The sequence below is a fragment of the Vipera berus genome (genome assembly GCF_964194415.1).
Source record: "Vipera berus genome assembly, chromosome: 1".
Classification (NCBI taxonomy): Eukaryota; Metazoa; Chordata; class Lepidosauria; order Squamata; family Viperidae; genus Vipera; species Vipera berus.
In genome coordinates, this window is record NC_138202.1 from 71,678,274 (window position 1) to 71,750,362 (window position 72,089).

The 72,089-nt window shown below is 41.9% G+C and overlaps 1 protein-coding gene across 1 annotated transcript; it reads right to left on the reverse strand.

The window, feature by feature from the left end:
- Window positions 1–433: 433 nt before the first annotated feature.
- Window positions 434–48,400, reverse strand: TTC9 (tetratricopeptide repeat domain 9; the record flags this gene model as incomplete). The annotated part of the gene is made up of 3 exons (XM_081314283.1): window positions 434–513; window positions 17,731–17,913; window positions 47,959–48,400. The coding sequence occupies 3 exons, from the start codon at window positions 48,398–48,400 to the stop codon at window positions 434–436; spliced, it is 705 nt and encodes a 234-aa protein (XP_081170409.1).
- Between the last annotated feature and the right edge of the window lie 23,689 nt (window positions 48,401–72,089).

Consider the following 72,089-nt stretch of genomic DNA (forward strand, 5'->3'; position numbering starts at 1 on the left):
TACTATCCCATGCCCAAACTCTCAACTTTGTTGTTGAACATTCCGTACTATGTAAAATGTACTACAAGGGGGGTCTCATTATATATATATATATTTTTCATTAGCTATTGGCTTCATATTTGAAGAGAAAAGGAGGATCTCTGGAAGGCTGCAGTGACAAAAATAACAATATAAGCACAAGGCAAAGTGAATCCTTCTATATTGCTCTCTTTATCCAAATTCCCAGAGCAATTGTGGTAGGAGGACTAGAATGTTATCACTAAGCCAGCAAATAGCCAAAGCTAGATCCAGGGTCTCTTCTTAGATCAAAAGTAACATCAGGAAAGGAGAGAAAACCTGTCAATCTAACGTGAAGCCAATGGGGAGGACAATTCACCCGTTGATCATTTATGGGAGGACGTGTCCATTCAGGCCCACAGAACTGGGTTTCTTCTTACAATGTTTCTTTTTCTCTCTGGGAACATCTGCTAAGCTTCATTTCTGTCAGCTGGATGTACCGTACAACATTAGTATCTGCAGGGAAAAATAATTAAAGTACATCTGCTTAGCATAACTTTCTTCTTGAAATATGCAGCAACCACATTTGTAAATGTCTATGATGATTCTCAGTCATCCAGTTCACAGTTGTTCCAAAGATGCTTTTTCAGGAGGCAACTGGACTTCCTTGTTTTTCTTTGAAAATGTTTCACTTCTCATCCAAGAAGCTTCAGAGCTGAAGAAGCTTCTTGGATGAGCGTGACACGTCTTCAAAGAAAAACAAAGTCCAGTTGCCTCTTGAAGAAGCATCTTTGGGACAGCCACATTTGTAGATCGTATTCCAACTGCTAGTAAAATAAGGGAAGGCTATTTTAGGAGAGATCAACAATCAAGTATAACTTCCTCAGACATAGAGAGCTAGCCTGATATTGTCTATACTAGGAATGACTCTCCAGGATTTCAGACAGAGGCTTTCGCTACCTCTCTTGGAAATAATGAAGAGTGAAATTAAAACATTCTGCCTGCAAAACATACATTTCCATGGAGCAATAATGATGAGAAATTTCCTCTGTGGTGCCCCTAACTTCCTCTGTAAGAGGGAAAGAATGGACTTTGGCAACTATATATGGGACTCTTGGATTGTGGGGCACCAGATCTTTGTTGATACTCCAGTTCTTGATATCACCTGCCCTTGGTCTACATTGGCAGAGTAAATATGAAAATTATGCAGACATTCAATTCCTACCATAACATTGTAGTGTCAATCTCCTTGAATATATATGCAGCAAAAATACAAAACTGGTCTTGATTACTACATTCAGGCATGAGTAAATACATAGACTCAGAAATAATGAAATTTGACACCCGTACTTTGGTAGCTAACTCTTAGAAAAAAATCACAAGAAAAAATGGAGAGACAAAGATTAACTCAATTTTCAATAGTATGTAAAGAGCATCCATAAAACAGTTCACAATTATGTCATCAGAGATGTGCAATTGGAAATTTCATAAAATATCTGGAAGGGAATCTCTCAGCCTCAAAATATTTTTCAGTTACCATTCCCAACAGTTCCAGTCAGCATGGATAGCAAGGAAGAATGGTGGAAGTTGCAGCTGAGTAAAATCAGGAGCTCTATAGGTTGCCCATCCTTACCTGAGAAAAAAGACATTCAAAGTACAAATATCTTTTTTTTAAAATATACTGTTTCTCTTTTGATGTAGATATAATTTCCTGTTATGTTGTCTGCTATTTTTATATGATGTCATAAGTCATCCTTGGACTGATCAGGAAAATCAAAAGATATATTCAATAAATAGTGAAATATTTATAATTTGGAGAGCAGCTAGGAAGTTGCCTGTTTCCCTCAGATTTATCAGCTCCCTTCATAACACTTGTACTTCTTGTTTTAAGAAATTGAAACTGAAAAAATTAAATGCAGCTACTTTATATATTGTGCATCATGCCGGTCATGAAACTCCAAAGAACCTTAAAAATATACAGTAGCTATAAATGCCATCTTTGCTATTAAGACAGTGTTCAAACCTTGTGTATAATATATTCTCTGTCACTTGAATCTCTCCCCGCCTTCTTGGCACAGATTTGAAATCCTGAATATATGCCCAGTGAATGTAGAGCCATAATTACTAGATAGGCTTAAAAATCACACATCCTGAAACACAGAAACAACCAGATGAATTTCTAAAAGGTTGGAGAAGTGTGTGATGGGCAGGAGATCTAAAGGTGCACATATAAAATGGCAAGTAGATAGCGTGCTTTTTTTTTGTCAGCACAGTAGAAATGGACCCAGTGACCTATGGATGTTCATGCATGTGAATAATTTCTCAAATGTATTTTCTTTTCAAATCTGGAGATAAAATAAGATTTAATCAAGGATATAACATTTCATAGCAAAAGCTTTGGACTTGGTTATTGAAATCCTAGGCAAGGTATTCTTCATGGAATCATTTCTGCAAGCTTTATCCAAGCCCTTTTTTCTAGACAATTTCATTAACAGAAATGTCATAAGGCAAATGTTCTTGTTCTTTTTTCATTTTACACATTAACATGATTTTCTTAAACCTCCAACTGGGAGAACTATCACCCAATCAATGCGTTATGCCATCCATAGTTTGACTTTGGCTTACCCTGATGTTGCCAGCCATTGGAGTTAATTTATCCAGTTATAGTTAAAATATTTGTGGCTTAGCATGATTATGAATACAAGAATTTTGACAGTGGTTGGATTGAGACAATGCTCTAAGCTATACTGTTCAATTTTTGATGTCTGAATCTATTCATCTGGTTTATTAAATCTAAGCATTTTTAAACAAATGATGGCTTTTATTTCTTTCCCATTCTTTAGCATATTGTGTGATAGTTTTATTTCTTTAAAAAACCTATAAAATGTCTTTGTGGATGTATGACAGCTCAAGAGTCTTTGCTGATCCAGAGATATGCAGTAAGAAGCCAAAAAAATATAATGTAAGTATGTTGCATGGCAACAGTGAATCTAACTAATGGCAGCAGCCAGGGCAATTTCAAGCTGTATTGCTATCCAGAGGGAGGGAGGGAGGGAAGGAAGGAATTACATGTCTTTTTTATTGCAAATATTTTATTTATTGACATGTGGGTTATAATCACTCTATTATAGTCGTCATTGTGGCCACATACTGTGAAATGTATTATCAATCGAAAATCCTCCCTATTTTTCAAACTTTTGGGGGTAGGGGTTGCTGGGATAAATATTTGCCTAGAATAGATGTTGTTTCTCCTTGATCTCACAATCAGATATGTCTGCTGTTCTGTCACATCTGATTACACAGATCAGGGATAGGTCATCTGTTAGTACAAAAGGCTCACTTGACAATTTGAGAGCATGTTATGGTTGCCATCATAGAATTGTTGCCATAGGCCAGGGGTCTTCAAACTTGGCCCTTTTATGACTTGTGGACTTCAACTCCCAGAATTCCTCAGCCAGCGTGCCTGGCTGAGGAATTCTGGGAGTTGAAGTCCACAAGTCATAAAAGGGCCAGGTTTGAAGATCTCTGCCATAGGCAACAACCTGGACATAGTTGCCATAGGAGGCACGGTCAGTCACAGAAGTGCCATGTAATAGAATAGTCATCCAAGTAGCTCTCTGTCACTCTACCACCTGAACCTTTCTGGAACCCAGGCTGAACTGCTTTGTAAAACTACTTCCTGCTTACTTTTTAATTACAAATACTTTTTAAAAAGTCATGTGAGGCAGGCAAATTGGCACGTTAGTGTTCATGGGCACCAAACTCTGGCCAAGGTAGCTTCTGGACACTTAATCTACATTGTTTTAATCTAGATTAAAACAAAACCATAGCCACCAAGAGAAAAATAGCACTTAAGAGGAAAGAGACTGCTGAGATTTTTCTTCTTCAGTGCAGACTCCTCTCATTTGTGAGAATGCAAATTATCAAGAGATATTTCTAAGAGATGCTGCTCACATGGATGGAAATAAATGGCCATGTACTGTCATATGGATTCCTTTCACCTCACTATTATACTTCCTCAGTCTAAACTGGCAGGAATGAGGCAATTCTCCATATGATATGGCAGGGGTCCTCAACCATGGCAGCTTTAAGACTTGTGGACTTCAACTTTAAGACTTGTGGACTCCAGCTTTGCTGGCTGAGGAATTCTGGGAGTTGAAGTCCACAAGTCTTAAAGTTGCCAAGGTTGAGGACCCCTGTTGATATGGTACCCTGTTTTAAAATGGGCAATAGTTGGCAGTGTGCTTTATATGCAGATGAACTCTGCCTTCTCAAAACTCTTGTCTAAAACCATGAAAGACTTCTGCCAATCAGCATTACTATCAAGCTCCTTAGGATCAAGCAATTTCTTATGAGGAGAACATAGTGGTCTCTTTGCACGATAGACATGTTTCTCAGTAATCTTCATGTTGCTTCCAATAATTCAACCGTCCAAAATCAATGGCAATGTCTCCAGTGGCAATTTCCAGTCTACAGTACTTTCTCTGAATCATTGCATCACAAAACCTTGGGGAGAGCAGACAAAATGTTGGACTTCTTCAATCATTGCATGCATCAGTGAAGATAAGGAACACCAACCAACTCCCTCCTGACATTCTGTCTGTGCTTATCAAGAAGCCCACCTAAATATTTTCAAGAAAGCCTTTTGCATTTTTCTTAAAAGAATAAGATAGCATTTTGGAAATGAAAAATGCACCATATATTCCTTAATTTTCATAATACTACATTTTTTCTTATCCTTCCCCTAAATGGTTTGAACTGCCTTGCAGGATTCCATGATTCCATTTCCCTTCTGCCTTTAAATCTTTCCTCAAGCCTTGTTTTTGTTGAAGCTTTCAGCACATCTACTTCTCATGGCTGGATGGAGCTTGCATGCAAGCAAGCCTCAGCATCTGCAGGTGAAGTCACATTGTGGCAGTTCCCTAATGACATTTTCATAGATTCCCTTTTCTGTGCTATTTTCCCAATATTATCTTGTAAGCTCTGTGGAACTGACATTTGTCTGCTGGTCCACTGGAAAGTTCCACGTATACCATTCATGAAAAAGAAGAACCAACCCAACAGACCTAAGGATGAGGGTCAAGCCAATTCTTGTTTCCTTTGCTTGAGGGGGAAAAATGATTGGCATTTTGTAATAGTAAGGCTGAACTTGCCTGGACAGAGGGATCCTCACAAAATTGTCAAGGCAACATTTTTCTTAATCACATCGTGTGTCTGGGCTCTCACTTCTGAAAGGTTTTCTGCCCTACTACAAACTACATCTTCTCATAAAAGAATGGCTCAGTTATCTCACATTCCTCTCTACTTCTCTTCTGATTGAGGTTAGGGGGCAAAGTTAGAATGCAGTTCAGGCAGGTTAGTTTTCCATAGTGTAGGTTCTTGGCAGAGAAATAAAGAGGCATAAAAGACCTGCTTCGCCAGCAGCAGGCTTTTAGATCAGAAGATTCATCTTTAAAATACATTCCTGCTTACTCAGTGAAGTGAGCTTCCACTGGGTTGTACTAATGTACTCTTACTAAATCCATCAATAATAGAATAACAGAATAACAGAGTTGGAAGAGATCTTGGAGGTCTTCTAGTCCAACCCCCTGCTCAGGCAGGAAACCCATACCAGGGGTCTTCAAACGTGGCCCTTTTATGACTTGTGGACTTCAGCTCCCAGAATTCCTCAGCCAGGCATGCTGTCTGAGGAATTCTGGGGGCTGAAGTCCACAAGTCATAAAAGGGCCAAGTTTGAAGACCCCTGCTCTATACCATTTCAGACAAATGGTTGTCCAATCACTCACAATTTCTGGAGGCCAGTTGTTCCACTGATTAATTGTTCTAACTGTCAGAAAATTTCTCCTTAGTTCTAGGTTGCTTCTCTCCTTGATTAGTTTCCATCCATTGCTTCTTGTCCTCCTTTCAGGTGCTTTGGAGAATAGCTTGACTCCCTCTTCTTTGTGGCAGCCCCTGAGATATTGGAACACTGCTATCATGTCACCCCCTAGTCCTTCTTTTCGTTAAACTAGACATACCCAATTCCAGCAACCGTTCCCTATATGTTTTAGCCTCCAGTCCCCTGATCATCTTTGTTGCTCTTCTCTGCACTCTTTCTAGAGTCTCAACATCTTTTTTTTTACATCGTGGTGACCAAAACTAGATGCACTATTCCAAGTGTGGCCTTACCAAGGCATTATAAAGTGATATTAACACTTCATGTGATCTCGATCCTATCCTGTTAATGCAGTCTAGCACTGTGTTGGCTTTTTTGGCAGCTGCATCACACTGCTGGCTCATATTTAAATGATTGTCCACCAGGACTCCAAGATCCCCCTCACAGTTATTAGTATTGAGCGAGGTATCACCTATACTGTACCTGTGCATTTGCTTTTTCTTGCCTAAATGTAGAGCCTTACTTTTTCCAACATTTAATTTCATTTTGTTAGATAGCACCCAATGTTCAAATCTGTCAAGGTCCTTCTGTATCTTAAGCCTATCTTCTGGAGTGTTGGCTATTTTTACCAGCTTGGTGTCGTTGCAAATTTGATGAATTTCCCATCTACACCCTCATCCAAATCATTGATGAAGATGTTGAAGAGTACTGGGCCTGAAACAGAGCTTTGAGGTACCCCGCTGCATACTTCCCTCTATGTAGATGCAGTTTCATTGAGGACTACGAGCTTGATCAGCCAGTTATGAATCCATCTGGTGGTGATGCTGTCTAACTCACATTTTTCTATCTTATCAAGTAGTAGTTTGTTATCTACTGAAGTCCAAGTAAATTATATCCACAGCATTCCTCTGCTCCACTAATTTTGTCACCTGGTCAAATAATGCGATAAGATTTGTCTGGCATGATCTGTTTTTGACAATCCCACGTTGGCTTTTGGTAATGACTTTGTTTGCCTATAGATGTTCACTGATTCATTGCTTGGTTATCTTTTCCAGAATCTTCCCAGGTATTGAGGTCAGACTGATAGGTCTGTAGTTTCTTGCATCTATTTCCCCCCCCCTTTTGTTTTGAAGATGGGAACTACATCAACTCTTTTCCAGTCCTCTGGTAGTTCTCCAATGCTCCAGGATCTTTGAAAGATATAGTTCAGTAGTTCTGAGATCATGTCTGCCAGTTCCTTCAGAACCCTGGGGTGTAATCCATCTGGTCCTGGTGATTTGAACTCGTGTAGGCTGGACAGGTGCTCACTTACCATTTTCTTGCCTATTTTGACTTGTATTCCTAATCTGTGTTTTACGGTATTATTTTTAATAAATTGGACTTTTTTCCTTTTGTGTAAAGACAGATGCAAAAAACAAGTTAAGCAGTTCTGCTTTCTCCTTGTTGCCTGTCACATTCTTGCCACATTCTCCCATTAATGGACCAATTCTTTTCTTGACTTTTTTCTTGTTTTTTTACATGTTGAAAGAAGCTTTTTTGTTATTTTTTTACTTTTGTCACAAACCTTAGTGCATTTTGAACCTTAGCTTTCCTCACTTCCTCTTTGCAGGCTTGGGCTATTTGCTGATATTCTGCCTTAGTTATGTGCCCCTCTTTCCACTTTTTATGCTTGTCCTTTTTTGTCTTTCAATTTATCTGAGAGTTCTTTATGCAGCCATACTGCTTTCTTTTGAGAGCTGATATTTTTCTTTTTCATTGGTATTATACTAGACTGGGCTTTTATTATCTCACTTTTCAAAGTTTCCCAAGCTTCTTGGGTTGTTTTCCCCTTGAGGATACTCATCCATGGAATCTTTCCCGAGCTCTCTCTAAGTTTATTGAAATTAGCTCTCTTAAAGTCCAAGACACTAGTTTGACTGTGTTCTATTGCGTGTGCAGCATAATGTTGAATTCCAATATTGCATGATTACTCCCCCACCCTCAAGGTTCCTGTGGCTTCAACACTTTCTATCATTTCATCTCTGTTACTGAGAATTAAGTCCAATATGGCTGATCCCCTAGTTCCCTTCTCTACCTTTTGGGAGACAAAGTTGTCTGCTAGGTTTGTCAGTGTAGTGTATGCTGCTAGCATACACAGGAAATGCCAGCGCAGCAGGGGGCTGGTCAGCTCCAGGCGATAACCGCTGAGGCGGGAAAAGCCGGACGGAGCAAGTTTGACAGCCCCCGGCATGGTCAGCTCTGGCGGGAAGCCAGGGTTTAAACCTATTGGCCACATGCACTGGCGGGAAGCCCAGGTTCAATTCTATTGGCCATCATTCACCTGGGCAGGTATAAGAAACACCAGGTAAACCCCTTTGTCTCAGATTCATCCCTGATCTGAATAAAAGAAATACTACCCAGCTCAAGTGTCCGTCTCTCTGTGCGACCACGCGACTTTGCACTGGCGACAAAGGTGGGATCCTGCATCGGACAACGCTAGCCGCGGACGGAATCCAATCAGCAGCCCCGGATCCAGACGCAGGACAGCCGAGACGACAAGATGACACAACTGGGTCAGTATCCCCTTTTCAATAGCGGCCGCCCCGAGGAGTGGGAAGCCTTCGTGGGGCAGATAGAATGCTACCTGAGGGCGAACGGGGTGAAGGAGGACCGGCAGAGAGCGGCGGTACTGCTCTGCAGCTGCGGCACAGAAACCTACCAGCTGGCGGTCGGTCTCTGCGCACCCGATGACATCCACTCCGTCGGCTACAACGAATTGCTGGCGAAGCTGTCTGAACACTTCAAGCCCGAGACGTCCGAGATCGCCTGGCGGTATCGTTTTGAAAAACGGGATCAGCGACCAGGTGAGTCTGCCAAACAGTATATGGCAGCTCTGAGGCTGGCAGCTCGCCTCTGCAATTTCGAAAATCTAGAAATTAGGCTGCGGGATCGGCTCGTTTGTGGGGTGAGGGACAGGAAGCTGCGCCAGAAACTTTTTGCTAAGCAGAAACTGACCCTGAGGGATGTCCAAGATGAACTCTTAGCCTGGGATGCAGCCGAGGAGCCCGAGACGAGGGAAGGCGGATCCATCCACCGGGTGAGAAGAAGCACCGACGCAGACGGGGCAGAGCTGGAGGTGGATGCCATCAACCGACCTCAGCGATCCTTCAACCCCGACCGAGACAACAGAAAAGAATCGAGACCAACCACGGCAGGCGAGAGAGACCAGGAGTGCAGATGCGGAGCAAGCGGACCCCGGTCTACCCAGCCTCACGGTCACAGCGCGAATCGCCCCCGGTCTACCCAGCATTGCGGCTGCAACTCCCGGTCTACCCAGAACAGCGGTTACGGACAGCCCCGGTCTACCCAGTTCTCCGGCTGTGGCGCGAGCGGCTCCCGGTCTACCCGCTGTGCAAGCTGCGGAGGACAGCATCCCCGGTCTACCTGCCGTTTCAAGTCGGCGAAGTGTCGGTCGTGCGGAAAAACGGGGCACATCGCGGCGGTCTGCAGAGGCAAGCAGCGGGACAGCCTACACGAGGTGGAAGCTGAGTTCCAGTATGCCACAGGTACTGGGAAGCGGTCGTTGGGTCTGACTGTGAGTCACACGTCGGGACGGCCGGGCGTTTTCAAAACAGGGGCTCCGGCGGCACTAGCCCGAAAAATAAAACTGAGGGTGAAGCTGCAAGGGGTCCCCTGCTTGATGGAGCTGGACTCAGGGTCAGCCGTATCCATCATCTCCGCCAGAACGTTTTTAGACATTTGCAAGCGGAGCGGCCAACGGGTTCCCTTGAGAACATCCAGACTGACCCTCTCTGACTTTCAAAATTCACCGATCAAAATCCGGGGGGAGGCGTTGTTGTGGGTGCAGTACAAGGGATTCAAGGGTAAATTAAGTGTGTTGGTCGTCGAGGGCCAGCGGACTAGCCTTGTGGGGTTAGGGTGGTTTAACGCCTTGGGCATCAAAATCACAGGGATTAATCAAACACGGAGCCATGTGTCCCTAGAAGCAGTCTGCGAGGAATTCGCGGACGTGTTCGATGGGCAGTTGGGAAAGTACACGGGTCCCCCAATCTCATTTAGACTAGATCCCCAGGTACAACCCATAAGGATGAAGGCGAGGCGTGTTCCATTCGCGTTAAAGAAAAAGATAGAGCGGGAATTGGATAAGCTGGTAGACCAGGGGGTGTTAACACCAGTAGATGGAGCAGATTGGGAAACTCCCATCGTAACACCAATTAAAGCAAATGGGGAAATTCGTATCTGCGCTGATTATAAAGGGACGATAAACCGAGCTTTAAGTGCCCATTCCTATCCGGTCCCTGCAGTCAGCAGCATCTTAGCGTCCCTACAAGGCGGGTCGGTGTTCGCTAAATTGGACCTCGCCCAAGCTTATCAGCAATTGCCGGTAGACCCAGGGGCTGCTAGAGCACAAACGATCATCACTCACAAGGGAGCGTTCCGGGTAGACCGGTTGCAGTTTGGGGTTAGCGTAGTGCCGGGGAGTTTTCAGGAGGTGATGGAAAGGACGCTTAAGGGAATACCAAGGGTTTGCCCTTATTTTGATGACGTCCTGATCGCAGCCAACTCCCCGGGCGTGCTGGCGACCCGTTTAAGGACGGTCCTTGAGAGGTTCAGGGGGGCAGGTCTCAAACTCAAGAGGGAGAAGTGCAGGATTGGGGTCCCAGAGACAGAATTCCTGGGGTTCAGGATAGATGCTCAAGGCATCCACCCATCTGCATCAAAGGTGAGGGCAATCAAAGAAGCCCCTGCTCCCAAAAACAAGCCTGAATTGCAGGCGTTCTTGGGGCTCCTCAATTTCTACCACACATTCCTGCCTCACAAAGCCTCAATTGCAGAACCCCTACATAGGCTACTTGACAAGCAAGCGCCTTGGGAATGGACCGACAAACATGCAAAAGCATTCCAAACACTAAAAAACATGTTAGCAAGCGATGCCACTGTCACCCATTTCAGGGAGGATCAGCCAATCTGTCTTGCGTGCGATGCATCCCCTTATGGGATTGGAGCAGTGCTCAGCCATCTCAAGGAGGATGGAACTCAGGCTCCCATCGCCTACTACTCCAGAACCCTGTCAGCTGCAGAGCGGAACTACGCCCAGATAGACAAGGAGGCACTGGCAGTGGTTGCTGGAGTAAAGAAATTTCATGATTACCTGTATGGCAGAGATTTCATAATCTTCACAGACCATAAACCTTTATTAGGACTATTCACAACTGAGAAACAAACACCACAGATTTTGTCACCTAGAATGCTAAGATGGTCAATATTTCTCTCTGCATATTCTTGTAAATTGATACACAGACCAAGGAAGGAGATGGGGCATGCTGATGGTCTCAGCAGACTGCCTCTAATGGACAAGGAGCCGGACCCAGCACCGGCTACCCAAATCCTGGCAATCCAAGACCTGCCAGAATGCCCCCTCAACGCGAAGGACATAGCCACAGAGACACCAAAAGACAAGGTTCTGAGCAGGGTTCATTCGTGGGTGAGTAGTGGGTGGCAAGACAAATCACCTGGGCAAGAGTTCACTGCTTACTTCTCAAGAAGGTTTGAACTGTCCACACACAAAGGGTGCCTTTTGTGGGGAAACAGAGTCATCATTCCCACAAGGCTCAGGGAAAGAGTTCTCCAATCACTACATGAAGGACACCCAGGGATAGTAAGAATGAAGGCTTTAGCAAGGAGTTACCTGTGGTGGCCAGGGTTGGACAAGGAGATAGAAGCACAGGTAGCGGGGTGTTACACATGCCAGAGGACACGGCCAGAACAACCACACGCACCAGTCCATAAGTGGGAGGAAACACACTCACCCTGGTCCAGGGTGCACATAGACTACGCTGGCCCATTCCAAGGTCACACATTTCTGGTAGTTGTGGATAGTCATTCAAAATGGCTTGAGGTGGTACCTGTAAGCAGCATGACATCAGCAGGGACCATCCAAGCATTGAGGGGGATATTCGCTACACATGGGTTGCCTGATGTAATCGTGTCAGATAATGGAACGCAATTTACTTCCTCGGATTTCCAGGTGTTCCTGAGGACTTTGGGGATTAGACACGTCACCTCGGCCCCCTTCCACCCTGCCAGTAATGGATTGGCAGAACGATTCGTGAGAACAACAAAAGATGCACTCAAGCGCATAGTACAGGGAGATTGGAAGCAAAGACTAGCCACATTCCTCCTTCACCAACACGCAACACCTTGCACTGCCACAGGCAAAAGCCCAGCGGAACTCAGATGGGGGAGACGCCTCATTACAACTTTAGACAGGCTCCATCCAGACAGAGTAGCCGCAGACACGGGGAACCCCAACATCAAGACACATTTTACCTCAGGGGACCTCATTTGGGCCAGGAACTACAGTACGGGTTATCCATGGGTGCCAGGGGAAATCATAGAGCAAACAGGGCCCCTTTCCTACAGAGTAAGGGTGGAGGGGGGACTCCTGTGGAAAAGGCATCTGGATCAACTGAGGAAAAGGACTCCTGAAAGGGGGGCAGAGGACACACTGGGGGGTGAGGAGGAAGATCCAACACAAAAGCCAATACAAACACATTCACCAAGGAGGATGGTTGGGGGGGAGCAATGGCAACCCCTGTACAGGCAGGAGTCTGATAGAGAAACCAGGCAGTCATCAGGAATCAGCAAATCACACACACAGACACACAGCAACCTTCCTCAACAGGAGCTGCAGGAAGGAATGAATAGCCACGCCACCATACCTCCGGAAGAACATGTACCAAGAAGGTCAAGTAGGCCACACAAAGCGCCAAGCTACCTCGATGACTATGTACATTCATAAGGGGGCAACAGATCAACAAGTGTATCCATTGTAACCGTGTTTTGTAAATATGTGTATATAGTTGGAGATGGTATGACAGGGGAAAATCCTCACTATGGGGGAAGGGGTGTAGTGTATGCTGCTAGCATACACAGGAAATGCCAGCGCAGCAGGGGGCTGGTCAGCTCCAGGCGATAACCGCTGAGGCGGGAAAAGCCGGACGGAGCAAGTTTGACAGCCCCCGGCATGGTCAGCTCTGGCGGGAAGCCAGGGTTTAAACCTATTGGCCACATGCACTGGCGGGAAGCCCAGGTTCAATTCTATTGGCCATCATTCACCTGGGCAGGTATAAGAAACACCAGGTAAACCCCTTTGTCTCAGATTCATCCCTGATCCGAATAAAAGAAATACTACCCAGCTCAAGTGTCCGTCTCTCTGTGCGACCACGCGACTTTGCAGTCAGGAACCTGTTGGATCTTCCACTTGGTGCAGAGTTTGTCTCCCAGTTGATGTCAGGGTAGTTAAAGTCCCCATTACTAGTGTGATGTGCTTCCTACATACCTTAGTTAACTGACTACAAAGAGTTCATCTATTTGCTCTGATTGGTTGGGTGGTCTATATAGTATACACTTATGGCAATGTCATTTTTTTCCTCTTTTATATTGACCCAGATGAATTCAAGACAGTTTTCACCATTGCACTTTATTTTTGTAGAGATGTAGTTATTTCTTATATATAGTGCAAGTCAAATTCTTATGCACCATAAGTATGTGTTCTTTCCCCCCCCCATGCCATTATTTTATAAGCATGGGTGTAGACAAAGGAGGATGACGGTAAGGTAATATGTAATATTTTGAGATTCAGTTTTATATCAGTTACCAAATATTTTTGTTGCTGTTGTTAGTTGCGAAGTCGTGTCCGACCCATTGCGACCCTATGGACAACGTTCCTCCAGGCCTTCCTGTCCTCTACCATCTTCTGGAGTCCATTTAAGCTCATGCCTACTGCTTCAGTGACTCCATCCAGCCACCTCATTCTCTGTCGTCCCCTTCTTCTATTGCCCTCAATCTTTCCCAGCATTAGGCTCTTCTCCAGTGAGTCCTTCCTTCTCATTAGGTGGCCAAAGTATTTGAGTTTTAGCTTCAGGATCTGGCCTTCTAAAGAGCAGTCAAGGTTGATCTCCTCTAGGATTGACCGGTTTGATCGCCTTGCAGTCCAAGGGATTCGCAGGAGTCTTCTCCAGCACCAGAGTTCAAAGGCCTCAATTCTTTGGCGCTCAGCCTTTTTTATGGTCCAACTTTCACTGCCATACATTGCAACTGGGAAGACCATAGCCTTGACTATACGCACTTTTGTTGACAGGGTGATGTCTCTGCTTTTTAGTGTGCTGTCTAGATTTGCCATGGCTTTCCTCCCGAGGAGCAAGCGTCTTTTAATTTCTTGGCTACAGTCCCCATCTGCAGTGATCTTGGAGCCCAGGAAAATAAAATCTGTCACTACCTCCATTTCTTCCCCATCTATTTGCCAGGATTATCAAATATAATTTTACTTAATTATACCACTCTGTTCTCAAAACAGAGAAATTGGTTTAAAAAAGCAAGCTAACCAAATTCATAAATACCACTTTGGAAGCTGCAGCTACAATCATGAGTAAGTTACATGTCACAGATCAGCTTGTCAAAAATGGAGTTCAACAATTCACTCAGGTGTGAGCAAGACAGAGGAAAGATCAATAGAGTTTGGCAGTTGTCTTACTGCAGGGTTTCTTGGAGATAAGCTTGGAGAAACTATTTAGAGATATTACAACAAAAACATATGCAAAAATATGCACTAAGCCTAGGAAACAGGGAAAGCATTAACAAGAGACTCAGATAATCTCCTCCCTAACTCCCTGGGGTATAAGAGGGAGGGAAGGGAAAATACATTAGGCCACATTATTCCGTTATCCTATTTAAATAAAATATAGTGCTAGTTATCTTTGGAGTCTATTTCCCAATCTGGTCAACTTCAAAGGGCTGACGCTCTGACAATCTATATCCCACCCACCCCACCCCACCCCTCAGGAATTGAATTCCAAAAAGTTATAGCTGAGTCAGTGACAGCAGGAACAGCTGCCAGTGCCGCAAACTCTCACAAAGGTTGGTTTTTAATTCAATTGAGCTCTTTGCATTTCTGTGAGAATGAACAGATTTGGTGTGAGTTTTATTTGAGGAGTGTCAAACTTTAATTACCTTTAGGAACCTTTGGGTCTAATCCTCTGTCTCCAAATAATCCACTAAGTGCTTTTGATCAAACTTGAGACTTATGGAGTCTTTGAGGCAAAATCCCATTGTATTGTGCCATCACTGTAAGGGTTGCCTTCTGCATCACGATCACCAACCTGGTCAAGGAGTAGAACTAAATGCAGCCATTTTCTCTTTGTTCTTATTCTGGTAAGTTTATCAGAGGTAGCCTGATTTATATTGCATAACAAACTAAAAATATAGCAACAGCCCCAGCTACCATCTGATCAGTGTGTGTCCCACTGCTGCTGGTCTATTCCTTCAGCTGAGCACGTGGTAGTAGATAATGGAATAGGCACAATAATCAATAACTTATATGCATAGATGGAATAACAAATCCAATCATTAAAACTACTCTTTTCCTGAAAAATATTTAGCAATCACTTCAACTTCTGATATGTACCTAAAAGCAGTAAGGGGTCAAGAGAAGTAAAAATGGTCTCCTCTCCCAACTTCTTATGTAGCAGTTTTAGATCAAATATCTCCCTCTCCCCTACCATTTAAGAAATATATTCTCCAGATGAATTCGAGCATGAAATGTGTAAATGTAAAAATGGTGGCCAAATATGCAATGGCTGGCAATACTAGTGAGTACCTGAAGTTTTCTTAGTGCTCAGGAAGGGGGAGGCAAATGAAAATAATTTAATACTCCCCTCTAATTAATTTTCATTTAGAAGAAGTCAGATATTTCCCGTAGTCAAGTAAGATGCAGAGTAGGTATGACAACCTCTAATCTAACCAGGCTGACTGAAAGGGTATATAAACATAGTGGCAGAGCAAATGCAGGCTATGCAGCTGCCTGAGATGAATGAAAAGCGCTTCAGGCAGCATCAGGCCAAGCATGACAGATGGAAGCAGAATGTCTTGTGGGATATGAAGAGGGCAAGGCAAGGCAAATGTCCAGCTTGCCCCATGAGTGACAGAGAGTGGTTTGTTTGTACACATCTTTTGCCAGAGAAGACCTTGACCGTAGATTTATATTAGTTCCAAGCCATGGAGTCTTCTGAGCAAATACTTCCCAGCTCATTAGCTAACTCTTTGTTGATGCCATTTTGACAGCCATGAGAACCTGCTAAAAAATGGGAGAAATCTGAGTGGAATCTGACATTCAGATACTCTTCCCAAGAAATGATTGGCATCCTCCAAATGCACATCACTACCAATACATTTTTAGATAATGCATCAAAGTTATCCTACACAATCTTTTAATACCAAATGCTGGAATGAGAGAAAATATAAAAATCTATTTAGATCCATCTTTATTCGCCTACTTTTCGAACTTATGAGCTAGACTTTTGTATTTCTCCGTGTCATGCCTGTAATGTATTGGGGTTTTTGCTTGTACTAATTCACGTGTCTGTTTAAATGCTGCTTAACGGTTACTCAATGGTGTGTCTGTGTAACAGCTACGGACCAAGCCAGACTTGTTGGCTCCAGGAATATCATTGGTAGATTTGGGGCAGGAATGGGTTCCTTTAAACCTATTGGCTGCTGCCTAGTGGCCAAACGTATAAGTAGCTGCGCAGCAGCCACTGTTTCAGTTCTGTTCTGCTTGACTCCAATAAATCATGTTTCTGTTTGGAACCTTCCATCTCACTTATTGCCTGCAAAGAACTGACTACACAACAATGCCCTTGACTCCCATTTGACAAATGAATAGAATTCCAACGCTTCCCCACAGTGGACACAACAGTGCATTGATCAAAGTGAGGGGAATAGGAAAAAGAATGACAGCTTGATCACCCCTGCTCCAGTCTTTCCTTGCTCTTTCAAAACAGAGATTAGACACATTTTGTTTTTGAATGCAAGAAAACCCTACCCACAGCAACCCACCAGGATTTAAGTGATCAGTTCAGACTGACTTCAAAGAAGGGCCTTCACACTTCAGTAATAAGGACAAGAAGGAGAGCAGTCTTGGCACCCACTTCCCAAGCTTTGTAATCCCTTTTTCTCCAGAGGATTACCTAAAGTTAATTCTTCTGAAAGTAATGAATAATTCTCATTTTGATGGAAATTTAGTGGCTGGGCCTTTTTTCAAAATGTGAATATACATATATCCATACAAACACACACATATTTCTATGCATTATGCACTCAAGTAGACCAAAAGGGCTTTAAATAATGGGTAGAACACCTTTTCTCTGTTCTGAACTATATTTCCCAATGATACTCTCTCAGAGGCCACAATATGATTTTTTTTGTCTCTTTCTCCCCTTCCACCTACCTTTACACTCTCTTTTACTAATAATAGTCTTATTGTTTCTCCTTCCCTTTTTTTGAACAACCAATGTCTTGCTAGGAGAAGGATAACTTTTTGCATAGATCCTAACTGATAACTAGCAGAAAACCTTTTGGAATTAGAATATGGGACACAGACTGATGAGTCTTGCTTTTTTTTTAAAAAAAAGTGAGTGACTCCCAAAGTGCAATTACTTAAGTCCACATTTTTGTTTCTGAGATTCATGTATTGCAGTGTACTTCAAGGTCCATGATGGGACCTAAGAATTGTGGCTCAAAAGAATAGTGCCCCCTAACTTTTCTGTGCTGAGATCAACACACGCTTGCATGTTGCCCTGCCTCTTATCAGCAGCAATCATAAATATGGTGCAAGGAAATCCAAGATTACAGTCCTGAGCAATTGCACTCTGTGGATGACAAGTGTGAGAAGAGGAGAAGAAAAAAAATGACTCGAGTGAAGACAAGGGAGTTTGTTCTGAGCAAAATACATTTTTAGAAAGGAGAGGCAAACAGTGCTGATGAGAAGCAAGCAACAGCAGATGATCTCTTAGTAGTACCTGTTGGCTGCCGAGACCTTGCTTCTTTCAAGTAGTAAAGGGCCTTGTTGTAGTCTCCAAGATGATAGAATGCTACTCCTGACCGGTAGAGTGCCTTGAAGTTCTCCCCTTCTTTCTTCAGTACTTTCAGGCAATATTCTTTGACCCGCTCATAGTTCACCAGCTCAGCTTGAAGTAGGCAGGCTGCAAGAGAAAAAGGAACAGCAATTAGTATGGTGTAAGACTATTTTGGAGAACCACTCTTTCAAAACCAACACAGAAAGGATGTGGAGTTGGATGAAAAGGCAGCAACTTAGGACATGGTATTCTCATTTAGCTGAGCATCAGATTCCATTTTCCCATCTCTAATCTCAGCAGAAATTGTCTACACTATAATTAGACGTAAAGATGGCATGGATGGATGGGTATCCACTTGTTCGTTAGTTTTACAAATGAGCCAGGAATTCCCTATGCACCAGGAACAAAACTTTGTACAGGCAGGCAAATGGATTTAAACTGCATGATTAAAATAATACACACAAATAAAAGGTATTGGAAAGTAATAAAAAAACAGAATGCTGAATTATATGGGGCATATTAAAAGACATTAGAATAAAGAGAAAATAGTTTTATGAACACATAAATAGGGATACTTGAACTGCAAGGCTACGTAACATGAAGTCATGCATAATACCTAATAATACTTTCTCTTTTAACTGTATACCTTTAACTCAACAACACTTGCACTTTATTTTCTTACTCAAAGCCATTCACAACAATCTGTTTCCCTCTTCTGTTACGATCTGAAAAGATGCTCTGTAATCAAGATCCCCACAAGATGAAAATTAGACACTTGTTTGTACATAAGCTATGCATGCTATGCGTACTAAAAGTTGATGTGTAACATTTGTGTACACAACTGCACATTCCTGCAAATGTTATAAAGCTGCTACATAGTGTTTTGGATTGTTTAGAATATCTTCTTTATCTTTTTTGCGCTGCAAATGAAGGACTGAGACTAATTTATTTAAAAAATATTTTGTAAAACCATGGGGCAATATGTCCTAGGACTTCCTACAACAGCCCCTTTGTCACTGTTGTTGTTGGGGCTGAAGATGTAAACTGACTATATAAGCCCTGTGGTTATTTCAGAGCAGAATACCATTTACAGGTTCAGGGTAGTGACTCACTGACTGGACTGTGGTTGTATGTAAAAAAATTACTTTTGCTTGCATCATATCCTGGTATCTTCAGTCTACAGAATGATAAGAAGAGTGAAAAGAGCTGCTGTCAGCGTGGGGTCAACAGACAAAAATCTAGCAACCTGGTCTGTTCTCAGACACCTTTTTGATGTTCTTTCTCGGCATGTGTTTGGCAAGTGATTCAGCTTTTCTTCCTTATCATGCTTGTTTTTCGCTCACAAAAACTCTACACAAATTGTACCTTTCCTGAACGGAAGCCACACAATTACATCAATTTTACAGATCTACACATGCACAGGCAAAGGTACATAGTTATTAAATGCTCTATCCTATGACCATAGTGAGAAATCTCCATGCCTGTATTTTGTGCCAGGTACAATATAGCAAGAATGGGCTAATTCTGCACTTCTCTCTGTATATTTTTATATCACATCACTTCCAATAGAGACTCTTTTTTGTTCACAATGGCACTACTGTGACAAGGGACATAGAATTCATTAGTTCAAAGCCAGAAATAGGATCCCTGCTCCTGCTTTTTTACAAGAGGGACTTTTTTTTCCAAGATGGAAAAAATTCCTGACCTTGAAGGGGAGAGAGTACATAAGAAGCCATGGATTGAAACAATTTGGTCCCCACCTTCATCATAATGTCAGTATTAGATGGGCTGCCTCTTCTCAGTTACATCTGCCCATGTCATCATATCTGGCAGAACAGGTATGTTGCGTGTCTGGTGGGACCCTGGAGACAGGCCTTTTCTGCTGTGGCATCTGTCCTGTGGGACATCATCCCCTCAAGATGAGATTGGCTTCATCTCTGACAACCTCCCAGAAGTCCTTCAAGACCTTGTTATGTCAACAGGTTTGGGGATTACAAGGGAATGAGGTGGCTCCATTGTTCATATCATCTGATGCTCTCTCCTAGCCTTTTAATATTAATTTTTGTACTTGAGTGTTTTATGTATAATATAAAACAATGAGTGTGTGTGTTTGTGTATGTGATGTGTGTATGTGTGTGTATGTATGATGGACCTCTCTCCCCCCCCATCCCTCCCTCCCTCCTTCTCTCTCTCTCTCTCTCTCTCTCTCTCTCTCTGCTGGATGCAGTAACAGTACACAGCTCAATGGAATTTCTGAAATGGACCCTGTCTCCAGGTCCTGTCTCCACTCATTGATCATGAAATGGGACAACTTGCCATGGACCAACTCTCCATGGGCCAACTCACCGTGGGACATTTCAACAATTGGTGGAGCAGTGGGCTAATGCCTCCTTAAGTAACACCAGCTGCCTGCAATTAGTGCAGGTTCGAGTCCCACCAGGCTCAAGGTTGACTCAGCCTTCCATCCTTCTGAGGTAGGTAAAATGAGGACCCAGATTGTTGGGGGCAATAAGCTGACTTTGTAAAAATGCCGCTGGGGGGGGGGGCAAAAGCCCTAATAAGCAGGCATATACATAGAATGAAGGCTATTGCTAAGCACATTGATTTGTGCTTCTTAGATTGTAAGCCGCCCTGAGTCTTCGGAGAAGGGCGGGATATAAATGGGATTTAAAAAATACAATTTAATTATTTAAAATAATTTTTAAAACATTTTAATTTTTGTCATCCACTTTTGTCCCTCCTTTTGCATCCTTTCTTTAGTGATTCAGTTCCACCATTTCTTTGCTATTCCTGTAACTGCTATGGCTGGATTGTCCCACGGCAAGTTGGCCATGGCAAGTTGTCTTAGACCTGAACACGGAACGAGGTGGAACAAGTGCAGCCAGATGTGCTCTGACTCCTTTTCAATAGAACAGGTAGTCCTCAACGTATGACCACAGTTCAGCCCAAAATTTCTGTGGCTAAGCGAGAAATTTGTTAAGTGAATTTTGCCCCATTTTATGACCTTTCTTGCTACAGTTGTTAAGTGAATTACTGCAGTTAAGTTAGTAACATGGGTCTTAGGTGAATCTGGCTTCCCCATTGATTTTGCTTATCAGAAGGTCACAAAAGGTGTTCACATGATCCCGGGACACTGCAACCATCAAAAATATGAATTAGTTGCCAAGCATCCGAATTTTGATCACATGACCATGGGGATGCTGCAGTGGTCATAAGTGTGAAAAATGGTCATAAGTCATTTTTTTTCATTGTCGTTGTAACTTTGAACAGTCACTAAATTAACTGTTTTAAGTTGAGGACTACCTGTATATGCTTAGCAATATTTTCCTTCTCTATTAGGATGCAGAATTGCAAAATCAAGTTTGATCCACAATTGTCCCCTCAATCCGTTCATGATAGCCTGCAAAACAGACATAAGATCTGCCTGGTCCAGCATCCTACTTCCCACAGTTCTCCCCCTGTACTTAAATTCATTGTCTAGCAATTTGTAGTCCAAACTATGCTGCCACTGATTCTGACATAATAGTGATCAGTTCTCTATCAGTCATTGATCAAATTCCAGCATGTCCCCATTAAACCTGTTGCACAACTTAGCCTTGAATTCAAGCCTTGTTGATTTCATGAGTTACAGATACTATGGACATTAGCTGGATATCATCCATAGGTGGTGTTGTTGTGAGCGTCCGTGGAAATCAGTATCAGCTCTGTCCTGAAAGAAAGGCATAATTTTAGGGCCGATGCTGTTATGCAGCAAGAGGAAGTGGCTGCTGGTTACAGATGGTAGTTTCAGATGGAGATGGGGATTGGGAAAGGGGTGTGACAAATAAAAGAAAGAAAATGCCTGAATGCTACAGCAAAATATTTTCAATTATTGGGCCAGGTCACCTGAGTTCTGTTTTGAACATCAAAGAGTCATAGCTTGATTCTACATGCACTTATCAGATGTGACGGAAATTTGTCACACATCACAAACAGCACTAATGGGGATTTGTTCCCAATGCAAACAGCAGCCTAAAGCAGCAGATTTTCATCAGGACAGCTACAGAGTGGTAAAGGATTAGATTTTCCTCCTTGACTAATGCAGCCTCCCCAGTGATACTCCAAACAAATAAAAATCTGGGGACTGACATTTCCATTTGAAATACATCTTAAATTCAAAATACATCTTAAATGCACAAATGCATAGAGCGCAATGTCTGCCCGTGGTCCTGAATTTATCCCCTTCCTCACAAAGAGAGAGCAGAAGCAGAGTCAGCAGGGTTGACCCAGTCCAAAGAGAGATTTGCCAAGAAATGGTTATCCAAAGACCACACTATTCTTTTGGTCCTTTGCTTCCAGGTTCATATAGTTGGTGGGACCAGGAGCTCCTCTTTGGACGAATACAGCTTTAGAGCAAGCTTTCTCAACAACCTTGTCAACTTTTTCTCCAGCATGCTGGTTGGAGAAATCTGGGAGTTGAAGTCCACACAGCTAAAGGTTGCTGAGGTTGAAGGACACTGTTTTAGAGGGGAGTAGATATAATGAGATGAGGAGTGGAGGAAAAAAAAAAGAGATTTCAACCCATTTAAAAAGTTGCTGTTACCATTGGAAATTTGTTCCATTGCCTTCAAAAGCAATAAATTCTCTCCACCCCCTTTTTTTTTAAAAAAAATCAGCTCTCTTCTCATGGAGCTTGAAATGGAGGCAGCCATTCCTTTCAGTTTTCCACCCCCATGTCTCTTCCTGTCTCCACACTTCCTTCTCGTGAAGGTGTGAATCTGAAACTAAAATCCTTGACAGCCCTGCAAATGTAGTTCTATATTTATGTATCAAATAACAGGTACAGTGGCATAAACAGCTGCCCTTTACCCAAGAACTTTGCCCAGTCCAGTCAGAGCACAACCTCCTTGCATAAGGTGGCCTGTCAGTGCCACAAAGAGACAAATTGTGAAGAGTAAAAGACTGCAAAAGCATCTGCAGGCTTAACAATGGCAGGGTCACAAGAAGCTGCTTTATTCTGAAACAGAAGATTTGATGCACCTAGCAAAGAATTATCTTTAACACTCTAGTGGGAGAAGAGTACCTGTCCATGCAATTACTCTGAGTCCAACCAGACTCGATGACATTTAATGTCACAGAAGTTCTGCAAGATTTCAGACAAAAGTGTTACTCAGCGTCACTTGGAGGCTCTAAACCAGGGGTCCCCAACCCCCGGTCTGTGGACCGGTACTGGGCTGCGGCAGGCCAGCATCTGGTCTACACAAGCAAGGAAAGCCCCATCGACAGGATGCAGGCAGCACACAAAAACCACGCCCCCTCCGGTCCGCGGAAAACCCTCTCTCCACGTAACCGGTCCCTTGTGCCCAAAAGGTTGGGGACCTCTGCTCTAAACAGACTGAACATGGACCTGTTTGTAATCAAAGCACATGATCAAGCACTGAGTTATAATTCCCTTTAAAGATTAGTATATCTTTATGATCAATCATTTAGTCCTAGCAATTTCATCAAATCTATTTTATGAAGTCATGGAAATTGTCCCTAGTGTCCATTACTGTGTCGGAAGCGTGTTGATCCCTGTAATGATTTTCAAGCTCCAATAACCTAAATAAAATGAAGGTATTTGTGATATTCTGCAGGTTGTCAGATTTTTTTTTCTTATGGCAACAAACTAATCCTGTTCCTAGATTAGTTAATCTTTAGTCTGTGCAGATAACTGTAAGTGATAATTAGATAAGTAATTCATTTTTTTTCTGGAGTAGCATGGTTGGGGAAAAAAATATCCCAAAGAATACCAACTGCTTGTTAATTTATTGCTGATGGAAAATGAAGAAAAGACAGCCCCTTTGGGGTAGCAAAAGACATAAATGTTATAGAATCTAATAAAGATATTGATAATCAATTCTGTGGATATTTGGTGTTCTAAAATATATTTTTATTTTTTATTTTATTTTTATTTTATTTTTATAAGAGACATTGGTGGCTAAAGATGAAACTACATGTATATATGAGTATGGTGTTTGTTGTTTGTTTGCTTGCTTGTTTGCAAAAATGCCTAGAGGATAAGCCATTCCAGTTAAAACCAGCACTTTGAATTTTATCTATTGGAGCTGTGGGAAGTCAGCTCCCCAGAGAAGGAAATATTAAAAGGGCAGGAAAATACATTTCCTAAAAAGAAGTTAAAAAGGCAGAAAAGCATGCCCAGTTTTTCTTAATAGCCCCAAGTCTCCCTCCCCCAAGCAGAAACCAACTCTATAGAAATGCAGATGTAAACCATTCAGGAAGGTTGAAGCTAAGAAGACTTCAGACTTCTAAAATCTACATACCCCTGCCCCAGGGAGGTGGGCTGGGACATACAACCAGCAAGAATCCTAGAGGGGCACACCTAGGCTCAGGACAGAATACGTGACAAAGGAAATACAAAGCTTGAAACAGGAAATAACTCCAGACAATAGAGTCCAGGGGGTATAAAAACTCACTACCCACATGTGGTCAGGCTCTCTTTTTTCTGTTGGATCTATCTCTCTGTCTGGCTTTCCTCTGCAATAAACTACAACCTTCTTCCCATAGCAGTTGCCATGTTTATTCCCCGCTTGGAGGAACCATGATGGAGACTTTTCTTCCAACAGAGCCAAATCAGCATTCACAAAACTGATACTATTTGCTATTGATGGCTCAAACATGGTAGGAGGTAGGCAACTGAATTCTGCACCAACTGTAGTTTCCAGATAGTTTTTCAATGCAGCCCCACGTAGAGCTCACTGAAGTAGTCGATTCAGTAAGTAATGAAAGCAGGAGTATCTGTTGCCAGGGATTGCACTGCAGGAAAAGCTATAACTATTTCATGGGCTGGATGGAGCTGAGTAAAATCTCTTCTAGCCCTAACTTTTACCTGTATATAACCACTCTATGAAGGAGATGGATGGCTCCTAAATTTGATAAACAAATTAAAAATATATAACAGAGTGGGCCTGCTCCTTCGAGAGGAGGGTCTTTATCCAGAATTATCACTGGGAGAGGCAGTTTGCCCAGAAGCCTCCTTTTTGCAGAGACTTAATCTCAGTTGTTTTCCTTTCACCACAGCTGAAACCAATTGATGACCTTCCCAGTAGCTTTGTATAGATGTGAAATAACAGGGGATGTAAAGATTAACCCTGCAGCACCCACATGTAGGCATCTTTTGGGGAGACTTCTCTTCCCCAATCATCACCAAGTGGCACTGCCTACTCAGGAAAGTGTAGAATGATTTTAGAACAGGGTCCCCTACACTGCTCTTGCAATCAGAAGGGTACCATGGTGATGGCTGTAGAAGCCACCAAGAGGTCAAAATAGATGAGAAGGGAAGCATTCAGATCCCAGGATGGATCATTCACTAGATGACCAATGCACTTTTTACCCCAGGCCCAAATCCAGATCCAGATAATCTGCTTCCTCGTGGGCCAGTTTCATCATACCAAAGCCACGCCCACCCCATTGCAAAAAGAGTCGTGATAGATCATGACACATCACATGACGTGGCAAGTTTGACACCCGTGCTCTAGAGCAGGGGTAGCCAACCTTGGCCCTTTTATGCCTTGTGGACTTCAACTCCCAGAATTCCTCAGCCAGCCATGTTGGCTCAGGAATTCTGGGAGTTGAAGTCCACAAGTCATAAAAGAGCCAAGGTTGCCTACCCTTGCTCTAGAGTCTAATGTGACCTTGGAGTTCCACCATTCTGCCAAAATCTTTTCTTCTCTTTGTAATACAATAAAAAAATCCTTTAATAAGAGGGAGATTATTTATTGCCTTTGTAAAATAAATATAGTTAGATGAAACACTTTTGAAATATAGTTCAAATAATGCCCCACCTGAAGCATGAGGCAGAGGGCCAAAGAGCATTTCCTGTTCCAGCTGGCTATTCTCCATGGCCCTTCCAATGGGCCAACTGGCACCATTGCTGTGTGTGAAAGATTTAAGACTTCCAAGGGAGACAGTTGGAAATAAGTATGTGATAGAGTAGAACTGTTTCTTCTGCCTAGCATTGATTCAGTGGAATGGTCAATGGTTCTAAAGAGCCTAAAGACTATCTTCTCACTGTGAATATAATTAATTGGGGTTGCAGTGAGGGGCCTCTGAATTTATATAGAATATAAATAGCTTCAATAAACAATGGACCTGCCATCCTTGCATGGATAGCAAGATTAGGGTCAGAAGGTATTTCTACACTGCAATCTATGCTGCAAATATTTTCAAGTGAACTTTGCATTTTCAAATAGTACTGGGATAACTAACTGGGGAGCTGAAGAAATAAAAACAAGAAACTCTTGTAGCCATTTGTCAGATTACCTCTGCTCAAGGAATGAGACTTTCTCAACTTCTGCTCCATATGGTCTGCAATCAGTGGTGGGATTCAAATATGGGAACAACTGGTTCTCTGTGTGGATCCTGCTTCCGGAAGTCCATTCTGGGCCTGGGCAGCAAAAAATTAGCTACCGGTTCTGCCGAAGTAGTGCGAACTGGCTGAATCCCACCACTGTCTGCAATATACCCACAAAATCAATCTTGGAGACTTGGGAAATAGTTGCAGACCTCTATGTATATTAGAAATATACCATTTATTTATTTACTTGTTTGTTTACTACATTTTTATCCCACCTTTACTGCTTTATAAGTAATTTAAGCTGCCAAATATACACAACATTACTCCTATTTTCTCTACAACAACCACTCTGTGAAGTGGGTTGGTCTGAGAGAGAGTGACTGGCCCAAAGTCACCCAGCCCTCATTTATGTGGCATTTGCTATGTGGCAGCAAGACTTCTCAATATGTTTATTGCCAATCCCAATTTGAGATGTTGGTGTTAATCTTTAATTCATTTTTGAGTGATCTAACTGGAAGACCACCTGCACTCATGTTTACCTGCCCAAATCTTAAGATCAGTACCTGAACTGTTAGCACAACAACAAAAAAACTGTGCCATGTAAATGTTGGCGCTGCATAATATGTTTAGTGGGGGTGCAATGGCTCAGCGGTTAAAGACTCTGAGTTTATCAAAGCTGGCAGCCTGGGTTCAAACCCGAGCTCCCCAATTGTTTGCCCCAGCTTCTGCCAATCTAGCAGTTTGCATGGTGAGTAGATAAATAGGTACCACTTTGGTGGGAAGGTATCAGCATTTTGTGCTCCTCAGCGTTTAGTTATGCTAGCCACATGACTAGGGGAATGTCTTTGGGCAACACAGGCCCCCTCAACTAGAAACAGAGATGAGCACTGCCCCCTAGAGTTAGGCTTTACTGGACAGGGGAAACTTTTACCCTTTATTATGTTTAAAGAGGAACTAAAAAGCCTCTTGTTGTGGGTGAAGAAGGAGAGTGCAAAAGTTGGGTTGAAACTAAACATTAAGAAAACCAAGATCATGGCATCCGGCCCTCTCAATTCCTGGCAAATAGATGGGGAAGAAATGGAGGTAGTGACAGATTTTATTTTCCTGGGCTCCAAGATCACTGCAGATGGGGACTGTAGCCAAGAAATTAAAAGACGCTTGCTCCTGGGGAGGAAAGCCATGGCAAATCTAGACAGCACACTAAAAAGCAGAGACATCACCCTGTCAACAAAAGTGCGTATAGTCAAGGCTACGGTCTTCCCAGTTGCAATGTATGGCAGTGAAAGTTGGACCATAAGAAAGGCTGAGCGCCAAAGAATTGAGGCCTTTGAACTCTGGTGCTGGAGAAGACTCCTGCGAGTCCCTTGGACTGCAAGGCGCGATCAAACCAGTCAGTCCTAGAGGAGATCAACCCTGACTGCTCTTTAGAAGGCCAGATCCTGAAGTTGAAACTCAAATACTTTGGCCACCTAATGAGAAGGAAAGACTCACTGGAGAAGAACCTAATGCTGGGAAAGATTGAGGGCAAGAGAAGAAGGGGACGACAGAGAATCAGGTAGCTGGATGGAGTCACTGAAGCAGTAGGCGTGAGGTTAAATGGACTCCAGAAGATGGTAGAAGACAGGAAGGCCTGGAGGAACGTTGTCCATAGGGTCACGATGGGTTGAATACAACTTTGCAGCTAACAACAACATGTTTAATAAGAATTACTTACAATTGTCAAGCTGTTGGAGATGCAAGTCATAAGAACATTTCATCTCACAGTTTGGGTTTCTCCAATGATTGTTATAATTTATCCTATAATTTTGGTTTAAAATTTATAAGATAGTCAGCATGACTTTGGAACATGGCTTTGCTGCTCAATAAGGACATGCTCTTCTTGACCATAGAATCTGTGCTCAGAATCTATGAAGAGCTTATTAAATTTGGACATGGGAACAGGGGCTGATTTCAGACAAATTGGGGCTGCTTAGTCCCCTGAAAGCTCTGCCTTCTCGAACTTTTAACTAATTTTAACCTCTTGCCTCTTATTCAAGTTTTTAACTTTTATATATACTGTTTTATATTTTGACATTTTATTGTGCACTGCCCAGAGTTCCTCTTTGAGGGAAATAAGTGGTTTAGAATTGTGACAAATAAATAATATATATATATTTAACATTAGGATGATAAATCTGCTTTAAACTGCAGCTATGAACTGTTAATATGGCTTATCATTAACTTCTTTTGACAAAGGAGCAAGGAGGAAAATTTTCAATTGTTATGGTCAACTTTTTTTGAAATTACCTCACTTTATTACACAAACTTCCAGCTCTCCTAATCCTTTTCTCCCTTTTCTCTTTTTTCCTCTCCATTTTTTAAACATTATGTGCAATTCATATATAGTGCAATTGTTCATTTAGATGATACAGTTTCTTAATATTTTATAATAGTTAAAGATGCATTTAGCACTTGTGGGTTTTTTGTTTGCATTGTTATCCTTATTTTTAATTATTTAACAAAATATGTGCATGCATGCATATTTATTTGTATCCCAGCTTTATTATTCTTACAAATAACTCAAAGTGGTGAACACATCCAACATTCCTTCCTCTTCCTGTTTTCCCCATAATAACAGTCCTGTAGCCTGAGATGGACTGAGTGAGTGTTTGGCCCAAGGTCACCCAGCTGACTTTCATGGCTAAGGCAGGACTAGAACTCACAGTCCCCCGCTTTCTAACCTGGTGCCTTAATCATTAGACCAAACTGGCACACGTGGCACATATGTGTGTGTGCACACACATACACACACACACATCTATAGGCATGTTCTTAGGTCCACCGGTGAGAAAGTTTGAATGGTGACAAGGAATAGAAATCATTGGCACAGCATGTTTAGAATTCCAGCCCCAGGGAGGTTTTACAGCTATTTGGAGGATTTGGGAGAAGTTCTAAGGACCATTTTGTTCCAGTTGGTTTTTGGAAGATTGACATTACTATCACCACTCTCTCTGTTGCAGTATTGCTTTTGATGTTAAATGTATTTGTTTTATCTGTTTTAGATGCTGTGGTTTAATGTTTTTAATCAATGTGCATCTAGTATTATTGTACTGTTTGCTGTGAGAAGATACTTTGTCCTGAAATATAGCATACTCTTTAATATCCATCCTTCCTTAAATGAAAAGAGGCAGGTGCCATTTCAGGAATATGGATGGGATCTTCAGACCATTTGTTGATGGCTTCTGGTCCTGGATCTAATGGGAGACTCTGTTGGTGGCTTTGGGACTGATGATGCTTGGCCTTCCATGTTTTCCTTATGTACACAGAAGAACCAGGTTTGTGAGTTTTGGAATTTTGGGACCACATCAGTAAGTCAAGGACTAAAATATGCCCTAGTTAAGGAATGCAGCACTGGAAATGTAAGAATATATTGAAAAATACAGACCGACAGATTTTTTAAGCTGGAAAGGTAGTTTTCAGAAGGCTAGTTCTCATGACATGGGTGACAGTGTTAAATGCATAGATTAACAGAATTACAGTATAATAAAATTGGAAGAGATCCTGGAGGTCTTCTAGTCCAACCCACTGCTCAAGGAGGAAACCCTATACCATTTCAGACAAATGGCTGTCCAATCTCTTCTTAAAAACTTCCAGTGTTGGAGCATCCACAACTTCTGGATGGTGATTAATTGTTCTAATTGTCAGGAAATTTCTCCTTAGTTCTAGCCTGAACTAGAATCAACAATGGGAAGTGGTACAGGTAGTCTTTGACTCACAGCAATTTGTTTAATGATCATTCAAAGTTACAACTGAAAAAAATGACTTATGACCGTTTTTCACTTATGACCATTGCAGCACTGCCAGGGTCTGCAAAATTCAGGCACCTGGCAATTGGCTCATATTTATGATGGTTGCAGTGTCCCAGGGTCACGTGATCACCTTTTGTGACCTTCTGACAAGCACAGTCAATGGGGAAGCCAGATTCATTTAACAACCATGTTACTAACTTAACAACTGCAGTGATTCATTTAACAACCGTGACAAGAAAGGTTGTAAAATGGGGCAAAACTCACTTAGCAACAGAAATTTTGGGCTCAGTTGTGGCATAAGTTGAGGACTACCTGTACTGGGTTGCTGTTGCCCCTAATTCCACTTATCCATCTAAAGCTGTAAGAAAACCTACATACATGCACCTACAACTAATGCAATATGTTCAGATGCTGTTGGAAGAGGGATATAAATCCACAGGTTGTTCCTCAAAGAAACCTTGAAAGTAGTCCTAAAACCTGATCCAAAATTTGGTGCTGAATTATAATTTTTAATGCACCCAAAGGGAAAAGGGGCTAAATATATGAGAAATACCAGTAATTGTATTTAATTCAATTAACCTTAATTCAATTCAACTTAAATCAAAATTTAGATTTTGGCACATTCAGTGGCTCAGTTCAGCTTTCAGCCTGAAGATTGCTTACTTCTATTTTAAATTTTCCATCAGATGGGAAGAGTCAGCAGTAGAGTTATTTAGGCATTATATATCCTTTTTATATGTGCTTGACCTTGATCTCTAATTTGTTTTACCAAATTTTCATCAGTCATCGAAAAGCCAGCTTTCTGGTCCTCTTTCCATCTTGCCTGTAATTGCCCATACTGGAACCAAGTTTGTACAATCTTTTCTTCTTTTAAAATATTATATGGCTTTAATTGCCATACATTCCTTTCTAGACTTAAAATTTCCTTATTAGTAGTCTCATCCTGTTTGAATCCCACATTTATATTTTCTATTGCATGTTTAGGTATTGCCCAAATTGGTATCTTATAATTTAACTTATGTCTATACTTTTTCCAAACTCGCAACAGAGCATACCTTAAAATATGTATCTTAAACACATTATCCACCTTTTTATCATACAATAAATATGCATGCCAACCAAATAACAAATCATGACCCTCAAGATTTAATAATCTCCCTTGTGTTAAATTAGACCAGTCACTTATCGATGACAAAGCAGCAGCCTCATAATATAATTTAAAATTAGGCATTTTAAGACCACCTCTTTCACGCGTATCTTGCATTATCTTAAATTTAACTCGTGGCTTTTTCCCTGCCCAGACAAATTTATTAATTCCTTTTTGCCATTCCTCCAAATTTAAATCCTTTTTAAGTATAGGTATCATTTGAAACAAAAACAAAATTTTTGGCAAAACATTCATCTTCACTGTCTCAAACCTCGTCCAGAGAGCAGGGAAAACAAGCAACCGAGACGAGTGCTGAGTTCTCAGGAACGTTTATTGAGCAAAGCAAACAAACCCCAAAAGGAACAAAGCCAGCGTTGGCTGCTACCTGCACCCAACGCTGTTAACTACATGCAGTTTGTACACGCCCATGGCCCACCCGACTGCGCCCACATCCGCCCCTCCTCTACTTAAGATCCGTTCCTCCTAAGCACCTCCCTTTGTGATGCGTCCCGACACCCGGCACCCTCCACCCCCCAGGTGAGCTCCCTCGCGTTCATCCGCCCCGTCGCCGCCAGACGCCACCCCCACACCCGTCCCCTGAACCGGCATCCCTCTCCCCGACGCTTCTAGCGCTGCCCCTCCCTGCTGCTCGCCCCCCCCTTCCCTGCTGCTTCGCTTCCCTGCTGCTTTGCTTCCCCCCCCGTTCCGGCCCAGTTCGCTGTTTTAGGTCCGCCGGCGGCCCAGCAGTCGAAGGCACAGCTGTTGCGGGCCCAAGGCCCTGCGAGGCCACCGTAGCCGGCAGGGTGGGCATTCCTCTCCCCGACGCTTCCAGCGAAGGCACAGCTGTTGCAGGCCCAAGGCCCTGCGAGGCCACCGTAGCCGGCAGGGTGGAGTCGAGCTGCAGAGCGCACGCGCGCGCCGCCGAAGCTCTGGCCATGGGCCCAGCGCAGCGTCTAGCAGGCCGCCACCGCCGCCGGGCCTCGCCAAGGATGCCGGAACAGATGGTGAGCGGGAGCAGGCGGTGAGTACCGGAGCAGGTGGTAGGCGCCGGAGACTATCAAGCCCGCAGCGCCGGTGAGCTGCTGCAATTCTTCCCAATAAAGACAATTGTAATTTTTTCCAACTATCTAGTTCTTTTTGTCTAATGGCAGAAAGTGAAGAGGAACTGAAGAGTCTCTTGTTGGGAGTGAAGAAGGAGAGTGCAAAAGTTGGGTTGAAACTAAACATTAAGAAAACTAAGATCATGGCATCCGGCCCTCTTAATTCCTGGCAAATAGATGGGGAAGAAATGGAGGTAGTGACAGATTTTATTTTCCTGGGCTCCAAGATCACTGCAGATGGGGACTGTAGCCAAGAAATTAAAAGACGCTTGCTCCTCGGGAGGAAAGCCATGGCAAATCTAGACAGCACACTAAAAAGCAGAGACATCACCCTGTCAACAAAAGTGCGTATAGTCAAGGCTATGGTCTTCCCAGTTGCAATGTATGGCAGTGAAAGTTGGACCATAAGAAAGGCTGAGCGCAAAAGAATTGAGGCCTTTGAACTCTGGTGCTGGAGAAGACTCCTGCGAGTCCCTTGGACTGCAAGGCGATCAAACCGGTCAGTCCTAGAGGAGATCAACCCTGACTGCTCTTTAGAAGACCAGATCCTGAAGCTAAAACTCAAATACTTTGGCCACCTAATGAGGAGGAAGGACTCACTGGAGAAGAGCCTAATGCTGGGAAAGATTGAGGGCAATAGAAGAAGGGGACGACAGAGAATGAGGTGGCTGGATGGAGTCACTGAAGCAGTAGGCGTGAGCTTAACTGGACTCCAGAAGATGGTAGAGGACAGGAAGGCCTGGAGGAACATTGTCCATAGGGTCGCGATGGGTCGGACACGACTTCGCAACTAACAACAACAACAACAACAAGTTCTTTTTGTATTTTTCCCCATAACATTTCATAATTATTTTTATATAACTTCACATTTGAGGCTGACAGATATATCCCCAAATATTTAATCTTTTTAACTATTTCAAATCCCGTTAGCTCTTCTAGAACAGCCTTTTGTGCTACGGTCATGTTCTTAGACAGTATTTTAGTTTTTTGTATATTTATCTTAAATCCAGAAACTTTCCCATATAACATTATTATCTCCATCAACTCTACAACTGAATAATCCGGCTGAGTTACTGTAATAACCAGGTTGTCCGCAAACACCCTCAATCTGTAATCCTGATCTCTTATTTGAATTCCCCTAATTTTATTTGAATCTCGTATTTTAATCAGTAATATTTCCAATGTTAAAACAAACAATAAAGGTGACAGCAGACACCCCTGTCTTGTACCCTTTTCAATATTGCATGATTCTGTCAGACTGTTATCCGAGCTGTTTGCTTCTGATATATTGCCCTAATAGGTTGTAAAAAATTTTCCCCAAATTCCATTTTCTCTAATACTTTCATTAAAAATTGCCAGTCCAATTGATCAAAAGCTTTTTCAGCATCCAAAAAGATCAACGCTGCGGGGATCTGATTATTTCATTCCAAGAATTCCAATAGATCTACAATATGTCTCACATTATTCTTCATTTGTCTACCACTTATAAATCCAGTTTGATCACTATGAATCACTTGCTGCATTACCTTCATTAATCTGTTGGCTAAAATTTTTGCAAATATCTTATAGTCAGTATTTAAAAGCGATATTGGTCTGTAGTTTTTGGCTTGGGTAGCATCCTGATCTTCCTTCGGGATCAACGAAATAAAGGCAGTTTTCCATGATGGAGGCACTCCTCCTCCCAATTGAATTGTCTTAAACAATTCTCTTAAGGGTTCCACCATTTCTAACTGTAAATTTTTATAATAAACAGCAGTCAAACCATCAGTTCCCGGTGCTTTACCCACTTTTAATTGTTTAATTGCTAAAAAAAATCTTCATCAGTTATCAATTGGTTCATCCGTTCCTTTTGTTCTTGCGTAAGAACAGGAATATTAGCTTTCAGCAAATATCCATCTATATCTACATCCCTAATCTTATCTCTAGCATACAACTTAGAATAAAAATCAACAAAAGTCTTTTTAATAAGATTCTGCTGATACACTACTTTACCCTTATGTTCTATTCTATCTATATTGCAAGCTCTTTGCTTCTTCCTTAACAAGTAAGCTAACCATCTACCCGGTTTATTAGCATTACAAAAAGTGTTATGTCTAGCATACCGTAGGTTAGTAAGTTGATGTTGCATCTAATTATGGCGGCAAGACTTTTAGTTGCGCAATATTGGAAGAAGGAGGAATTGCCGACTATAGAAGAGTGGACTTTGAAAGTTTCCAACTTGGCGGAAATGGCAAAGATTTCAGCATATTTGAAAGACCAATCGCAACAGAGATATATTGTGGAATGGAGAAGATGGATTGAATATATTCAGAATAAATATGGGACTAAAAAGTTTCATTTAGCATTTGAATAAGTAATGGATTTTTATGATGTATGATTAGTTATTTGTTACTTTATTAATATTATGACTATGGAGAGTTAAAGTCCGATAGAACTTAATGTTTTATTTTTGTTGTTAGCATATTTTAGTTTATGTTTGTATTATTATACCCTGTATTCAACTCTGGGAGGTCGGGGAGGGGGGAGGGGGGAGGGTAGGGTAGGGTTGGGGAGAGGGGAGGGGGAGGAGGTAGTTCATTGTATTTAAAAATTGTAAAACTTTTCAATAAAAAAAACAGTAGAGTTATTTAGGCAGATTTAAACAGAATGAATCAGATTTAAATGAATTGACATAGCAAACTGGATCCAGATTTGGGTACATGCTATACTTATAGAAGTGTCTTCTCCTCTCCCCATGGTGGGAACTCCTACAGGATCCTGAAAAAAACCCTACAAAACATTAGGTGCCTCTGCCCAGGTCCTTGGAAGCTTTCAAGGATCTGCTCTTTACCTTCAGTGTATTTAAAAGAATCCCTCCCTCCTTATATAGAGTTTCCAGAAATAGTTTTAGGGACCTAGAAGAAGTCACCTCTTCCACAATCCAGTTGCATGAAACTAAATGTAAACAGGAGCCTTGGTGGAGCAGTGGGCTAATGCCTTCTTAAGTAACACCAGCTGCCTGCAATTAGTGCAGGTTCAAGTCCCACCAGGCTCAAGGTTGACTCAGCCTTCCATCCTTCCAAGGTAGGTAAAATGAGGACCCAGATTTTTGGGGGCAATAAGCTGACTTTGTAATAATGCTGCTTGGGGGGGGGTCGAAAGCCCTAATAAGCAGGCATATACTGTACATAGAATGAAGGCTATTGCTAAGCACATTGGTTTGTGCTTAAGTTGTAAGCCGCCTTGAGTCTTTGGAGAAGGGCGGGATATAAATGGGATTTTTTTTAAAAAAATTCATGTTTACAGTCTTCAGATCAGGATGCAACTTTCAGCCATATAGGATGCAAAGGCTTTCTTGACTTTAAGCACAACTACTACAATATGAACTTAAGAGTACAGAAGGGGAAGAGGCTTAAAATAGCTTGTAGATGTTTGGCAAGAAAAGGCTGATGTCCTCTTTGTTTACTATACTCTAGGGATCTACACAGATTGTGTCTTGGGAGTAACACTGCAAGTGACTCTGCTGAGTGTTGTTTTCCAATCATTTCAGTAGGTAAACAAACAGCTTTTCACAAAGACACCACAAAGCACCAGTAATTTTTTCCTCTGATGGAAATTTTATCTAGAAATGTTGGTCCAAACATTATAGCATATGAGACAAAAAATCCACTATGTAGTAGAAGTAGATGATTATTATTGAGTAGTTGCTTTGCTCTACCAGGTCTGGCCATTTCAATTTTATTTTTAATGTGTGCCAGTGTGTACCCAGAAAAAGTGATAATAAATTTTATCTTATCTATCTTATCTTTAAAGTGTGAATGCCATCATTACTAGCCTGTTCTGCAAATTAAATCATCACCTGTAAGTCAGATGGCCAGTATCACCACAATGATAGAATCATGCATAGAAGATATCAACCACAGTTTGGACAAGCTGAAAAAGTCACTTTTGTTGGGGGTCTTGCGGAAGAACAGGGTAGAACAACGGCTAATGACCCTCTTTTACCGGTCTACTATAGAGAGCGTCCTCTCGTATGGTATTGTGGTTTGGTATGCTGGTCTGACAGCCGCGGACAGGAAAGTATTACAGAGGGTAGTGAGCACAGCACAAGACATTGTGGGCTGTCCCCTGACACCACTGGATGACATCACCAGGGCACGTTGCCTTGGAAGAGTGAGGAAGATTCTCAGGGATGACTCACACCCTGGACGGTATCTCTTTACTCTCCTACCATCCGGTAGGAGATATAGGAGTATAGCCAGCTGTACCAACAGGCTGAAAAATAGCTTTTATCCGTGGGCTGTTAGGCTTTTAAATGGGACATAATCTTATGCAGAATTGACTTGGGAGGCCGGTGTGTGGTGTAGTTGGTTCACATGGTGTGGTAGGATGGAGAGTTTGTTGTCACTGTGTGTTGGGGGGAGAGAGCATGGGGGGAGGCTCAGCTAATCTCAATGTACACATGTTGTACTTTGACAATATTTATTATTATTATTTATTATATGGCAATTAGGAAAAGAACTAGATCATTGCTCTCCCTTTAGGAAATTGACACTGTATGAGCCATTGCAAATGACTATAAATAAACCCTGCTGTCTGAAGATATACCTTTTATCTCATCATCTTCCAGCAACATTCCTCTATCCTTCTTCCTATTTTTTTTGTTCTTTAATCAAAATAGCTATCTTGCCAGTAACAAAAGGACCTCAGCTGCAAACATCATGAGTGATGAACAGAAGCAAGTTGTCAAAGTTGCTTGAGGAGATGCTGCTGGTTTGGTCTGAAATGGTCTTGCATTTTGGAAAATCTTATGACTATGGTACTTTGATAGAAATGGAAACATGTCGTAGGATCTAGGACTCTATCCATTATCTCAACTTTAGCATTACTAATCCTAGAAAGGCCTAAGGAGGTTGCAGCATCTGCCTGACCTTGGCTAATTTTATTAGAGACCTCCAAGAAACACATGACTATAGTCTAGACTGGGAAGGCAGTGATGGCAAACCATTTTCATACTGTTGCCAAGAAAACAACTTGGATATGTCCATAAAACCCCTGAGTTGAGGTTAAGTAGTAGAAGACCATCTTTAATCCTAGAAATGGAATGGTTTTCTCCAGTTCTTTTTTGTAAAAGAAAAAGGTGCCGGAACTCACACCTGTCATACAACCTGCCTTGCCTACCCTACAAGATTCCATCCAAAAAAGGTGCCGGAACTCCGTTCTGAGCGTTCTATGAGAAAAAAAAGCCCTGGTTTTCTCCCATTAAGTAGACTGAAAACTCCCTAAGGCCATATTTGATAGAAGTGACTTAGGCAGAACCTCCATTTTAATTCCAGAATTTCTTAGCTGCTCAGGGTTGGGCTTTTACTCTAATTTTACCCAGAGACATCTACATGCAGTTGACTTTGCATTGAAAATTATTTAATGGGAGACATATCTTTAGCTACAATTATAAAAAAGAAAGATATGTAGATTTTACAATCTGCTAGGAATACTATCCTACTGTGCAACGTGAAGATGAACTACAATAAGCTCTTGATTTCACTTTTATGATTTCTACTCTGCATGAAAATCCCATTTCACATCTAGGCAGTGTGATAATTATAAACCAAGCCACCCCATGATGATGCTGGATAATGGAAGAATAGTTAATTATAGCCTTCTAATTCTTATAGAATCTAGTTATTGCAGTAAAAGAACATTTATGTGGATTGCCTCTGATTCCTGTCCACAAAAGGGATCCTGCTCCAGGTTTAAGTAAGACTGAAGGGAAAAGCTAGACACCTCATCTTACTGCTAAAAAACCAAAAGCCTTTTATCTTTAAAAGAAGGAAGTCTTATGGCAGCTTAAATACATTTATTACTGTCTTGCTGACAAGATATAACACTGATATTTTTCCATGAATTTTTTTGGTGAACATAGTTTGCTATGCTTACACATAGTAAACTGCACCCCAGTTACTCAACCCAATTCTCTGGGTTCACACAACACAGTGAACCATACAGTAACTGCATGGGCTTATGACTTTTGTGGGGGGAAAAATTAATAACAACATCAGTTTTCTTAAGAGAACTAATAGAGATTTAAAATGCAAGAATCCAGAAAGGGTGGGGAAATACTTATTACCATGTAAATCAGGGATGTCAAACTGCTGGCCCATGGGCCGGTTGCATCACGAGGAAACAACGCCCACCCCATTGCCGTCCATGGGAAAAAACTTCCGATACGTCACACGACGTCACGTGATGTTGCGAGTTTGACATGTCTGATGTAGATTATAGATCAACATTTATAGCATGCCGGCTGAGGAATTCTGAGAGTTGAAGTCCACAAGTCTTAAGTTTGTCAAGGCTGGACACCCCTGCTTTAGAGGGTTTCTGCCTCACTTTACTTCAGATGTGTAGTATTTGGGGATGTTTCAGTCAAGAAGAGGACGAAATTTATCATTTCACTCTGAGGGTGGTCATAAAGCTTAACGAATGAATTACAGTTGATACAGTTTAATTTTCAGATTAATTTTCCATGCCGCAAAGATATGAATCAGCCTCCAGCATCATCTTTCTCAGAAGCCCTCTGTGTACAAATGGGCCTAAATTATCTGTGCAAAAATAGGACAGGAGGGAGTGTTCTGTGGAAGGTGGGCTAGAATTGTGCAGGTAGTGCTTTTGTGAATTGTTGTTCCCCGTAGCAACAATTTTGGGAGTGGCAAGCCTCCTGTAACAGCCCCTCCCACAATATCTCAGAATTCTAAATTAGGTCACCAGGTCAGAAAGCTTAGAGTCTCAGGTATAATGGCTACCACAAATTAGAGTTACACACACACACAAAAGACAGACCTGTAAATAACTGCTTCAGTGTAAGCTGAAACTGAAGGACTGTTTCTAGGGTCTTCCAGATCAACACCCATCCTTATTTAATAGCAGGGGCAAGCAAACCAAGGGGTAGACAAGCTGGTTCCCCTCCCTCCATCATTGTGGCCACCAGCTTTGTTTGTTACAACCAGGAAATGGACAGGCAGACAGGTACAAACGGGCAGACAACTCCTGCATACATGGAGTTGATCCTGAGGCTATCCAAAGCCCCCATGATGTAGAGATGCATGTGCGGGTGTGAAACTGTGCTACAACTCCAACTCTTTGTGATTTTAAGATCCAAAGGGGATTCAGAGAATATACCTTTTATCATCCTACCCTGTTCCCTAACTTTGAAATTTTTTTTTTGTCATAGCAGATGACCTTGACTGATCTTGAAAAAGCTAAGCAATATTGGAGTATTTGGGTGGGCAGACTCCGAAAAATACCAAGGATTTGGAGAAAACATCCCAGAATGTGGTGGTAATGACATCCTGTTCTGGACTGTTATTAACTCAGCCACAGGGATGCATTCAGGTACCACCAGGTAAGCTGAAGTGACATTCAACTCACTGAAAAAAACTTTTTTTTTACATTAGAAAGGAAAGAGCCAGGACAAAGGCAGTTAAAAGAGGGTTATGTGTTTTAAAGTTCAAGGCAATTTAAGAAGTATATGATTCAAGAATAAATATAATAATAATAATAATAATAATAATAATAATAATAATAAGAAGAAGAAGAAGAAGAAGAAGAAGAAGAAGAAGAAGAAGAAGAAGAAGAAGAAGAAGAAGAAGAAGAAGAAGAAGAAGAAGAAGAAGAAGAAGAAGAAGTAGTTGGAAGGGACCTTGGAGGTCATCTAGTCCAACCCCCTGCTAAGGCAGGAAACCCTATACCATTTCAGACGAATGGCTGGCCAGTCTCTTCTTAAAAACTTCCAGTGTTGGAGCATTCACCACTTCTGGAGGCAGGTTGTTCCACTGGTTAGTTGTTCTAACTGTCAGGAAGTTTCTCCTTAGTTCTAGGTTGCTTCTCTCCTTGACTAGTTTCCATCCATTGCTTCTTGTCCTGCTTTCAGGTGCTTTGGAGAATAGCTTGACTCCCTCTTCTTTGTGGCGGCCCCTGAGATATTGGAACATTGCTATCATGTCACCCCTCACCCTTCTCTTCATTAAACTACACATACCCAATTCCAGCAACCGTTCCCTATATGTTTTAGCCTCCAGTCCCCCAATCATCTTTGTTGCTCTTCTCTGTACTCTTTCTAGAGTCTCGACATCTTTTTTACATCCTGGTGACCAAAACTGGATGCAGTATTCCAGGTGTGGCCTTACCAAGGCATTGTAAAGTGGTATTAGTACTTCACATGATCTTGATTCTATCCCTCTGTTAATGCAGCCTAGCACTGTGTTGGCTTTTTTGGCAGCTGCAGCACACTGCTGGCTCATATTTAAGTGATTGTCCACTAGGACTCCAAGATCCCTCTCACAGTTACTACTATCGAGCAAGGTACCACCTATACTATACCTGTGCATTTGATTTTTCCTGCCTAAATGCAGAACCTTACTTTTTTCACAATTGAATTTCATTTTGTTAGATAGTGCCCAGTGTTCGAGTCTGTCCAGATCCTCCTGTATCTTAAGCCTATGTTCTGGAGTATTGGCTATTCCTGCCAGCTTGGTGTCATCTGCAAATTTGATGAGTTCCCCATCTATCCCCTCATCCAAATCGTTGATGAAGATGTTGAAGAGCACTGGGCCCAGGACAGAGCCCTGGGGCACCCCACTACACACTTCCTTCCATGTAGATGCCGTTCCATTGAGGAACACACGCTGAGTATGGCCTGTCAGCCAGCTACGAATCCATCTGCTGGTGATGCTATCTAACCCACATTTTTCTATCTTATCAAGTAGTAGGTTGTGATCTACTTTATCAAATGCCTTACTGAAATCCAAGTAAATTAAATCTACAGCATTCCTCTGGTCCACTAATTTTGTCACTTGGTCAAAGAATGCAATAAGGTTTGTCTGGCACGATCTGTTTTTGACAAACCGATATGACAAAGGAGTATGTCAAACTGTGAAAGCAATCCATTATTAAGTCCTATGGAAATGCATGACTCATGAGTAAAAGCATCCGGTTCCAACCTACTGACCCAGGAATGCTCAAGTTCAGTTTCATTATAACATCAGGATTTGCCATGGCTCCTACTCCCCCCTCACCCCCATTTCACAATTTTATTCAGAAGGAGGCTTAAGGAAATCAAGTTCACTGCTAATGCAAGGTTATGTTCAGACAAGGCATCACAGCTGAATAGCTTCTTCAAATTCATTTGGTCATTAATAATGGAATTTTATTTTGTAGGAGTGATCATTCTTTTAATATCCTAACCATTTCATAAAGCAGCCACTTTGATATTTGATATACAGATCAAAGAGCTCTGCAGAGAATTTGATTTTCTTATAATAATATATGATAGCTATCCTAGATTTGACAAAGCCCATAAGAGACCACTCTATGGATCAAACCAAAGATTCCCAGTGATACTGGCAATTTTATCTAAATAAACAGATAAAAGGATGGAGATGAGTCAGAATGTTTTCAAATCATAGTTTATCACTCTCAATTCACTTAATAATCAGATTAAGTCAAAGCCAACATCCCAAAGTGAACAGAATGATTCAATGTTCAGAATTTATCCAAAGCCAAACAAGCAACTTGACATACTAGACATGTTATCCAGGGTTTCTAAACTGTCCATGATCACTCCAATTGCTAAGCCAACAACCTCTGCCAACTCATTTTCAGTTACAGAATTTGGGAATTAAAAATATATACAGGTAGATCTTGTTTAATGACTATTTGAGGTAATGACAGCACTGAAAAAGCAACTTTATGATTAGTGTTTGTATTTAAGACCACCACAGCATCCCCATGGTCAGTGATAATGGGTTTTTTCACTACATAATGAACCACTAACTACCAATCCCATTTGGGCTTAACTTATCAATTTGAATGCTGTAGCTTTGGCAATACAAATGTTGTAGAGTGGTAATGCTTATATTTTATATGGTGTGGGGGAGGAGACACAAGGCAAATAAATTCTGCAATTTTACTGAAAAGAAGCTAATTTAAGTCTATTATCCGCAAGATGTATCTATGTTTCATTGATTAGTGGATGGGCTCTCCCTGCTGTTAAGGTTAATTATGCTATTCTCTACCTAGCTGACTTTAAATGCCATTCACAGCACTAACAAATTTTACATACATGCACATATATAGCTATAGTGTACATGCATATTATGCATAGACATACACACACACACACACACACAAACCAGCATACACAGAAGATAAATGATGCACTACAAGTTTACTCTTACAAGAAAATATTGCCTTCATCCTCACCAGCAGCATTCCACAGTCAAATCCTTTTGAGCGCTATAAAATCTCTACATAGGTGTCCGGGATGGTATATGAATCAAGATGGTGACCCCGTCACTGGGAGTCAGACAGCATATAAATTTAATAACATTATTTTCATATGTTACTGAAGCCACACTCCCTTTCATATGTGTAGTGCATGAGACACATGAGAAAAAAGGGTTGGGGGTCTTGAATGTGTGACCCATCTTGACTTCTTACAGTAAATCTCCCTATAGATGCCCCTGGACCAGGGCATGTGTTTTATAATGGTAATGCCTAGAATAATACCCCAAGAAACACGATTGCATCTACTCATCTAGCACTCAAAATGTTGTGTAGTGAGGTCTGAATAAATATATACAATGTGCGGCAGCTAAACCTATAATAATGAAATCTTATGAGAAACAGAAATAGTTTGTACTATGAAGCAGAGTTCTGAATAGCTTACTAGATTCTTTCAGCACACCAGTTCTTTATGCACACCTTTCAATTCTATTTATCTTCCAGCTCTGATTGATTGGCACCACCAATCTGATGATCATGCAGATATTTTCATTTAGCGATATCTATTCTTCAAAACTACGGAGCATTTCAGCATCCGCTGAATTATTAATAGTGAAGACCTGGCATCTATACAACACCATGTAAGCATGGAAGTGCAATGTGAGATGGAAACAAACCAATGAATGTCAAACTTCGCCACCCTTTCATCTGCCAAATGATACAGAATTACACTTGGGTGAGCAAATCAATGTTAAAACATGTGCACAAGTACAAGGAAAAGCAGTATTTAATGTCACCTGATAATCTTTCTCTGAATCACAGCTAAGAATGTAGGTTGCAGGGGGAAAAAATACTGCATCTGTTAAAATGTGTCTTTAAAAAGGCTAAATGTTGCATAGGCGGCCTATAGGAGGATCTCAAAGCTGCATTATCGTAGCTTCAACAGAAACTCACAGTTCACTGATTGCAACTTGAAGGCATGACTTGGATGACTGAAACAATGGTTGCTGATCAAAACACTGTCATTTGACAAGCTTCAGAACATTTGTCATCTGAGCAGCTTCAAAAACAGTTCCTCTTTATAAACCTCGTTCATGTTGTTTTCAGCAATAAAACATGGAGCAATGATCTCTCTGTATTGATGCTCAAATATCTGAAGTACATACAGCCTTTAGTTAAGGCTTTCCAACTTGAAGGCATCGATCAGTGCTAGACTATAACTCCTATGATTCCTAGTCAGCATGATTAGATGGGTAGGGATGATGGAAAATTGTCATCCCCAAGTCAGGGGGAAAAAACCTGCCTTAAGTACGGAAAAACACAGATTTTAGCTTACAACAAGAAGAGCATACCTACTACTCTCTCACACCTCCATTCTACAAGTGTCCATTGCAATTCTACATTCACAGTGAGAGTGGAGGAGCATATGTAAGAAATGGTGTGGTGTTTGTTTTTTTTCCTCCTGAAGAAGGAGTCAGAGAAGGATGATGTAGGGCCTGGCTTCTTCCCATCCATGCTGAAATGATACACTCAGTAAAAAGGACGAATGGGCCCAATAGTGTAAAAGGAGATGCTACAGAAGCTGAGAGACTGCATCATCTTAGCAGCCATGACAGGCTGAGTTTGTGCTCCTGGCTGGGCTCCCAAGCTATGAATCTCTCTCACTGTGGTCTCAGGGTCCAAACTCTGCTATTAGATCAACCTCTCCTGGCAGACTCTTATTTGTCTTTATACTGCTCAGAGGGAGGTCCTTTGTTGATCTTTGCTGCCACCATCATTTATTATTAATATCAATGTGCACGTTGGGAATAGGAAACCCCTCTCTCCTCATCCTCCATGACAGCTGTCATCTTTGGGGATGGGGAGACTTCTTAGGTCCAAGATATATATAATAATATGACACTGGGTAGGCTTGGAGCCCATGGATATGGGACAAAGGGCAAAAAGAGTATGATAGAAATGTATTTCTCACACTCAAGACGCCCAGAGAGAAACATAAAAATGCACGAGCTCAGAATTAGGTTAAGCCATGTAAGAGGAAGTGCACTGGAGGGCTATTGAAGCAGAAATATACATCTCTCCCCCACCCCGCCCCTTCCCCAATCTGGTGCACTGCTAATATGTTGAACTTTCACTACTCTAGGCCTTGGGAGGCCAATAAGATTGGAAGGAAGCAGAATGGGTAGAGAGTAACATTCATGAATTCATTGTTTCAGTGTTCTGCTATTATAGGGGTAGTCAACCTTGGCTCTTTTATGACTCGTGGACTTCAACTCCCAGAATTCCTGAGCCAGCTGTGCTGGCTCAGGAATTCTGGGAGTTGAAGTCCACGAGTCATAAAAGAGCCAAGGTTGACTACCCCTGTGCTATTATATAAAAGTGCTTTGTAGTTCTTGAATCTTGATACCTGAGGAATATGCAACACGTGGAACAGAAACCTGTGTAGCTGTCATGAAAGTTACACCCAGAGAGACTGTGTTCATACCACATGGCAAGACTTAGCTATCATTTGCTGAATAAACCACAATTAGCTGAAAACTATAAAACAATGGTTTAAGAGAACAGTGCCAGTTTCAGACAACACACTAAGCTGAAAAGTAAGCTAGCACCTACCAAGCAAAAGCAGAGACAGTAAAGTTCCATTTCGTCCCAGTAACATCTCTTCTGAACAATGCTTTTGTCTCAGGTCTGTTGCTCGGTTTACGCACCTCCGGAGTTTTGCCCTTCCCAACATATGGTGGGTCATGCTGGCCTGGGAATTCTGGGAGTTGAAGCCCACACATCTTAAAGTTGCCAAGATTGAGAAATACTCTTTTAGAAGTTTTGATTTTGATTTTTTTTATTAAAAAAAAAGAATTTAAAATGTTTCCCCTGTGTATTTAGGGTAAAGTTTATAGAAATTCTGCAAGGTCCGCTAGTATTGTGTTGACTGAGAGACTGATGAGCTATGTTCATATAACTGGCTATCATTGATTCCTTACCCAAGATATATGAATAAATCAAAGTTGTTGGGTCACATCAAATATTTAGAAGGGGTAAAATTTGTACCAAGATCCTCCTACTTTAGAGCCCAGACTCCTAAATACTAGCATTCTAGTTGCTACTGGCCATAGGTAACAGACAAAAATGAGTAGGTTGCCTTGTTCTGAATTCTCTAAAAAGTAAGTATTCCCATTGCTCATTGAAATCAAATTAAGAGTATTTTACCATCAGTAATTTTGAAAGAGACTCCACCCATGGTAGTATTAATGCCAAATCACTGAACTGATGATAAACAACTGGAAGAAACAGGCAGAGGAGTGGGGGAGAGGGAAGTGCTATATAATTGACAGCTGCAAAAGCAGAGAAGTCTTGGGGGGGGAAAATCTATGGACGTAATCTCTGGAGAACCAATCAATCATTTCAAAGTTATTGTCATCAAATTAGTAGCAACATAAAATTGCTGGCTCCTAATTACATTGTTCTTGAAAAATCACAAAAAATCCAGCTACTGTATAGATGCTGTGCTTCAAGGGGAATGTAATGAATGCTGCTCTTTCTCTTCCCTTCTCCCCACAAAGTTTCTGGAACATTCCTCTCTCCCCACTCCCATCCCCACTACCAAGGACAGACCATCTTCAGATTCCTCTTCTCTTTTATGAAACATTTGACTTTAGACCCCTTTGTCTTCTGCTGTCCCCCAAAAGGGCAATAAAAGCCAAATCTGAACAACTGCATTACACACACACACACACACACACACACACACACACAATCTCTTGGGTGGTATGTGACTTCCTCAATCTTGGGTCCTCTATCAAAAGGCTTTTGAGGGTTCTGCGCAGTATCTTAACTGTTCCTAGCACTGCGCTCTTCTGGACAAAGAGCTCTGATGTCCTGGAATCAGTTGGAGCCACTCTCCCCATTTAGGAGTCACAGCCCCACAGCCCCAAGTGCTTTTACCTTCAGTGGGACCACTTTGGCTTATGGCTTTCCACATCTCCTCTAGTTCCTCCTTTGGGCCTGGTACTTCTCAGACTTCCTGGACTTCTTCCTGGTGTTGTTGTTACTTGGCACCACTACATCTTTCACTACTGCTCTCTTCTGGTCTTTGTCTATTAATTTGTCTACTACTACTGGTGTCTGCTTGATTATCTAGTTAGTACATGCCTGTCCATCTGGATTTGGAACTCCCACAGATTCTTAGCCCTGTTATTCTCCTTCATGGCTGGCTGGGGGAATTCTGGGAGTTACAGTCTACACATCTTTCAGCTGCCAAGATTGAAAGACACTGGCCTACCCCTTGGGTGCTATCTAGTGTGGTAAATCCCTGGTTCTATGGATCTGGTGCTTAGTGCCTGTTCTTGTGCTGCTATGATTAGTGCTGCCTTTTACACACACACACACACACACACACACACACACACACACACAAAGAGACAGCACTCAGTGCTCTGGGGTTGTACTGTATGTGTGTCTGTGTGTGTATTAATTTTACCATTGCCCACAGAGTACATGGACATATATTTCCCTTAGGGACAAATTCTAGAAGGGCAATTGTGTTACCCTGCTATTGCAACTAGGAAAACAACAGACTCTTGCAACATGTTAAAGACAAAGCAACTGATTGTATTCTGCTGCTTCTGGAGATCATAAACACAACCAGCATTTTCCATAGATTGGTTTCCCTTAGATGGGAAGATTGGTGGCACTATCTACCGAAAGTAATACTTCACAAATCTGATGAACTGGTTTCAATTCATAAGAGTTTATTCTGGAAGAAATCTGCCGCAAGAATTACTTTTTTCACCTCTCATCCTTTCTCCCTTTAGGTGAACTGGATTGCAAGAACCTTAGGGACAAGGACCCAACGTTTTACTTTAAAGTTTCATGTACAGCAATAGCTATTTATTATGCCCCAGTTATTCAGCGATGTAGAAAGGTGCACTGCAGCAGATGTGCTTTTCAGCTGTTAGTGCGTGCACACACACACACACACACACACACACACACCCCAGGGCAAAGACAGAAGCAACCTACAAAGTATGCCGCGGAGAATGCCAATTCATCCTAAATAAATAGGGCCTATTTGCTGTCTGGCTAGAAGGAATCTTTCGAAACACATCTGGGATGCTTTTCCGTCTCCAGACTCCATGGCAGCAGGCGGCAAATCCCTGCGCCCGATTTCAGCAAAACACAGGTTTCCATCCCATTGCAGAAAGGAGGAGGTGGTGGGGGTGGGCGGGAGGAGAGGAAACGACACCTGTCATTGTCGCCGTCCCTGTTTTGTGACTCAATCTCGCTATCCAACTTGCAAACAACTGCGGCGAGAATAAGTATCTCCGTTTCCCCCCCCCCCACTACCCAAGCCGCCTTTGCCCTCAGCCTCCAAGACGAAGTTTAGTCGCAAAGCGCGGTCGGAGCGCTCCGGGCCAGAGAACCGCCAGGCGCTGCCTGCCTTCCGTCCGCTTTCCTTCCCAGCTCCTCCACTCACCCTTCTCTCTTCTCCACCCACTCACCCATCCACCCCCCCGAGGGCAAAACCCCCGAAAGAGACCTCCCGACCTGCCAGGCTGTTGTAACAGTCGATTTCGATGCTGTCCAGCAGCTGCCTCTGCTCGTCCGAGAGTTTGCCCAGGCCGGTTGCCCCCGCCGAGGAGGCGGTCGAGGCGGCGTCCTCCGCGTCTTCCTGGGCCAGCAACAGCCCCTTCAGCTCGAGCAGCGCCCTGTGGTACTTGCCGATGGCTTCCCGGCACTTCTTCTCCTTGTAGCACTGGGCTCCTTGGCATTTGAAATCCAGCGCTCTTCGGATCAGCTGCTCGGGCTCCGCAGCCGGAGAAGCGGCGGCGGCGGCGGCGGCTCCAACCGAGAACTGGCCGCAGCCGCTGCCCCGATGCTGGCCGCCCGCCGCCGGCCCGCCGCCGCCGCCCTGGGCGCAGTGCCCGTCCCCTGCTGCCCGGCTGCCCGGGTTCGGCTTCCCCGCGGTAACGGGGCTCTTCCGCTCCATGCCAGCCGCTGCTTGGCTCCTCCTCGCTCTCAGGGCGGCGGCAGCTCAGACGCTGAAGGCAGAGAGCGAGAAGCTACCTCTGCCGCTGCCGCCGCCGCCTCCTCTTCCTCCCTCTCCCCGTCGAAGGAATCAAGCGGCGGCCAAGGCAGCTCCCGGCTTGCTGGGGCTGCTGCCACCCTTTGGCTCGGCGCGGCTCCTTGCTCCCATCCTGCGGTCGTCTCCTGGCAAGAGCGGGACGCCGCCGCCGCCTCCGCCTCCTCCGCCTCCTCCTCCTCCTCTCCTCTTCGACCTGCCTCCCGTAGCGCGCCGGGCGCGCGGGGCGCGCGGGGCTGCTGGTTCCCGCGCTGCTGCGTTGTGCTGAGGGGATTTCGCTGAGGGACAATTGCTGGCAACCCAGGAGGTTCTGCCCACACGCAGAAGGGGCGGACAGGAGCCCTCCCGCTTGCCCAACCCGATCTCCGTCCGGCTCTAAAGGCACCGGTCGACGTATGGGAAGGGTGGGGGGACTCAGGGGATGAAGGGGAGACGGGAAATCTATCAGGTGACGTAGGCAGAGAGAAGGGAAAGCAGAGCGCCGCGCCCCGAAAAATTTTGGGGGTGGGTGGGGGGGGGAAAGCCACCCTCTCTTTGCCTCTGAGAGATCAAGGGAGGTAGGCTCTTAAAGGCACAGGCGTCCTGGATCTGAACGCTTGGGCGGGGAAAGGACGGGCTCGGGGGCGCCCTAAGCGCCTGTGTATAAATACAATAGTAGCTAGTGATGCTCACCTGGCGGCCGGGTCCGTTCGTGGTGAATGGCTACAGCTTAGAGCAGAGGGATATAATGCAAGGTCGTCCTTGACCTACGACCGCAATTGAGCCCAAAATTTGTGCTGCTAAGTCAGACCTTTGTTAAGTGGGTTTTACGACTTTTCGGCCCACGCTTGTTAAGTGAACCGCTGCAGTTGTTAAATTGAGTAAGACTGTTGTTAAGTGAATCGGGCTTTTCTGTTAACTTAGCTCGTCAGAAGGTCACAAAAGGCGATGGCATGACCTCGGGACACTGCAACTGTCATAAATATGAACCGGTTGTCAAGCATCCAAATGTAAATCACATGACCATGGGGGAATGCTGCAAAGGTCATAAGTGGTCATAAGTCATTTTTTCCAGTGCTGTTGTAACTTTGAACAGTCCCTAAATAAACCGTTGTAAGTCAAGGACTACCTGTAATGGTGAAATAGAAGGATGATCCTGGGTGAATGGGAAGAAATAAAACAACAGAACGAAAAGCAGCAGAATGGATAGTTGAGCCCTAAGTTCATCCACTCCTGGGTTTCTTCTACCTTCCCCTACCCCTATTGCAGTAGCTTGGAAGATGTTTTCTTAGTGTATTTCTTTCCTTTTCCCATTGCTGCTAAAAGCAACCTGATCTACAACAGATCACTTGTAAAAGGAGCTTTCTGCAGACCATTAATTCTGTAATGCCTCGTGTTCAAAATAGTGGTGCATAAAAACATTTCTTCCCCTCCCAGCTTCCAACTGGCGTCTTCTGCCTTGCCATTCGTACTATGAGTCAAATAGGATGAGTTTTCAAAATTGTTGAAGAGATGAGGCCTACGCAATAGGCAAATGTTCACAGCCGTTTAGTCTAATCACCTGCTTTTGAGTATGCCCTGAGCCCATTCTGTAGACATGCAATGGGCATGAACCTCAGAGTTTATAACTTCGCTCCTGCATGAATGGAACAGTGTTACATAAAATCACCATTGCAGACATTGGCTAAGATGTGAAGCTTGGGAAGTTAAAGTAAAAAGTAGCTATTCTGCTCCCAAACATTCCATTGGAAAGACGGCTATGACACCTTCCAGGGATTATGCATTTTGTCTTGAAAATTCATAACTGATTTTTTTTGTCATCCTAGAAGAAAGTAACTTTGGAAAGAAATGGGGGACAATAAAACATACCCAGCATTACATTAATTTGACATAAACCTAGTTCACACAGGCTTAATTTTCTCAGTTTGTGTGAAGATGTCTTGGACTATAACTTCTACAACCGCTGGCCAATATGAATTTGTGGTCATCCAGTATAAATGAGGTCAACTGGAAAACATTTGCCATCAAGTTCAATTGATTCCCCAACAAGTAAAGGATTGTGCTTCTAGAATATCTTACCAAGACTGTATAGCATTTGCTGGAAAGGATTTGTTTTGGGGATATTCAAGTCAGCCTTTTTTTTTACTTGTTGTAACCTTAAATACGAATGGATGGATGAATATGAGTTAGAAAGAATGCAGTTTTATATTTGGCTCTTACCTCTGTATACATTTAAGTCTTCCTGAGTTGCGTTTCAGCTCAACAAAGGCATCAGTAGTTAAAATTCAAAAACTTTAAAACAAATCTCAAAGTATTAAATTACAGTTTCCTTCAAGTCAAGTTCCTGGTGACCTCATGGCCAAACCCATACATGTTTTTTTGCAAGAGTACAGAAATGGTTTGCTATCCCCCTTTTTCCAAATGTTTTTTCAACTTTCTTTCTACCTCACAGATCTGGGATTCCCTAGTTTCTTCCATCCAATTGTTAACTAGATCCATTCCAACTTTTAAAGTATAATAGTAACCAGGTCAGATAGATGCTACAAAAAAGTAATGGTAGCTTTTGCAGATGGGAAGCATTTATTTAAACACATTTATATGGGTACCCAAATTGTACAAGGCAACTCTAGAGATTACACAATGGAAAGTACTATAATACCCCCCTCAGCAGCCAAAGGCACAATTACACTAACCACTTGATGGGTTCCATTTCAACCTGGGATCCTCAGGCCCACTGACAGAACCAAGTCTTCAGGGCTTTCCGTAAAAGTATCAAGGTGGGGGCTAATTTTATCTCAGCGGGGGACCCATCACAGAGAAGGCCCTTTTTCTGGGTCCCACTAGATGTACTGTCCTAATAAATGGGATCTGTAACTTACCTTGCCTTCCTGCTCTGGTGGGCTGGGTAAATGTAACTGGGGAGAGGTGGTCCTTCAAATATCCTGGCCCCGAGTCACAACCAGCACCTTGAATTGCACCTGGAAACAAATCAGTAATAAGTCACCTCTTTTATGGGAGCTGCACTGATCTTGATTTGTGCAAAACTGTAGGGGCCACTGCATTTTGAACCAACTGAAGCTTCATGTTGAGTACACATGAGATGACTAGGGCATGGGTGAGTGTGAGAAGGGCACATTGGTTGAGGAAAGAGCGTAACTGGTGCACAACTCACAGTTGTGCAAAGGTCTTCCTAGCCATGACTGCCATCTGCTCTTGAAAGGTATTGGTGAGTCCAGGAGAAACCACAGATTATGGACTGGGGCTGTTTGGGGCAGTGCCACCCCATGTAAGACCAAAGATGGCAATTCTCCAGGAGCCCGGAAACCATGGACACAAAGTCTCTCCCTCTTGCCAGGCTTCAGTTTTAATCTTTTGTTCCCCATCCAGACCTCAACAGTCTCCAGGAAATGAGAGTAGGCACCTGCAACAGGTATGTGTAACTATCATCCAAAGGAAACCTGAAAGGCCTCTGAAGCAAAGAATAAACCATAGCCTGGTTCCTATGGGGAGAATATATGTGTGGGTGTGTGGAGAAATGAGTTAGTTTGTTTGCAAATAGTAGTAGGTGTAATTAAAAGACATTCAAGAATTGGTGTGTATGTGTGAGGTAAAAACTAAAGACAAAGTATGTAAGCCTTTAATCCTATCTCTTACAGTCATCAGATGTGAGTGTCTCATTGAAATCACGAATATGAAATTCCTGCTATGAGGCAATTAGTCATCTTTTGGCAACAGTACCCATTTCAGGTATTAAAGTTGCAGTCAGTCTTTTTCTGGAGAGAATTTAATAGCATTTTAATGAATTTCACACAATAAAATGAGGACTGCCATATCTGGATTGCAAAACTCCTGGTGACCAATAGATGGCAAAAAAGAGACATAGCAAATTCCATTTAGTAGCTATCTGGAGTTTTACATTCCAGATATGGTGAAGCTTATAAAAAATACAGAATTCATTTTTACAGTTACATTTAATAGAGGAGATGAGGAAAGGAAATAATCTGGAGGAATTTACAGGCTTTTATTACCATGCTGGATGCCTCAGTGCTGATTCTGCTCACATCTGCCAGGGCAGCCACTAGGAGTATATTCATATATTGTTGATGGAAAAGAAGATAGCGCTCTGAGTTATATTAAGTTAACCATGAAGATAAAGAACTGTTAGGTGGAACTTAACAGTCTAGAAAAGAAGCTACAGGAAAAAAAGGGATGTAAACCCATAAATAACTGAGAAAGAATTTGAACAAACAAACAAAAAAACAAGACAAATTCAGAAGTCTTTATGTTTATATTCAAGATTCAAGGTGCTGGTGATGACCTATAAAGCCCTAAATGGCTTGGGTCCGGGATATCTGAGGGAACACCTGCTGCCGGCATCAAGTTCCCTTCGTCCAGTGCGCTCCCACAGGGAGGGTCTTCTCAGGGTGCCACCGGTAAGGGATTGCCGGCGGACGACACCCAGGGATAGGGCCTTCTCAGTGGGGGCGCCTGCCCTTTGGAACCAGCTGCCAGTGGAGCTCAGGACTACCCCCGACCTCCGTTCATTCCGCCGGGACCTGAAGACCTGGCTCTTTGAGCTCTCTGGCCCAGGCTGAGGATTAATCTTATTTTAACTGGGGTTTTATTTATTTTTTTAATTTTAATTCCATTTATATCCCGCCCTTCTCCGAAGACTCAGGGCGGCTTATAAGCTTAGCAGTAAGCTTTATTTATACAGGGACAAATATAATTTCTTTTTAAACTTGTTTTTAACTTTTGTATCTTGGTTTTTAATTACCCTGTAAACCTCCCTGAGTCCTTCGGGAAAGGGCGGTATATAAATGTAATAAAATAAATAAATAAATAAATATTATGCTCTTTGGTAAGCAGTTCTTCAGTAAAAATGTTCTTCAGATCTTCGTCATATCTAGCTGGGGTGACGACAAGAAGTTGAAATACGCATTGTGATGTCACCACACAAACTCTGTACTTGTGACATAATGTTACAAAAGGGGAGGACTTTCCATTGTGACCCATGTCTTCTCACTTGCCACTTTTGCCTGTCCCTTGGAGCACTGATGTTCTTCACTTAATCAAAAATATTATCAGGTACCAACTGCCAACTACTGAAAGAATGAGAAAATATTTCTCCCCTGGCACTGCCGTTTATCAATAAAGGAGAATGTTTGTAGATTGGGGTTGAAATGAGGGGTCCTCATTGAGCTTGGTTGTTTGTTTGGGGTTTTTCATTACCCAGTGCTAGCACTGATGATGTTACCTAGTTTGGGTAATGAAATGTCTGCAAGACAACAACCAAGCTCACAGAGCACCAGGGAACCCTTCACTGCCATTTATTCTTTTTTTGCATGGCATTTTTATATGTCTACTGCAGCAATGGAAGGCAACTCAGAGTTTACTGGCCATTGGCAGCCCCCAGCACTTCAGAATAGCATGACCAAGCTTTAGTGGTAAAATGGCTGATTTGCCATTTTAGTATGATGAGGAGAGTTCCCCCCTAAGGGAGGGAAAGAGAGTGGGAGGTCTCTGAGTAGTAAATTACTTCAATCTTTACCCTTAATAGTCCATTTGTAGTAGCTTTAGTAAAAAAAAAAGTGAATGTAGCTGATGTTTGGGGTCTAAATTCTTCCTCTTGTCATACGTTTGGCTGGCACCCACTTTGGCTAGTTACTGGCTAGCAAAGGCTGGATGAAACCCAGGAACCTTGGCATAAGTATTGACTTTTTCAGTCAGCTGGAGCTCTATAGAGTCTTAGGGTGAAGGCTGTCCTGCCATTTCCTACTTGAGTAATGTGCACAGCAGGTTTGCTACCAGTGCTTCTTCCTCAACTTGTGAATACTTCCTGCAGGGTTGTGGTGTCTTGTTGTCAGGGCCAATATTTCTCACACGTTCATCTACAGATAACAAATGGAGAATTAGAAAAATTGGACAGATTATGAGGTTTAAACTAATCTGGCATTCTAGCATAGATATGATGATGATAGTAATCCAGCATTCTCTAAGTATCCTCTAACACAGAGCTATTTGCTGTGTCACACAACAAACCAGACTATGGTTTATTTAATCAGGGATTACAAATTGATTGATTCAATATTTATCCATTTCAGTTAGGTGAGTCTAAGAATAAAGCTGACTTTGTAATAATGCCGCTTGGGGTGTGTGTGAAAGCCCTAATAAGCAGGCATATACATAGAATGAAGGCTACTGCTAAGTTTGTAAGCTGCCCTGAGTCTTCGGAGAAGGGCGGGATATAAATGGAATTAAAATAAAATAAAATAAATAAAATAAAAATCAGTGGTAATTAGCTGGACACACAATACATTAAACTTTGGTTTATAGTCCACAGTGACTGGATTCACACAAAACTAAACAAATCACACTAAGGCTTAGAATGAGGTGCAAACTCAGTCATACATTAGCTCAAATAATTTGGCTATGCTAAATTGATTTCACTGATCTGCATTCAATTCTTTATCCACTAGAAATGATGCAAGTAATTTTATTATATCACAAGCTGCCCTGTCTATGATTAAAACCAATAGTTTGTCTATTGCAGGTTGCTTTATCTATTCCTACCGTACAACAGGCACGCCCATTTTAAGCTTTGAAAATAGTAAGAAATTGCTAATATTGTTGATATTGCTGCTTTCAAAGGAAAAAGGTATCAGTTTTCAAAGATTTGGATGTTTTCCAATATCACTTGAGTTTCATTAATACTTATTTGCAATCCTTACCACCATTTCTGTCTGTAGAAAGGTGGCTTTCTGGGGTCCTTCCTCAAACTGGTACAGTTAGTCCTCGACTTATAACCACAATTGTGCCCAAAATTTATGTTGCTAAGTGAGACATTTGTTAAATGAGTTTAGCCACATTTTAAACCTTTTCTTGCTACAGTTATTAAGTGAATCACTGCAGATTTTAAGTTAGTAACACGGTTGTTGAGTGAATCTGGCTTCCCTAATGATGTTTGTCAGAAAGTCACAAAAGGAGATTGCATGACTGCAACTGTTACAGCTACAGCAGGCACAATAGCAATGGACTTATATACCTCTTCACAGTGCTTTACAACCCTCTCTAAGCAGTTTACAGAGTCGGCATATTGCCCCGCAATAACCCAGATTGTTGGGGGCAACATGAACCAGTTGCCATGCATCCAAATTTTGATCACATGACCCATGGGGATGCTGCAGCGGTCACAATGTGAAAAACTGTCTTAAGACTCTTTTTTTCCAGTGCTGTTGTAACTTTGAACAGTCACTAAAAGCATTGTTCTTCATGAGAAGAATAGGAAAAAAATTGGAGAACACCAAATTGGAGACGGTTGCAGACTTTATAGCCTCATTGAGCCTTTAATTTAAATGCTTATGGGTATAATTATTTGTCAATATGGATATCCTGTTTGAATATCCTGAGGTGTGTCTGCCTTAAACTTTCAGAAGGAAAGTTATCTCAATGCACTTTGAATCACCACACTTTGACATTGCTCAGTATGGTCTAAAAAAGGTTACAATAAACTGTTTCAACTATTTTAGCATTTCTTAATTGCAAAATAATTCATCTGGCTAGCCAACAAAATAGGCATATCAAAGAGCTTGAATCAAAGATAGATGCCAACTTATAAATATTTTCAATTTAAGATCTTTTACCTCAAGTACATAACAAGTCTACACAACAGGTCTAGCCATTCCAGATTTTATTACTGTACTATAGAATCAATTCCTACTCTTTAATCAGGAGTGTGTTTTCTATAAAAGGTGACACACTCATGAAGAAAAAAAAGGGAGGCAGCTGATGATGGGAGGGAGGCAAAATAGCTTGGTTTAAAGTCCAAAGTGATTCTTTTCCCCCTATTGCAATGCAATGTCATTTCTTTCTTTTTCTCTGTTTTATTTCATGCACACATGGCCTAGCATCACCTAGTACACTAAGCCGTAGTGTGATTTGATTAGGTTTGACTTTGTTGCTGTATGAGCCTGGACATTACACTTGCAGCTCAGCTTGTCTTGCAAGACCAGACAATTGCAGTTTATTCAATGAATCAAGGGAGTGCAGTTTTAAATCAGATTGAATGTCCATGCAGCATAAAATTAAACTGAAGCTCAGAAAATATGAGTGCCCAAAATAGCTTCTTTACCAACATGCACACCATGTTTGGAGTAAAGAGGAAGAAAAACAATTCTATTTTTTTTAAAGCAGAACCACAAGGAAATCTTAAATTGCATTCCTTATGTATAGGTGCCCTCTTTCTAATCAGTGCATCTCTCTAGGAATTTTTGTTTCAGTTTGCATCAAATTTCATTCATTTCTAGATTTCTAGATTCACAGGTCTGCTTTACCAAGATCTAATTAACTATATTTCACTGGAAAAATCATAATTATCTGGGCTCAGACCTTCCGTAAATCACAATTTACAAACCACAGTGGCTAGATTCAAGCAATACTGTAAGTCAAACTCAAACAAATAACAGACAGGTAGTCCTTGCTTACTGAACACTTGTTTAGTGACCATTTGAAGTAGCAATGGTGCTAAGCCAGTAGTATTTATGACTTGTCCATGAAATGTTGGTTATCATACCACCTCTTCAGATATCACAACCATTATTCAGGCATTTGGCAATTGGCTCACACTTACAAAGACTGCAGGACCCCACTGTCACATGATTGCCATTTGCAACTTTCCCTGCCTGCTTCACACAAGCAAAGTCAGTGGGGAAGCTGGCAGGAAAGGTTGCAAGTTGCTCCAATAACTCCCTCAGGCCTCCCTGTGCTTGTGCCAATCTGTGGCCTCTTTCCCACAGCCTCCCTGCATTCACACACAACCTGTCCTGGGCTTCCCAGGGCCTCTTCCACCACCATCCCAGGCCTCCCTCCCATGGCATTCCTTAACTGGGACACACACACACACACACACACACACACACACACACAGACAGACACCTCTTCTCACTTAACCCACATCTTTTGGGATTATGATGGCACCCAGCATTGCCGGGATTGTCATCGCTAAGTGATATGATCATATAATGTCCTGCTTTATGACAGCATCACTTAGTAATGGCAATTCCATTTCTGATTGCTGTCATAACCCAAGGACTACCTATAATGATTCTGAGCAATAGTGACACAACTCTGACCTTTAGCCACTGACCATTTACTGTAGGTTTCAACCGTATCAACTGCTCACTCTCTACAAATGTTTATTACTAGCCACATCATGTAAACTGGAGAGGATGGCAGGGAAGAAATGTGCATCTCAGAACACAAACTATGATCTCAGAACACAACCTGCAAGACTCTTGTCGCCAATGTCTGGATACAACTGGACACAATTACTAAAGGCTGCCATTTGTGTCATGTTCCCTCTTCCTTCCTCAGCACCTTTGATTGCAATCCTCCTGTAAGGATTTAAACATGGTAATTCTGTGCTTCTGGCCTTATTGTTTTACTTAAACTGAAACATCACTGATGGACTTGCTACCGTACTTTGCACCTCCCCACCCCCCACCCCCCCACCCCCCACCCCACCCCGACCACCAAAACAAAGGCAGAGGTAGAAAACAGGTTATTCTCTTAGTGTGGCTTGGCAATGGAAAGAGAAGTAAAGCAGCCTATGTCAGCAAATTCGGTTTGATCTTCTAATAATTAAAATTATTGAGGTTTTAAAAGATTAAAAGATTAAATACCACCCGATAAAACTCTTATAGGCAAGAATTAAAATTAGGTATATGCAGGAAAAACAAATGAAATGACTGTAAGAAAATTATCCTCAAACATTTTTCTGTCTGTCTGCTTATGCTGCGTGTTTATGTTCATAAGCTCCAGTGTTGCTTAAGGACACAATGCACACGGGGCTGAAAGCTTGATCCTGTCTCTACATGCTTAAGAAAGTCCATTAAGACTAACTTAGAACACAGTAAAGGAAATAAAGAACATGTTTACCATATATACTCGCGGGTAACCTGAGAAATTAAAATGCCAAAATTTACCCCAATAATTGGATTTGTCTTATCTGTTCAATCCTTGACTATATATAGTAAGACATTTTAAAGTACCCGTATATACTTAAGAGTTAAGGCCATCCATGGATAAGTCAGCCCTTAATTTTTTTAAATTAAAAATATCACAAAAAAGTGCCACATCCTGGGTAAGCCAATTGTGAAAATTAAAACATGAAAATTTCAAAGATCAGCTTATCTACGGGTGGCATAAATTAAATTCAATGACTCTGAAACTGAATTAGCAAGTAGATGACAAAGCAGAAGATGATTACACAAGGCTATCTTTTCATGTCATGCTAAGCCACAACGTAGCTTCTTCTGACTGATTATCAACCCAGCCATTACAGTTTGTATAAGACTTAGCATATATGAGAGCTCACCTGGTTCTCATATTATTCAAACAAATAATCTGGTTATAAGGTAGCCATGGCCTGGTGCAAACTGTGAACCCAGCACAGGTTCGTGTTGCTATTTCATCTGCAAGAGATCTGAAAATGCTTTTAGGAATGAAAAGGTGCAAGACAGGGCATAAATAAGGGTACTGGATACAAGGTCAGAGCAAAGAAATTAAATAGGAATGAAAAAAACCTACCTAGATTTCTGGTAAAGCTCTTCCTGAAAGTTTCTAGTAAGTTTTCAGAAATAACTCTCACCTTCTAGATTCTGGAACCTTCCACCAATGAACTCCACGGGGTGATTTTATAAACACATAATGCCCTTTGTAATTTATCTCTTCTGGAAGTACATTTATATGTTTACTTGTATGCTTATGTAAAATCAATCAAGGAATGTGAGTGAAATGCTCGTATATACTTTATATCAATTGGGGTAAGCAATGCTATGCAAAGTGCAGAAAAAAAGGAAATAAAATAATAAAATGCGTGAGGGGAAAAAATATAGATTACGCAACTAAACCAGTTTATATCAAAATCATTCATTACAGTCCACAACATCCCAGGCCCTGTCCTTGTTTCCACCGTGTCCATACACAGCTTTCAGACATCACCTTTTCTTCTTTAATTTTTCACACATTGTCTTCTTGTGAATCTCATTGATTCCTTTCAATCAGGACTTCCTTGGACTTCTTCCTCTTGATTGATGCACCTTCTTTCCTATATTCATTTTGCAATTCAACAACCATCCATTCTGTTTATATAAGCAAACCACCGCCATATACTTCCTTCATACTGGTTGGTTACTTTTGTACTCGGTCCATATTCATTCAGTATCCATTCATTCTTGAGGCTATCCCTTTTCGTTTTCCCCAAAGGCCCCATTTGCACTGCATTCAGCATTGATGTTTCTCCTGATATTCCAACTGTCATTGCCATACAACAAACTGGGAAGGATCATACTGTTATATGCAGAAGAGTTTCTGTTTCTTTCAACAAAACTCCTCACAACGGACCATATGCAGTCTAGCTCCTTTCTAGCAGAATGTGCAATCTCAAAATTTCTCCCATACAGATCCTCATTTTTACTAAATATTTCACCATGATACACAATTTCGTTTATTTGTTTCAACGTTTTCACAATTTATCTATAATTTATTTATGTATTTATTTATTTATTTATTATTGGGACTTATATGCCGCCCTATCTCCCGAAGGACTCAGGGCGGCTAAAAACAATAAAACACAATAATACAAATGTTAAAAAAGATTAAACTAACAAGCCCCAGTGATAAAATATTAAAAACATTTTCTTTTTAAAAACCCCTATCATCAGTCCAGGTCAGCCTGATGGAAAAGAAATGTTTTGAGGTTGCGACGAAAGGACCGGAGATCCGGGGCCATCCGGAGCTCAAGGGGAAGTTGATTCCACAGGGCAGGTGCTCCCACAGAGAAGGCCCTCCCCCTGGGGGTCACCAGCCGACATTGTCTAGCCGATGGCACCCTGAGGAGTCCCTCCCTGTGTGAGCGCACTGGGAGATGGGAAGTCATTCCTGGCAGCAGACGGTCCTGCAAATATCCTGGGCCTAAGCCATGTAGGGCTTTATAGGTAAGAACCAGCACCTTAAATCTCACCCGGAGGGCAACTGGTAACCAATGCAGCTCACGCAGGAGGGGTGTAATATGGGAGTATTGGGATACTCCAATCACAACCTGCGCGGCCGCATTCTGCACCAGCTGAAGCCTCCGAGTGGTCTTCAAGGGCAGCCCCATGTAGAGAGCATTGCAGTAATCTATACGGGAGGTAATGAGTGCATGAGTGACCGTACGTAGAGCATCTTAGTCCAGATAGGGGTGCAACTGGCACACCAGGCGAACCTGGGCAAAAGCCCCCCTGGCCACAACTCCTATATGATCTTCAAAACTGAGTCGTGTATCCAGGAGGACACCTAAGTTGCGCGCCCTATCAATGGGAGGTAACATCTCTCCTCCCATAACCAAAGATGGAACCTCTTGGACTAAATGAGATGCTGGTACGTAGAGCCACTCAGTCTTGGCCGGGTTGAGCTGGAGCCTGTTCTTCCCCATCCAGATTCGTACCGCTTCCAGGCAGCGGGACATCACGTCGAGGGCATCACTGGGTTGGATTGGGGTGGAGATGAAAAGCTGGGTATCATCAGCATATTGATGTTACCTCACCCCGAAACCACGGATGATCTCACCCAGTGGCTTCATATAGATGTTGAACAGGAGGGGAGAGGGGACCAACCCCTGGGGCACCCCACAACTAAGGGGCTCGGGGTTGACCTCTGCCCTCCTGCCAACACTGTCTGCGAACGGCCCGAGAGGTAGGAGAACCACCATAAAACGGTGCCTCCCACTCCCAACCCCCCAAGACGGCGCAGCAAGATACCATGGTCGATGGTATCAAAAGCCGCTGAGAGATCTAATAGGACAAGGACAGAGGAATAACCCCTATCCCGGGCCCGCCAGAGATCATCCACCAGCGCGACCAATGCCGTCTCTGTGCTGTACCCGGGCCTGAAACCCGATACTCAGTTTCCTCCAGGACCAAAGGGAGCTGCCGTGCCACCACGCTCTTAACAACCTTCCTAAGAAAGCGAAGGTTGGAGACAGGATGAAAGTTATTTAAAATAGCTGGATCCAAGGCAGGTTTCTTGAGGAGGGGCCTCACCACCACCACCTTCAAGGCGGCAGAGAAGCACCCCTCACTCAAGGAAGCATTAATAACTGCCAGGAGCCAGCCTCGTGTAACCTCCTGAGCTGCATAAACCAGCCAGGAGGGACATGGGTCCAACAAACACGTGGCAGCACTTAATCTTCCCATGATCCTGTCCATCTGGAGTCACAGGATCAAACTCCTCCGAAATATTATCGGCCAAACCCGTCGCTTCCCCCTCGTCAGATACTGCCCAGTCGGTAACTGAACTCTCCATTTTGGTCCAAAATATAACTGCCCTGATTTTTGATACATTAATTTTCAAATCCAGATTCCTTATTATCTTTTATAGTCTAGTTTACATTTACTGCAAAACATCTATATTCTTTTGTATGCAAGTACAGTAATGGTATGTTTAAGAACATATACACACATTTCCTATCAAAACAGCCCTAACATTACCATATCATTCAACATATTATCCAGAAATAAAATAAACAATCATAGGGATTCCATACATCCTTAACCTACCTCTTGATTAATGCCGAACCACTTCCTAAGCTTCAACTCCTTGTATGCAAAATATTACATAATTCAAGTGATTTCATGTTGTTGTACTCCATCATTAAATGAGCAATACATTATTTATATTCAAATTGAAAGCCAGGTTGGCATAGTGGTTAAGACGTTGGCTTAGAAACCTGGCAACAGTTAGTTCTAGTCCCGTCTTTGGCATGAATGCTGGCTGAGTGATCTTGGGGTATTCACTCTCAGCCCAACCCACTTCACAGGGTTGTTGTGGGACAATAAGAACAAGAAGGAATATGCTCACCACAATGAGTTGTATATGAAAAAGGCAGGACAAATAAATAAATTCAAACATAGCCAAACTATATTTCCTGAATTTTGCTCAGTTACCTCTTGTACTTTTTCAATCGGAATTCTGTCAGCACCTTCCTGGGCGCACTTAACAAATAAATCACCATATCATTTTGCATCTGCATCTGAGTCCGCTATTTTTTCTTTTCTATAAGGCATTAATAAGGAGGTTTCTCCGATTTTCAGAAGCAAATGCATCTGTCACGCACACATTCAACACATCATATTATCTCAATATATTTTAATTCTTCCACTTAAAATCTACACCTGCAACTTTATAATGTTTCAAAGCATTTAGAATTTCCTTTTCCTCATTTTTTACTTGGATGCTAAAATAGCATTTGATTTAATTACACATTTTAACATAATTTCCATACAGATCTTTAAAATGGTCCTTTCAGTATTCTCTTGCTTCAACTTCATCCCAAGTCCTCTCATGGATTGTTTTGGCAACTCTGAATGAGCAGGAAGCTATTTCTGACATAGTGTTTGCCCTTAGCAAATAATAATATGGACTAAAAGTTCAAATTTCAACTGCATGGTCCGTGTTCTTTCTGCATCTGACAAGTTTGGAAGATGGATAGTCTGACATCCTTTATCATTCTTCATATTTTAATAAAAGAGTTAAACAGAATGCTAAGAGGCAAACAGGAAGAAGATGTCTTGCCAAGCTCATACTATCTGTCTTCGTTCTTATCTTACCAGTAACAGCTCCAATTACACAGAATAGAAATATGCAGTTGGAGGAAATAGCAAGGATGTTGACCTTGGTTTTGCGCATACATTGAGCAAACTGGGGTGTGTGCGTGTGGCAGTTCTGCCTTAGTTTGGATGTTTCATGAACATAGATAGTGTGGTTTATAAACCAGGGTTTATATTGCACCATTCTATTCAAACACAAATAGTTGTATTTGTTTAAAGAGCAGCTTTGTGCCTGAACCCAGTTTATCTGAGGAGAAAGAACCGTGACTTTATATTATTATTATTAATGTGAATACAGTAATGACTGCCATGGCTAGATGTGGCATAACCTAAGCCCTTGAAGAGAAACTAAAGACAGACAAAGAATCATGGCAGCTCTGCTCAACTTCTATACAGGTAGTCCTCAACTTACGACCACAGTTGAGCCCAGAATTTATGTTGCTAAGTGAGAAATTTGTCAAGTGAGTTTTACCCCATTTTATGATTTTTCTTGCCACATTTGTTACGTGAATCACTGCAGTTGTTAAATTAGAGACATGGTTGTTAAGTGAATTTGGTTTCCCCATTAACTTTGCTCGTCAGAAGGTTGCAAAAGGTGACCCAGGGATTCTGCAACTGTCATAAATACGAACCAGTTGTCAAGCATCCAAATATAAATCACATGACCATGGGGGAATGCTGCAATGGCCATTAAGTGTGAAAAATGGTCATAACTCACTTTTTTCAGTGGGTTGTAACTTTGAACGGTCACTAAATGAACTACTGTAAGTTGAGGACTAACAAAATCACCCATTTACTAACCCACTGTGTTCCTAGTATTCTACAGTTGCAATAAAAATGGATAGTCAACACCATGTGTCAGCCTAAATAAGAAAACTTAAAACATTAGCTGGATCAGACACACAGTAAGCCAAATTAGGAAACAAAAACAAAACCAACACACACTGGTTTGGGCTTGCTTAGAATGTGAACTTGTTAGACACAAAAATAGTCACAAATTGAAATTCACTCTGTTTGTGTTAGAAAAGAAGTTTATTAGACTTCACAACAAAGTCTAAAAAGTAACGGTTTGCAAAGCTGGTGGATTCAGGAAGGCAAACAATGTAGCCAAACATTGAACCACACCCCAAATTCCAAAATCACATATTATTATACATCCTATCACAACGCCCTATTCCCTCCCCCATGGCCCCATTGGCTTAGGCTTTGGAGGTTACAATCTATCAGAAGCGCCTAAACAAAATACATTGCCCCTGTTTGCTTACATTATACTAATAAGATCCCTCCCCTACTATCCTGTTTCTAGAGGAGAGATGTCTCCCATCTTCTACACATGCCAGGGGTACCAGGCACCAGAAGGTACTTAAAAACAATTCCTACATGGTGACTCACACTGGGCCCCATGATAACTCCTGTTCTCCCCCTGCTTCCCCTTGAGGCCTGTATTTTTCCCCATATACTCAAAGCATCTACTCAGGCAATTGATTATAAAATGATTATTATAAAATATAAAATATGATTACATGATAATACTAAAAGAATATATATATTTATTTTTAAATTTCCTCACTACTTCCAGTTATTTTCCACAAACTCAAGTATAGTCATTTATATATTCAATAAACTACTGAATAGCCCAGTCTGATATAGTCCCAAAGCCTTCCAAATCTGGCTCATAGTCTGTAACTTTGGATGTAACAATGACATTAATAAGTACTGGGAAGAAAACACCTTTACTATAGTCTGTGTCAGTTTTATTAAAGTCATCCAATCAAGTGTTTTGTTCTGGAAGTGCCTAATTCTTTGTCCAGGCCTCAGTACTCTACAACCACCAGCATGCTACCCAAGGCCAAACTGTGGTCCTTATCCTAAACAAAGTGGTCTTCCAACTTAATTCCTTATGAACTAAGGTCAGTAAATGACCGTTTTGTTTCAACAAAATTGTTAGAAAGACCAAAAGAACACATCATTTTAATTTAATAAACAAAACTGCTTGTGGCCTGCATTGGTAAAAATGCAGAATCTATTAATTATAATGGAATACTGTATATAACAAATGGCCTCTGTATGATCTAATCACCCACTCTGAAGTAAGATACAAGCTATCTGATAAATTCGGTTCTTTTATTTGAAACCTCACACGGAAAGATTGCCTTTTTCTTCGAGGTAGTTTATACTGAACTGTATCAGTCAAGCTAATAGAGGGGAAAATAGCGTGTTCATCGTATGACCCCTAAGATCACCTCTGTGGCTATTTTGACATGAAATATTGAACCACCAATTAGCCCGTCAAGTTTTAATGCAACTATGCACCATAATTATTCATGAATAAGCATATCATGCTATTACAACCACTATAAATAAGGATGATCAATGGAGCTTTTTTGAAATTTAATGAATTTATTCAGGTTTTCTGTTTAAAATGTTTTCTACAAATCTGAACTCCACAAATTCTAATCATACCTGAATCATAAAACCTTTAAAAATTACTTTGTAGTGAGTGTAGAGTATGTATACCACAGGATGTTCTTCTTATCTTTGGTTATTTTGTTTTAATTCATATAGTCATATAGATGAGATGGGCAGCCTATTAATTGTTTAATTAATTAAATAAGCTTGTAAAGCATACAATTATCATTTTGTTATTTTTTTTTAAATGACAAGTACTATTCTATTTCTCTTTCAGTTGCTTCATTTATTTCACGGACCCATCCCAACTCCAACATTTTTCCTGATCTGCATGAAGCACAAGGTACATAAGCATGAAGGATGGTTAACTAGTCTGGTACTGACTGTATAACAGCGGTTACTGAGCATGTTAAACTTCCAGTCTTTTCTCTATGGAGTCTCCTTTTAATCATGTAGACATACGATCAATTGGTCTTTGATCAACGTTCAGCATAACCTTGCATCTCATGCTTTTGGCCCATCTGATGCAAGAAACCAATGACTCACTCCAAACTGCTAGTTTTGTGGCAGGGGGAATGGCTCTTCTCCAGTTGGTGATCTTTATTGGGTGAGATTACCACCATAAAAGACCAGGCTGTCTCCCTGCAAAAGACAAGTTCCTCAGTGCATGGTAACTTTCCTCAATCTTTGTCTGCAGCACAGTTTTCAGTCAGCATAGCTTGCTGAAGAGCATGGCACTCTTTTTAGCATAAAAGGGTTTTGTCTCTGATGCCACTGGTTCACATGTGTGTCTGAGGGTATTAACAAGAAAATGGCTCTTAGCTCTTTAAGATAAAAATGGCTTTTCTGCCATCCTTAGCTATACCTTCTGTTGTCATTTAACAGAATTTAAATCAGCAAAACTAAAAAGGATGATCAGGTTATGATACAATGATTGGGTTGGTCCATTTAATTAATTTAGGGTTTGCTTAACTATGACTTACAAAATAAAATGATTAGATGGTTGATATGCCACACCAGGCCAGACTTGATTTTTATGGATCACATGGTCTTGATTCACACACCCATGCCAGAAACAAACCACATCGTGCTGGATAACTAACATGGAAGTATGGAAACACAAAAAAACTCCTTTGCTACAAGCAAGTACCGTACTAAATTACTATATTATAGCGCAGATCCAGTAACCTTGCCAGCTAGCTCTCTTGCTTTAAAACTTGTATATCCACCTCTTGTTGTAGTTTGGGTTATGAACAAGCTTCATATTCTATTTTGTTGCCTTATTGCCTATAAATTTTATTTGACTAATTACACATTTGTCTTCAAATCCAGATCTTTTTGTAGCCTGGGAAACAAAAAGGATCTGAATTAACTTGGCTTGGCTGCATTTATGGATGACAAAACGTACAGGTAATAAATATATTTGGAGGAATGATGAAAAAGAGTTATTTTGGACATTTTTATATGGAGATATTTCAGTTGATTAACTTGTATGTTAGAATTGCTCTGTAGTGTTGCTGTAGCTGGATGTCCATCAAATTCAGTAGCTGGGATCACATGAACATTTTCTCCATTCAAACTGACCTGAGATCTACAAAAGCCATGACTCTCTACCAGCTCCCCCAGGGCAAATGCCCACTGTTGTACTGGAGTTCCCATAATTCTCAGTCAGATGGCTAGGAAGTTTTAGTACAAGACATCTTTAAAGCACCTTGTTGGGATGGGAAACTCTAAGTCTTTTCCTAAGATACTGTCAGGTGTGAATAACCAGGCCCACATATGCAGAGTTCAAGTTAAACACTTTATTATGTTCTGCCTATAATATAGGAATTTCCCCAGCCTGGCAGCTTTCCCACAATTAGATAAGGCTCCAAGGAGTTCAGGAAGGGCCAGTTCTGGCTCTTTTATAGTTGTACGGTGACTCTAGATTAGCTCCATGCTTGATGTCTCCTCTTTGCAAGTCTGAATGCTTCCCAACAGACATTCACTTTGACAAATCTGAATAAAAATTGTGTTTGGAGCTTTTGGACAAAATTGATTTTTTTGTAAAAGCAATAAGAATGTATTTGAGAGTCAAGCAGTATCATCCAACATCTAGAGCTGAGTCATAGATTCCCTTCAAAAAAGTGATGCTAGGTTATAATTTTAATACGACAGAAACGCATTCTTGCAGACATGGTAAGCAATCATACTTCTTATACAGATTTTTTTAAAAAAAATTAAAGCAAGCTTAATTTAGATTTTGTCCAAATTTTGCGATGCCCCAATATAGCCCCCCCTCCACCTCCCCAAATGATCTAGAGTGGCCCTGGGCTGGAAATATTTGCTGGACAATAACAGGAACAACAACTATTTAAAGCAATGTACTTTATGGGAGAAATAAGGTCCCATATAGGTTGAAGGGTATTCCTCAACATTTAGGATTGCTACATCTCAGTAAGAATCATTCTTATATAAACTAAAATAAACTGAAATTAAGAAATTAATCAAAGAAACAAGACGTTTGATTTTTTTTAAAAAAAATCTCACTTTTATTATGAACTCACTTGAGCCTGTGACCGTGAATTCACTATTAGGCATGCAATATAATAAACATTTTATTGTAAAACAGAAGTATCTCCATCACTGTGCTCGATATTATTAGATTTTATTCTTTATAGGAATAGGCTGAATCCACCGGGTGAACAACTGGAGATCTCATACGTCTTTTCTTACAAGGCCTCTGGGTTTACACACCCTGGCCTGTCTTCTCTCTTTGGGTGTGGCAGACTGGTAGTTACTGTGGCCACTACCTATCTTCTGTGGATGTCTTTACTGGGAGTCTTCCCTGTTAACCACAGCAAGTGGGAGAGATAGCATCATGTGCTTTATTGCAGGGAGGGGTCCCCAACCTGTGGGCTGTGGCCCACTACTGGGCCATGGCCTCTTGGCCACCAGGTCGCGTGAAGGCGTGTGTGCGTGCACTCATCCCCCACACTCATCCTAGCGCCACCCTGAGCCTCCCACCGGTGCTAGCACCGCCCCGCGCTGAGTGTCCCATTAGCACTAGCGCTGCTCTGAACATCCTGCCAGCGCTAGTGCCGCCCCACCCCGAGAGTCCCACCAGCACTAGTGCCTCCCCGAGCATCCTGCCTCGCTAGCGCCGCCCTGAGCATCCCACCGGCGCTAGTGCCACCCCATTTGCTGAACTCATGCTCACACGGCCCGTTTACATGTGCACATGTGCTCATGGCAGCACATTTGTGGCTGTGCACATGCGCTCATGCGTGGCCCATTTGTGGCCATGCACACGCGCGTAACGGTATCTGCCTCCCTTTCTGGGCTGCCAAACCAAAAAGGTTGGAGACCTCTGCTTTATTGGCAAACAGAAGGAGGGGGAGAAGAAAAAATTATATAAAGAGTGAAACATTCACAAACATTTTTAAACAGCTATCTCCTGCCCTTAAAGATTTGAGGCATATGGGACATCAACCTCCTCCCTGCCCTCCATTAAGTAATTACATCAGTATCACAAGATAATCATCATTGTTATTCCAAAGGGTTAGGGTTAGCTTTAGGGTTTAACTTTAGGTAATCACAAATGAAAACAATAAAAGATAAATAAAAAAACAAATAGTGCCGCTAAAATCTCAAACTGCACTTTAAAAAAAATCATTAAGGAGAAGTCTACATTTGTTGGAGAGATTATATGGTGGGATGGATCTGTTGCTCAGAAACTCCAAAGGGTTTCAAACCTAACAGCGACTAATCTTGAGTTGATATAATAAATATCAGAGAGTACATGAGACTTATTTATTTATTTATTTATTTTATTTTAATTCCATTTATATCCCGCCCTTCTCCGAAGACTCAAGGCGGCTTACAAGCTTAGCAGTAGCCTTCATTCTATGTATATGCCTGCTTATTAGGGCTTTCGCCCCCCCCAAGCGGCATTATTACAAAGTCAGCTTATTGCCCCCAACAATCTGGGTCCTCATTTTACCTGCCTCGGAAGGATGGAAGGCTGAGTCAACCTTGAGCCTGGTGGGATGCGAACCTGCACTAATTGCAGGCAGCTGGTGTTACTTAAGGAGGCATTAGCCCACTGCTCCACCAAGGCTCTTAACACCACATGGAAAATGAAATGAAAAAAATAATCTCTTATAGAATAGCTACACTTTTATTTAATCCTTCCTGAGGGTAACTATTGCCTGAAACAGTTTTCCTTCTGTCTCCTGGACCCCTGATCCCTGAGAATCGTAGTGAGATCATTTCTGAGCCTGCTCATTCCAACCTCAGTTGCTCTCTTCTCTTTTAGTTTCAAAAGACAAAAGGAGTTTTTCTATCTGGCAAAAAGGGAAAGTGTTGGGTCTAGTCTCTCTTCATCCATGAGGCAGAGCATACACTTCTCTGTGAATGATGCACACTTAAACCTAGATGTGAGAATGGTCTCAGAATGTCTGCAGTTTACCCGGCATGAAGCTGACATTCTAGACAGAATAGTCTGGCTTCGCAGTATCAGCATTCTTTTTTAAATAGGGAAAAAAAATCAAAAATCAAACGCTGCATAAGTAACAGCCAATCGAAATGTGTTCTCCCTAGCCAACAGATGACCACAGAAAAATCTCAGCCAATCAGAACACAGCTGTTGGCCAGCAACCAAATGTATAATTTGCCTACAATACCCCAGTTAAGGTCCCAAAAGCCAATCCCTCCTCCAGGAAGCCACCCTGGTGACTTCATTTTACTTGAATTTGATGTGCAAAGTTGGTTAGGTTTTGTTTGGCTTTTTTTTTTAAAAAAAGGGATGATTAGGATCCTTAGTTGCATTACATCATTTTTGTCTATTTAGTCAAGATTTTTTTTTGAGGGGGGAGATAGATATTTAAGTTATGTTTACTTTTGCATTATAACACTGCATGCTGTTAGATATTATCAGCTGCATAGCATCACTACGCTGATACAGCAGTCATATAAGCCATTTTAATATGGAATAAATAAAAGATTCTTCTGTATTTTTGGTCTGTGTACTCCCTCACCACTTAGCCAACACTCAGCAGCTGGGAGATGGAGCAAGGGCACCAGAGATATTACCCCGTGTAACATAATGGACTCCAACACAGCCACTTCTGCTGGGCCCTTCTCTTGGCAAATGGGAGATTCTTGCATGCCCCAAAGCCTGCAAATGTAGCAGGAGGAGGTCAGAACTAGACTTTGGGGGAGGGGAAGCATTTAGCATTAACTGAGCAGCAGTGGGCAAAGTTAATTTCATAAATGGCTCTGAAGCCACATCTGTCAATGCCCTCAGACGTTACTGCATTTCTGGGGAAAAAAGTGCTGCTGATATATTATTCTGCATGTAGAAAGATTAGTTTGTGCACAAAAAGAAGCACTTTTATTTGCTAAGGGAACCGAAGAGAGGTAGGTACTATGCAGCTTTAATTATACAGATTTGTTGGTGCAGAAAAGCAGATTAGATTTAGAGGTGAAAGATATTTCTTTCTTCCAACGTGGGAGCCTAATTAACCTCACCCAAACTATTTCTGTTGGGAATATTAACAATTTGTTCAGTCTGGCCTGGCAGAGAACATTCACATGGCAGTTCACTAATGTGTACAAAGGATGAAAGGGAATTCACTGGCATCCCAAAGGACTTTCCCCAACTTCTACTTTGCATTTGACAGATGCCTTTCATCCTTCCACGCAAGCAAATCCAAAAAGTCTGCTTGAACTCACACGACCTTTTTCTGACCATACTAATTCTCACTGTTACATGGTTGAAATGATTAAGAAACAAATTCTTTCTCAAATATGTATCTTCTGTGTTTCTATTCTAGTCGGGAGCCTGTTATACCAAATTTCATAGCCATTTTAATCTCTAACCTGCAAAGAATATCATTTAGGAAGAGTACCATACAAGGACTATTCAATATCTCTTGTTTTTAAAGTTATAAACACCAATGATTAGCATTAGCAACTGCTACAGGGACTACAGGGATGAGTCCTGGGAAGTTCTTACATGCTATTAGCAGTGCAATTTAAATCAGAAAAGTAGCATAAGTGAATCCCTTCAGAACAGTGGCTCCTCTGAAACAATACTCCCCTCTATACATAAGCACTCAGTGCCAGCAACACTAAGTTTCACATACAGGGAGCAACTGAATAGCTTGACTGGAACCAATATGACAAGCAAATCAAACCTCCCCAATTCAGGATGGGGTTTCAGGAAATCCATCCCTGGAAACTGAGAAGCTAATACATAGATTCCTGATCCAGAAGCAAAAAAGAGGGTCACGAGGTAACGGAATCACTCTTGAAGAGTCATAAATCTGCCTTTAAGATGCTTAATGTAGTGTATTGGGCCTTTTACTTGAACTGTTTTCACATGTCTTTTGAATGCTGCTTAAGATTGCTTAATTAGGGAGTCTGTGTAACGGTCGCTGACTGCCCAGACATGCAGTCTCCAAGACAATCATTGGTTGGCTCTGGGGCGGGAATAGGTTTCTTTAAACCTATTGGCTGCCACCTAGTCGCCAACCATATAAGTACCTGCGCAGAAGCCTCTGATTCAGTTCTGTTCC